The sequence below is a fragment of the Gossypium arboreum genome, chromosome 13 (genome assembly GCF_025698485.1).
Source record: "Gossypium arboreum isolate Shixiya-1 chromosome 13, ASM2569848v2, whole genome shotgun sequence".
In the NCBI taxonomy this organism is placed as follows: Eukaryota; Viridiplantae; Streptophyta; class Magnoliopsida; order Malvales; family Malvaceae; genus Gossypium; species Gossypium arboreum.
In genome coordinates, this window is record NC_069082.1 from 115,151,210 (window position 1) to 115,223,298 (window position 72,089).

General features: G+C 33.4%; 2 protein-coding genes, 1 long non-coding RNA gene and 1 other non-coding gene across 5 annotated transcripts; 3 read left to right on the top strand and 1 right to left on the bottom strand.

Moving 5' to 3' along the window:
- The first annotated feature begins 11,199 nt into the window (after nt 1–11,199).
- On the top strand, nt 11,200–16,891 carry LOC108464110 (ubiquitin carboxyl-terminal hydrolase 27). 2 transcript variants are annotated; one of them, XM_017764207.2, is made up of 11 exons: nt 11,200–11,537; nt 12,364–12,660; nt 12,886–13,012; nt 13,270–13,370; nt 13,455–13,688; nt 13,926–13,994; nt 14,133–14,261; nt 14,630–14,767; nt 14,930–14,992; nt 15,122–15,457; nt 16,064–16,891. In XM_017764207.2, exons 2-11 carry the CDS (start codon nt 12,403–12,405, stop codon nt 16,328–16,330), a joined length of 1,722 nt encoding a protein of 573 aa, XP_017619696.1. In that variant the 5' UTR covers nt 11,200–11,537; nt 12,364–12,402; the 3' UTR covers nt 16,331–16,891. The 2 variants fall into 2 exon arrangements, with proteins under 2 accessions (XP_017619696.1, XP_052880163.1); XM_053024203.1 differs by lacking the exon at nt 11,200–11,537 and adding an exon at nt 11,824–12,180.
- A 123-nt stretch (nt 16,892–17,014) lies between these two features.
- LOC108464109 (cationic amino acid transporter 8, vacuolar) lies at nt 17,015–19,099 on the top strand. Its single transcript, XM_017764206.2, has one exon. The coding sequence runs from the start codon at nt 17,290–17,292 to the stop codon at nt 19,012–19,014; it is 1,725 nt and encodes a 574-aa protein (XP_017619695.1). The 5' UTR covers nt 17,015–17,289; the 3' UTR covers nt 19,015–19,099.
- A 3,982-nt stretch (nt 19,100–23,081) lies between these two features.
- Nucleotides 23,082–24,445, top strand: LOC128286659 (uncharacterized). The gene is made up of 3 exons (XR_008277278.1): nt 23,082–23,263; nt 23,474–23,537; nt 24,278–24,445. It is a non-coding gene; the product is annotated as an uncharacterized LOC128286659 (long non-coding RNA).
- Nucleotides 24,446–57,495: 33,050 nt separating this feature from the next.
- Nucleotides 57,496–57,569, bottom strand: TRNAM-CAU (transfer RNA methionine (anticodon CAU)). Its single transcript has one exon. It is a non-coding gene; the product is annotated as a tRNA-Met (tRNA).
- Nucleotides 57,570–72,089: the final 14,520 nt, after the last annotated feature.

Genomic DNA, 72,089 nt, shown 5'->3' on the forward strand with positions numbered 1-72,089 from the left:
TTTAGCTTTGGGTGGTAATTCGGATCAAGCTCATTAGAGTAATTGTCGTTTTGAGGATTTAGCTTTGGACTAGTAATCCCGACAATACTCTATGAGTTTATATTGCGGATTTAGCTTGGGTGGTAATCCCATTGCAAGGTTGAGGTTCATGAGTGTGCTCTCTGAAATGGAAATGTGCGCACATGAATATGAATTGACGGACCCGGAAATGTACACTAAAAGTGTACCTCTAAAAATCAATCGAAAATTCCAAGAAATTCAACGGGATAAATATGAAAAAATAACAAGGAAATGGAAATCATGGTATTGACGAGCTCATCAGTCATAGTATATATTATTGGTACATGGAAATTATTGTACTAACTTGAATGTTGAGTTTGTGCATATTAGGGTAATAATGCATTGAATGGATATATGGATGTTTATTGTATTGTATTGAAAATATTAGGTAAGTATAATTCTTGTTACATGAGCTTACTAAGCACAAAGTGCTTACCCCGCTTTCCTTTTTCCTGTTTTGTAGTGTTAAGAGCTCGGAGGTCGGATTTGGTGGAGACACATCACCTTTATCAACCTCGAGGATTTCGGTATATAAAGAAACTTTATTTTGGAAATCAATGGCATGTATAAGCTAACAAAGTAAATGTTAACGTGAAATGAATGTAAAGTTAGCCATTAGTTTGGTTAACAAACCTGGTTTTAGATATGTGATGACGTTATCTTATATAAATGCATGAATCTATCATGAAAATAAGTTGAATTGATTTGGTTGATGTGGATTGGTCTCGATTTAATATTACAGAGAAGGTTAGATATTTATAAAGGGGCTATATTGAATATAAAAAAAAATTTAATTCGTAAACTCCGATAATGCCTCGTACCCTATTCCGACAATGAATACGGGTAGGGGTATTACATTTATTGGTATCAGAGCTACGGTTTAGCCGGTTGTAGGACCGATGTAGCAAATATGGGATTAGCTATACATGCCATTTAAATTATTATTGATAGTGTGATATCTCCTAACCATTTAAAATGTGTTTTTCTTATAGTAATGTCATCCGACCGAGCTCAATCTGAGGAAGGGAGTCATGCTCCGCTTCAAGATACAAAGAGAAGAAACTAGCAATAGAAGGCCGGAGCGGAGGGTCGAGGGAGGAGGCAAAACAACCTTCTTTCAAATGATGAATGAATGGTTTAATCAATACTTAAGAACTAACCACAGAGTGCAGCAAGTTCTAGCTCCCCTCTTGCTCCTCCACGGTTCCCGAGATCCCACAAAGTGCAGTCTTGAATCATCGAGAAAGGAAAGCTCCAGTAGACAAAATTCGAAAATATGGGTCGAAGAATTTCGAGCAGCAGTTGATGATGATTCCGAACGGGCTGAATTCTGGTTAGAAAACACTAGTCAGGTTTTGGAAGAATTATCTTGTACACCAGAAGAATGTCTAAAATGTGCCGTCTCACTGCTAAAAGATACAGCTTACCATTGGTGGAATACTAAAGCTTCAGTTGTTCCGAAAGAAGAAATTACATGGGAATTCTTTCAGACCGAGTTCAGAAAAAAATATATCAGCCAGAGGTTCCTTGACCAGAAAGGAAAAGAATTTCTTGAGCTGAAACAGGGCAATAGATCGAGATCTCGAATATGAAAGAGAATTTGTTCGATTGAGTAAATATGCTCGAGAATGGGTACAATCGGAAGTGAAATGTGCAAACGATTGAAGAAGGGTTGAATGAAGACATTAAGTTATTGATCGAATTCTTGAAATTAGAGAGTTTGCTACATTGGCGAGAGAGCTTATAAAGCGTAAGAATTGAGCAAAGAAAAGAAAGCAGTGAGAGGAAGCTCGAATTTTAGTAAAAATAGATCGAAAAATCGGTTTACGCTTCAAAGAAATTGAAGAAGTATCGGGATCGTTCTACTTCACCATTGGGTATTCGGGCAAGAGCGAGGTTTTCAACGCACTAATCCAAGGCCTTCTACTCCATCAGTGACCAGTGTTGGCAGTGTTGGCACTCCTAAATCGAGATGCCAGTACTGTAATAAAGCTCATTTTGGTGAATGCCTATTTAAGAGTGGGGCTTGTTACCGATGTGGTTCTTTTGACTATTTCCTCAGAGATTGTCCAGAAAGGGTTGAAAAAGAAGTTGAACATATATCGAAGCCGAGTAATCTAGTTTCGAGGGGCAGACCACCTCGACCATCCGGTAATGTCAGTGGTAGTCGAGAAGCTACAAAAGATACTGCAGGCGGGTCTGAAGCACGAACACCTGCTAGGACATATGCCATTCGTGCCAGAGAAGATGCCTCAGCACCTGATATTATTACTGGTACATTTTCTTTACTTGATACTGATATTACTACATTAATTGATCCTGGTTCTACGCATTCATATATATGTGTTAAACTTGCAATTGTTAAAGATTTACCTATTGAACCTACTGAATTTGTGGTTAAAGTCTCGAACCCCCTAGGCCAGTCTGTGTTGGTGGATAAAATTTGTAAAAATTGTCTACTGATGGTAAGAGGTTATTGTTTCCCGGCTGATTTGATGTTACTGCCATTTGATGAATTTGACGTGATATTGGGTATGGATTGGTTAACCCAGTATGATGCGGTAGTAAATTGTAAACAAAAATATATTGTGCTAAAATGTCAGAATGGTGAGTTACTCCGGGTTAAATCTGATCAGACAGAGGGGTTATCTGATATGATTTCAGTAATGGCAGCACAGAGGTATGTCAAAAAGGGGTATGATGTTTACTTGGCTTATGTACTCGACACTAATGTATCTGAGTCAAAGATACAGGCAGTTCCAGTGGTATGTGAATTTTTCGATGTGTTTCCAGAAGAATTACCAGGATTGCCACCAGAAAGAGAAGTGGAATTTTCTATAGATTTGATTTCGGGAACTACTCCGATCTCCATAGCTCCATATCGTATGGCTCCTACAGAATTAAAAGAGTTAAAGACACAGTTGCAAGAACTTGTTGACAGGGGTTTTGTCCGACCGAGTCATTCACCTTGGGGTGCTCCGGTTTTGTTTGTGAAAAAGAAATATGGGTCTTTGAGATTGTGTATCGACTACTGGCAGCTTAATAAAGTAACCACAAAGAATAAGTACCCGTTACCCCGAATTGATGATTTATTTGATCAGCTGAAAGGTGCTACTGTGTTTTCAAAGATTGATCTTCGATTGGGTTATTATCAGTTATGGGTAAATGAGTCAGATGTGCCAAAAACAGCCTTTAGAACCAGGTACGGGCATTATGAGTTTCTAGTTGTGCCGTTTGGGCTAACTAATGCACCTGCAGTATTCATGGATTTGATGAACCGGATATTCAGACCGTACTTAGACAGATTTGTAGTAGTATTCATTGATGATATTTTGGTTTATTCTCGGGATGAAGAAGAACATGCAGAACATTTGAGAATTGTGTTACAAATTCTACGAGAGAAGCAGTTATATGCTAAATTCAGTAAATGTGAATTTTGGTTTCGAGAAGTGGGTTTTCTTGGACACATTGTATCTGCCGAAGGCATCAGGGTAGATCCAAGTAAATTATCAGCTATTGTCAATTGGAATCCACCGAAGAATGTATCTGAAGTTAGAAGTTTCTTGGGTTTAGCTGGTTATTATCGGAGATTTGTACAGGGATTCTCTATGATAGCTTCTCCAATGACTCGATTATTGCAGAAAGATGTAAAGTTCGAGTGGACTGATGAATGTCAACAAAGTTTCAACCGATTGAAAGACCTATTAACGAAAGCACCTGTATAAGTGCAGCCTGAACCAAGTAAGGAATTTGTTATTTATAGTGATGCCTCATTAAATGGTTTAGGTTGTGTTTTGATGCAAGAAGGTAAAGTAATAGCCTATACTTCAAGACAACTTAAACCACATGAAAGAAATTACCCAGTACATGATCTTGAATTAGCTGCTATTGTATTTTTATTTGAAGATATGGCGGCATTACTTGTACGGTGAGAAATTTCATATTTATCCGATCATAAAAGCACGAAATATTTGATGACACGAAAGATTTGAATTTGAGACAGTAGCGGTGGCTTGAATTGATAAAGGACTATGATTTGATTATTGATTACCATCCGGTAAGGCTAATGTTGTAGTGATGCTTTGAGTAGGAAATCTCTGTTTGCTTTACGAGCTATGAATACCCGGTTATCATTGATGATGATGGTTCAATCCTAGCGAATTAAAAGCTAAACCGACATTTTACAGCAAATATGTGAAGCTCGGAAGAATGATAAGAAGTTACAAGTTAAGCAGACACAGTGTGAGTCGGTAATGATTTTGAATTTGATTGGTTCGATGGTTGTTTATTATTTAGAGGTAGGGTATGTGTACCTCGAATTGAGCTCATCTGAGAAGATTCTACGCGAGGCTCACATGTATTATGTCTGTACATCCGGGAGTAATAAAATGTATAATGATCGAAAAAGATGTACTTGTGGTCGGGAATGAAACGTGATATCTCCGAGTTTGTATCAAGGTGTTTAATATGTCGACAAGTTAAAGTTTGAACATCGGTACCTTCGGGTTACTTGACCAATTACTATACGGAATGGAAATGGGAAATAATCACTATGGATTTTGTATCGGGGTTACCTTTGTCTCCGAGGAAAAAAGATGCTATTTGGGTGATTGTAGGCCGATTGACAAAGTCAGCTCACTTTATTCCAGTACGTATGGATTATTCTTTAGATAAACTAGCTAAACTGTACATATCTGAGATTGTCAGGCTACATGGAGTGCCTGTCTCCATTATATCAGATAGAGATCCCCGATTTACGTTTCGTTTCTGGGACAAATTGCAAGAAGCCTTGGGTACTCAGTTGTATTTCAGCACTGCATTTCATCCTCAGACAGATGGTCAATCTGAGCTTGTAATTCAAGTATTGGAAGATATGCTTCGATGTTGTATACTAGAGTTTGAAGGTAATTGGGAGAGGTATCTACCTTTGATTGAATTTGCTTACAATAACAGTTATCAGTCCAGTATTAAAATGGCTCCTTATGAAGCTTTGTATGGTAGAAAATGTAGAACATCGTTATATTGGACAGAGCTTAGTGAAAGGAAGATACATGGGATTGATTTGATCCGGGAAACAGAAGAAAAAGTAAAGGTTATTTGGGATAGTCTAAAAGCAGCTTCCGATCATCAAAAATCATATGCCGACCTTAAATGAAAAGAAATTGAATTTCAAGTCGGTGACAAGGTATTTCTGAAAGTGTCTCCTTGGAAGAAAGTTCTTCGATTCGGTCGAAAGGGTAAATTGAGTCCAAGATTTATCGGGCCCTATGAAATCATAGAAAGAATTGGATCGGTCGCTTATCGATTGGCATTACCACCGGAACTTGATAGAATCCATAATGTTTTTCATGTATCTATGTTACGACGATATCGATCAGATCCTTCATATGTTATTTCTTCGATAGAAGTAGAGATTCAACCGAATATGACTTATAGTGAAGAACCGGTCAAGATATTGGCACGGGAGACAAAAGAGCTTAGAAATAAAAAGATAAATTTGGTGAAAGTATTGTGGCAAAAGCACGGGATTGAGGAAGCAACATGAGAACCGGAGGAGGCAATGAGGAAACAATACCCAAACCTCTTTACTGGTAAGATTTTCGAGGACGAAAATCCTTAAAAGGGGGGGGGAGAGTTGTAATGGCCTAAATTCAAGGTTATCGGAACAATGGTTTCGTAACCATAGATCCGATTTAAAGAGAAATTTATTTCAATATTTTTGCTTGAAAATTGATATGATAGGAAAATCGTATGAAAATATTGATAGGAAAATTTTATCGATTTAGTGATTAGTTAGAAAAAGAAATTATTGAAGAAATTGGGTAAAATAAGGTATCGGGACCTCTATCTCGTAAAACCGAGTCAAAAATAATTTTATAAATATTTATGAAATGTTATTAATGTGGTATTAAAATTTTGTTAGGAAATTTTAATGTTTGGGTAGTCAATTAAATGAAAAGGACTAAATTGTAATAGGTGTAAAAGTTGCTAGAGTGATTAAATAGCTTAAGAGTCTAATGAGAAAGGATTTAAATGGCAATTAGACCCAAAAGTTATTTGAGCTGGACGGCAAGGGTATGAAATCAGCAGAAAATTTGATAAATTAAGGGTAAAATTGGAATATTGCAAAATTAACTAAATAAAACTAGGACTAAATAGGAAATATCTAGATTTCTCTTCATTTCTCTTCAATTCCAGCAGCTAAAAACGCCATAGGAGGGTTCTCTAAGCTGGTATTTCATAATTTTTGCACCAAGTGAGTTAATCCTTGCCTTTTTCTTGTAATTTTTGTGTTTCTAAGACTTTTACAACTAGGTCCTACTATTAAATTCATTAGGTTTTGATTTCATGGTTGAAATTGAAAGTCACCATGGTTGAGTTCTGTAAGTTTATGATGAAATAGAATGAAATTAAAGCTTTAATTTGTTTATGAGATGATTTTATTAGGAAATTTCAACGGAAATTGATTTTTAGGACCTAATTGTGAAAATGTTTGGAATTAAAGTCTATTGCTGAAATTATGATTCCTAAAGGTTGTAAACTAGTTTAAGCTGATAAAATAAAATGTTAATTGAGAAAAATAAGCTCAATTGAGAGGCTAATTGAGTAGGGATGAAATTATCATTTATTAAAAGCTTAGGGGAAAAATGGTAATAAACAGCTTGCACTAAAACAGTTTGGACAGCAGCAATAGACTAACTTTGAAAAATCACCAAAAATTGTAGGAATCGAATTAGAAGATGAACAAAATACGGAATTAAAGCTTATTGAGTCTAGTTTCTCATAGAAGAAATATTGTAAGCAATGGATTTGTAAATTTTTAGATATAATGAATTTTGTGAGACAAGGTCAGAATGAATTCGGGTTCCCCTGTTCTGAATTTGAAAAATTATAAACAATTGAATAAAAATAATTATGGACTTAAATTTATATGTATAGAATTTTGAATAAGTATATTTTTAATATAAACAAACGAGAACATCATTTGAATTTTGTATAAAGAGATAATTTATTTTTAGTGAAGAAGGGTCAGAACTGTTAGACAACAGAACAGGGGTGACTTTGAAGAATAAACTGTACTGATTGGCCAAGCCAAAAATTCTGAAAATTTTATGGTAAAAATATATATGAGTCTAGTTTCAGGTAAAATTAACGGATCTTAATTTGGAGTTCTGTATCTCAAGTTATAAATAATTTAGTGACTATGACTCAAGTAGACAGCTTTGAATGAACTATAAATAATAGTTGAATTATAGAGAATGTTGCATATGAACATGAAATGTATTAAATTAATAATTAAATTTATTTATTTAGATCCGGAAGATTCAAATACGAAGCTAGATCGAGGAAAGGAAAAAGTTCGGGATTAGTAGATTTTTACTGTTTACAAACAAGTATCAAGGTAAGTTCGTGTAACTTGAATTATATTCTTAAATGCTTGAGATTGTATGTTATTGATGTGAATATGATTTGAGTGTTCATTGTATGAAAATTAATGAAACATTGATATATTTGATAAAATGGGAAGAAATCCCGGTTGAATGAAAGGAAAATTCGATGGATCTCGAAAAGGAATTGACGGTAAAAGGATCTAGCCAGACGGGTGATCTTGTCTGATATAGCCCTCCGAAGAATATGTGTAAAATGGATTTAGCCTGACGGGTAATCCGAATTAGGGTTTAATTTAGCCTGACTGTAATTGAGATCCAAGCTCATTAGAGTAATTGTCGTTGCGAGGATTTAGCTCGTGGTAATCCCGCCGCAAGGTTGAGGTTCATGAGTGTGCTCTTTGAAATGGAAATGTCGCACATGAATATGAATTGACGGACCCGGAAATGTACACTAAAAGTGTACCTCTGAAAATCCATCGAAAATTCCAAGAAATTCAACGGGATAAATATGGAAAAATAACAAGGAAATGGAAATCATGGTATTGACGAGCTCATCAATCATAGTACATATTATTGGTACATGGAAATTATTGTACTAACTTGAATGTTGAGTTTGTGCATATTAGGGTAATAATGCATTGAATGGATATATGGATGTTTATTGTATTGTATTGAAAATATTAGGTAAGTATAATTCTTGTTACATGAGCTTACTAAGCACAAAGTGCTTACCCGTTTCCTTTTTCCCTGTTTTGTAGTGTTAAGAGCTCGGAGGTCGGATTTGGTGGAGACACATTACATTATCAACCTCGTGGATTTCGGTATATAAAGAAACTTTATTTTGGAAATCAATGGCATGTATAAGCTAACAAAGTAAATGTTAACGTGAAATGAATGTAAAGTTAGCCATTAGTATGGTTAACAAACCTGGTTTTAGATATGTGATGACGTTATCTTATATAAATGCATGAATCTATCATGAAAATATGTTGAATTGATTTGGTTGATGTGGATTGGTCTCGATTTAATATTACAGGGAAGGTTAGATATTTATAAAGGGGCTATATTGAATATAAAAAAAAATTTAATTCGTAAACTCCGATAATGCCTTGTACCCTATTCCGACAATGAATACGGGTAGGGGTATTACAACTTGGCAGTCTTTTTCTACCCTTTCATCACAATGAGGGAACTTTTAGAAATCTTCAAAACCCCACTTTTAGCTATGTATTTGTACCTTTTTGAATTAAGAATACTCAATGAAATTAAATTTCTCTTCAATTCTGGAACATGTCGCACGTCACTAAGTGTTCTGGCAACCCTGTCAAACATCTTAACTTTAATCGTTCCAACACTTGCAATTTTACAGGAAGCATTATTTCCCATCAAAACAACACCTTCAAACACTATTTCATAAATTATAAACCAATCCCAATTGAGACTCATGTGGAAGGTGTAGCCCGAATCAAGGATCCACTCCTCCCTAACTTTAGAACTATTGATAGAAGCGACTAGAAGTTCACCATCGCTGTAGTCTTCTACAATATCAGCTTCACTAAATTTTTCTAGTTGTTTTTCCTTTTTATTCGCAACCTCCCTTTTAATATTGTTTTTTAGCTTATAACACTCAGATTCAATGTGCCATTTCTTCTTGCAGAAGTTACAAGTTTTACCTCTGTTTGAAGACTTCGATCTACCTTTAGATTTACCGCGAGGATTCCGTTCCTGTGTCCTTCCATGATCATCATTAGCATTTCGATTTTTACTCTTACGAACAATGAGACCCTCTCCCTAAGAGTCGAGTTTAACCACAAGATGCTTTATATTATCATACGAGGTCAAAGAATAATAAACCTTATCAACTATGAGAGGCTCGCGGCTATATAAAATCGTGTATCTAAAAATTGAATAAGATGGAGGCAACGAACAAAGTAGAATCAACCCTAGATCTTCCTTATCATACTGAACCTTAATGGCCTCCAAGTTTGAGAGAATTTCTTTAAACATTGCTAAGTGTTCGTACACAGATTCCTCCAAACGATGAGCATAATGACGCTGCTTCATATACAAATTGTTGGTTAGAGTTTTCGACATGCTCATTTGTTCCAGCCTCTTCCATAATGCAACAATGGTCTTCTCTTTCATTATATCCTACAATATTTTGTTAGACAAATGTAGATGTAACTGTGTTAATGCCTTTCGATCCTTACGCTTCTTCTTTTCCTCCGTCAATATCGAAGACATCTTATCTATCCCTAGTAGGGCATCCTCTAAGTCCATTGTACAAGAACTACCTGCATCTTTATCTGCCACAACGCAAATCTAGTGTTGTGATCTAACAACGAAATTTCATACTTCAAAAAAGCCATTACCGTGATTGAGATGAACAACCTAAAAGATCTGATATCAATTTGTAAAAAAAATAGAATGTCGATAATGACAATGTATCGCAAAGAAAAGAGAAAAAAAAAGAACATATTGACTTTATGTGGAAACCTTTTCAAGAAAAAACCACGAGCAGAGGAGAAGATAATTCACTATGTTAATTCGAATGAATACAAGAGAAGTAGACTATGTCTATATATAGGCTTGTAAACCATATTCTAATAGAAAAAGTGTAGTAAAATTGAAACACCTTATTCTAATCAATATCAAATAGATGAAATTTAATAAGGTTTAAAAACCTTATTCTAAAAAAAAAAAAAAGTGTAGTTCTATATGGATTTTACTTTTATTTTATTTTACCATTGTATTTTATTTTAATAAGGATTCGGGTCACTTGATTCTAACATCTTCTTTAATATTTAGGATTTTAGATGCCCCGTGGCCTTAGCTTTTCATTTTTTCGAAGGAGCCAAAACTTGTAGTGCAAAATTATGGGCGACCATCATCTTATGTATGGTTTTAATTTGTTTATTGGTTCGATTCCTTAAAAGACTCGTACCATATGCCACATGTTCCACTTCTGACATACTTACCATTATTTGTTTCTTTTTTTTTTTTTCATTTCTCGTAGCTTCAAATAAGTTACTGCAAACTAAATCTCAGCTTTTTTTTGGCCCATGCTAGATATCAAGCTCGACGAGTTCACTTGGTTAACATCAGACAACAACTATGGTTGGTTCACACCATATTATGCTTTAGATGTTTGGTAAAGGTCTCTCGTAGGTTTCCATACCAAAAAGCCAACTATTGTTGAGCCTGTTATAACTGGAGAGCCGGGGTAGTTAAAGAAGAAGAGGAAGAAGGTAGATGAGACAATATAAAGTTTAAGGGAGTAAGAAAGGGCTAAAGATCCTTCATTCATCGTGGGCCAGGGTATCTATTATGGGATAGGCCCTTTTGCTGAAGTGACATGTCACCAATAGTATAGATGGTGGCTTGCCTGTGTGGTTGGCCAAGTGGCAGGTTCGTTACATGTCAGTTGTCGTTAAGTGTAGTATTACGTAGGTTTTCTTTAACATTTTCTTTGCTAAGGTAATACAAAGTCAATAAGCCTTAATGGTCCTTTAGTGGTCCCCTCCTAGGGATGAGAGTGTGTCGCTAATTGCGGGTGACTTAATGAAGAGTCCGTTAAAAGTGTTGGCTCGATAGAGGGATCAGCAATTTGGCGAAAGATAGGTGGCGTCCTTATGGGCAATGTAAAGCATACAAGTGGCTAGCCCTTGGGCGACAAGTCGAATGGTGCCACCCAGGCCATTTCTCATGCTACCACGTCTTAGCCAGGGTAGGGGTATAATACGGATTCCATGGTTTGAAATTAAAGTACGGATACTTGGTTTCAAATTTCCGTAAAATATAATGACCTTCAAGAAAATTAGACCAAAATAAAATTGATCGTAATACTTTTTCTGCCCAACAGCCAAAGCTACCTTGGGTTCCCGCTCAACAACGCAATTCGCAGCCAACGTTTCTGTTTCGGCCGCCATTACCAAAGCTTCCATAACCATTTTAATTTGCTTTACTTTTTTCTTCTTTGATTTTTTTTTCATCGCTGCCCCAAGCTCTATTTCAAAGCTCTGTTTTCCACTTTTTCCCAAAACTCAAATCCCCAGAGTCTCCAACTCGGTGATTGATGAACCCCTGGTATAATTTCTTTCCTGTTTTTGCTTCATCAAATTCAAAAAAAAAAAAACTTCTATTTTATTATAGGTTTGGTTGTTGGGTTGGACTTAAACTGACTAGCGGTTGACATTAGAAATAGTAGCTTGATTTGATGGAATTCTTTTGGCTTAAAACTGGGTTTTTCTTTTTCCCTCTTTCCTTTTTAGTTGTTGCAAAAGGGTTTCTTTCTTTGCTATTAATTTATTGACCGGGTATGATATTTTTAATAATGTAAAATTCTCATCCATGTTGATTAAATGAGTTTGAAAAGTTCTCGTGTAGGAACTTTGATTTAATAGCAGTTGTTTTGCTGTAGGCTTAGATAGGGAAGTCGAGGAAATAAAAGGATTTAGCGTTTGTTTATTGTTGAAGTTTAGCAATGAAGTTGAGTCGTGCAAGATTTTGCATTCTATTAATTGTTTGGGAAAATTATGGTTTGTAAGTTATATGATATGGATATGGATATGGATATGTGTATGCACGTTTTGTTTTGAGAACATCCGTTTTATAGTGAATCATTTTATTTGCTAAGTTCTTCCTTTTCATTTTAGGCCATAAATTCAAGTTAGTAGGTTTTTGTGGTCTTATGTAATTTGCAAAGTTGCAATTAATCCACAATTTTAAGGTTTCGTTATGTTTTTTGCATATGAATACAAATTCCTATGATTGTTCTAAAAATGTTCTCTCAATTATGCATAGCTTAGCATCTTTCTTTTTTTTGGAGTTTATGATGCAGCTTTTACTAAAATTTGAATTTGGGTTTTCATCCATTTATTTAACAAATCTATTTTTTTGTTTACTTTTTCAGAATTATCTTGTAGGCTTTTCTGTCAGTAACAGAAAGGATATGGAACAAGAAACTAGTATGAGGGCAATAATCCGCAATTGGAAACATGGTTATAGAGCTTTGTTGCATATGAGATGGGCTGCTGATTTTGGGTTTCATATATCTGTGGTTGGTTTAGTGGGAGTTGTTGGTTTTGTATTGGCTATAATAAGAGATGGAAAATTGGGGGAAAAGAGAAAAAAATATTTGGAGAAGTTATGCTTAGTTCCTGGGTTGCAAAATCTTGGCAATAACTGCTTCTTGAATGTAATATTGCAGGTTCGATTCCTTTAAGCAAGTGGGTATTTTTGTTTTTATTTAGAGTCTTTGTGTTTGCTAAGAAAAATAGAACAAAAAATAGGAAATAAAAAATTAATTACAACTTGATTCTTGATTCTTTGTTTTTTGTTTAGTCTGAACATTTTCTTGATGCTCATTTTTCATTAAAGGAAAATTATGTTGAAATTCTGTTCATTTTGGGTTCTTGAATCTGCAATATTCCAGGCTCTGGCTAGCTGCTCATATTTTCAGTCTTTTCTTCAGAAGATACTAGACGAATGTGAATCAACACTAGTTGACAGACAGGGTGAAAGCCTGCCACTTACAATTACTTTATCTGATCTCTTAGAAGGTAACATCAGAACTTGGTGAACTGTTTTGCTTTCTTTAAAACTTCTGTATCACAGATTTTAATGCACTAATTACTAAACTGTTGTCTGTAAGTATTTTCTTGTTTCTCTAATGACCAAGGCATATAATAAGGTACTTCATCTTTGTTTCCAAGGATTACTTTAGTTGAGGATCAGAAATACACATTTGACCTTGTCAAACTTGAATTCAATGTGGTCATCACAGCATGTGCTATATAAATATGCTCCAAATTTGCAGAATTAGGCATGGCTGGAGAAAGGAGAGTCTCATTAAGCCCACATAAAGTTATGAGTGCATTGTCGCTTTATATTCAAAATTTTGATTTAACAAGCCAGCAGGTGTGTTTGTTTTCTCAATATTTTAGCAATACAGTTGACACCATCTAGAGTGTAATTTATCTCGTATGTTACTTCTACATGCAGGATGCAGCTGAAGCGTTTCTCCATCTTTTGTCTTCATTAAGAGAAGAATTTTCTGATATATATCTTCCCAATCAAAGTACTCTAGCAGATATTTTTGCTTCGCAAACTAGTAGGATTCTAACTCCAGAGAGGAAGGAGGTTCAGAATGAGCAGAAAAGATGGCAGCAACACTATCTTGGACCTTTTGATGGTATAATTGGTAGCATTTTATCTTGCCGCAGTTGTTCATATCAGGTTCTTATTCCCTTGTCGGATGCATCTTTATAATTTCTCTTCCTTTGCATTTGTTTGTTTAAGCAAAACCATTGGTAGGGTATGTTTGAACATTAACAAATACATTATTGTGATTCATTTTTATGACTTAGCCACATTTGAGAATCTGGAATTAAGAAAGTATTTATAAAATTTTTATCTAACCTGTCCTTTTCCTTTTGGCATTTCTAATACTTTTTCTTTTATTTAACATTGCAGATTTCTTTGGATTTTCAATTTTTTCACAGCTTGCCCCTTTTTCCAGTGCTTTATGGTGCTTCCACCATTGTATGTTAACTAAAGGTTTTGCTTTTTGATAATTTTAATTATGCATGCTTAAGCCCATAGCTTCTTGGAAAATTTTCTTTTTATAACTTTGTGGACCCTCCTTTAACTCTAATGCAAGTTTCTTCGATGCAACACTAGATGGCTGGATGTACCTTGGAGGATTGCTTATGGCAGTTTGTCCTTGCTGAAAAACTTGAGAATTACTACTGCAGCCATTGTTGGCACAGTGCTGCAATAAAGTTTTTATCTTGTAAAGGAGCAAATGAGGTGATGCCTTTTCTAGTACGGTAATTTAAGAATTAGCTTGTTTTCTATTTACTAGATGACAAAAATGTTATTATTGTTAAATCGAAATATCCTAAACTGATCCTATGATGAATACCAACTCCTGTATAGAATCTTCATACATATGATCTTCTTATTTATCTCTATCTTAAAAGTGTTATCCTGACTATCTTAAAAGTGTTATCCTGATACCATCCACATTCCTACTGGTTATCTCATTCTCTTTGTGTGTGGGGGAATCTGCTGGATTCTTAGCATGTTGCTTGAGTCTGATATTTCAGTTTCTTGGTTATCAATGCAATTAATTGCTGCATATTCTTATAAACATAATGTTTGAACGTTGAAATCAGATTGAGATTGAAAAGTTGAAGAGATGCAGTGCAGAAGAATCCTGTGATTGTCGGAGTTTTTGCTGTCTAGAAAATCTACCCTGGTCAAATAACTTTTCTAATACTCTAAAGCAGCTATGTATTGCTCGTTGTCCAAAGGTATTAATATTGATATCTTGCTTCTAACAAAATTCAATTTGCTTCTAATGTGTCAATATGTTGTTTAGGGTCATAACAATGATTCTTTTCTTGTAGGCTCTCTCTGCATGAATATTTTGTTTGATCTCCTAGGGTGCTTATTTTTTGATCATACACTTGCAGATTCTATGTCTTCATCTACAACGTGCTTCAATTAACGAGTTCGGGGAACTAATCAAGCTTCAGGTAGTTTCCTTGCTTGTTAATCAGTCTCACAGCATGGTTTCCTTAGAAAGTAATTCTTGCTTGTATGTCTTCTTTGCTAAAATTTAAATGAGAATTGTTTGTCATAAAATCATGCCTTAATGAATGCAGGGCCATATTGCTTTTCCATTGATTTTAGACCTGTCGCCATTCATGACTACTGAGGTGGAAATAACGAACTGGGAAGGGGTCCATAAAGGGCAACTGAAGCTGCAAAATCAGAAGACAATGCCTCATCTCAACCTTATCAATGCTCAATATGAAAGCATTCTCAATCGCATCAGTAAACCAACAGGAGAAAAGGTCTCTTCAGAAATATTAGTTGCAAATGGCTCTCAATGTACTACTTCCCCCGGAGAATCTTTGCCTGAGAAGAGTAAGCTGTACCCAACTGATGGCTGTTCAAAGGCCTCCAACATAGACATGCATGAGCAACATAATGATAAGGTTGGTTGAATAATTACTAATCTGGTCATATGTAGGTTGTTATGCAATTTTGAGCAACATATATTAATAACTATCTTTGTTGGTTCACTAAAAGGTTTAATTTTAATGTTTTTAAAGCACGTCTTGTAAATTGTGTTAAGGTGTCAGAGCTTTAGAGGCTTCTTGCCTTGGTTCTCATGCCTCGCAGTTTACCATTTGTGATGATAGTTCTCCCTATGTTCCTTTTTTTGGTATTATTGCTACTATTTTTGTGCATGTTTTCTGCAAGAAGCATTGATTTCTTTTTCCCTTCTCATCATTGATAAAGTGTGAAATTGTAATCAAATGTGAGTATTGCTACATGAATGAAGTGCCAAGGAAACAATTTGTTGGAGATCCTTTGTTGCGTGTGATTCACTCCAAACTTCTTTCTTGAAAATTATGACTCCTTCCTTGCATATAAGCATCTGTTTCTTAACTTGGTTTAGGAGGAAAAAGTTTCATGATTAAGTTCCAAAACTAAGTTTGTTTTGCTAACTTTCTTACTATATGCTACACATTAGATTTGGGATTCATGATTGAGTGAGGGCTGACGGCTGTCTATATTGGATGTGTATTTTTATGCAGATAAGCTTGACCAGCAAGTTACCTCCTTCAGAAATTAAATTATACCGACTTGCTTCAGTTGTGGAGCACTTTGGGAGACCTGGAGGTGGGCATTACACTGTTTACAGAAGTATGAGAACTAAATCTGATGAGCAAGATTCTGATGAATACTCCGAGCCCGCTACAACCAAGTGGTTCTGCATTTCAGATTCTCAAGTATGTAGTGTCTCAGAGAAGGATGTTTTAGCTGCAGAAGCAAGCCTACTTTTCTATGAGAGGATCGTATAAGGCTGAAATGATGCCTACTCGTATACTTATGATTTCCCAAACTCTCCATCTCATTTCTCTCAAAAGCTACTTCTAGCATCATAATTGCAAATTGTAATATTAAAGTGTTGATATGGTGCTTGTGAGAGGCCTGACTGAGAATTGATTGTGATCAACTGATTGGGATCAACCCTTTCCCGGAGTAACTGTGGAAGATATATAGCTTGTTTGGAGATTATACCTTGAAACTGAACCTCTCCACTCTATACCTATCATTTCCTTGTGAAGGGCAAACAGCAGAACTAACAGGAAGGATGGATGGTCCAAGGGTTTTTGCTCTTGCTAATTACAACATTTGCCGCTTCATATCGTTGTTTGTGTTTTTTTTTTCTAAAGGAAAATGTTAGGAGCTAGTTGGAATATGTTTAAGGAGATTCAATGCAATTGCCTCTTTGTGAGGGCTTTTACAACTTGATTTTGCCAAGCTTCGTGATGGTAAATAATTGGGTGTTTGGGTTGTAATTTCATGCACTGTCAGCTTATGAACACTATCCTTAGTAAAGCATGTCAACATGTTAGTGAGATGGGTTTACATATATCTTGATATCAAGAAACAGCAACCTTAGGTTGCTTCGCAAATTTATTCTGAACTCTCAATCTAATCTCAAAATGATAAAAAAAATTACTATGTGTTCCGACTTGAAAATGACATATTATCTGCCCAATTATGATAGATACGTGTACAGTAGCGTATACCTGATTTCCTTTACGACATGTGCGAACGAAATCTTTGTGTAGTAATCGTTAATCCTGATTCCTGATTATAGTGAATCTCTTGTTACCATATATCACAAATTCAGCACTTCCCATATTATCACATCCGTATTCTTCCCGGTTCTCAGATCACCTCTTGTCCGTACCTCCAGTTCAATCTGTTATCATTTATTTCTGTCGATTCTTTTTTGGGTATTTGAATCTCCATGGCTGAGGAAAAACCAATTTCTTCAACAACTAAAAGAAGCTACTGGAGATGGAGCAAAACGGACTTCTTCCCAGAAACCTCGTTTCAAACCTTGTCATCTTACAAAACAGCACTTTCCCAAACCTGTCCTCGTCTCAGTGACCGTCTCTTAGCACGTTCCTCCTCCACCGACGAGCTTGTAACCCTTCAAAAAGTAAGTGAAAACCCCATGCAAAAATGTCTAACCTGGTGGGACCTCATTTGGCTCGGCTTTGGCTCTGTTGTTGGTTCTGGCATATTTGTCATAACAGGTCAAGAAGCTCACAATAATGCAGGTCCAGCTATTGTTTTGTCCTATGCTATATCTGGGCTTTCAGCATTGCTATCTGTTTTTTGTTACACTGAATTTGCAGCTGAGATTCCTGTAGCTGGTGGTTCGTTTTCGTATCTTCGTGTTGAACTAGGTGATTTCGTTGCATTTATAGCTGCTGGTAATATTCTTTTAGAAGCTTTAGTCGGAGCTGCAGGATTAGGAAGATCATGGTCTTCTTATTTTGCTAGTATGATTAAGAATGATTCAGACTTTTTGAGAATTAAGGTTGATTCTTTGCCTGTAGGATTTAACCTTTTAGATCCACTTGCTGTTGTGGTACTTTTGGTTGCTAATGGGATAGCAATGAGCGGAACTAAGAGGACGTCTTGGTTGAATTGGATTGCTTCTTTGGTTAGTGGTGCGGTGATTGTCTTTGTTATAGTTTTCGGGTTTATTCATGCAAAAACTTCGAATCTGGAACCGTTTTTTCCTTATGGCGTAGAAGGGGTTTTCAGGGCCGCTGCTGTGGTTTATTGGTCTTATACAGGTTTTGATATGGTGGCAAATATGGCTGAGGAGACTAAGAAACCCTCTAGGGATATACCAATTGGGTTGGTTGGTTCCATGTCTGGAATTACGGTGGTTTATTGCTTGATGGCTTTAGCATTGACCATGATGGTGAAGTATACTGAGATTGATGTAAATGCTGCATATTCTGTTGTTTTTGAACAAATTGGGATGAATTGGGCCAAGTATTTGGTTAGCATATGTGCACTTAAGGGAATGACAACAAGCTTGTTGGTTGGATCTCTTGGGCAAGCTCGATACACAACTCAGATTGCTAGAGCTCATATGATTCCTCCTTTTTTCGCTTTGATTCATCCCAAAACTGGAACTCCTATATATGCTACCCTGCTGGTGACTCTGATTAGTGCTATTGTTGCATTGTTCTCTAGTTTAGATGTTTTGTCAAGTGTTTTGTCTTTCAGCACACTCTTCATTTTTATGCTAATAGCTGTTGCATTGCTTGTGAGACGATATTATGTGAAAGATGTTACTCCGAAGAATGATTTGGTAAAATTTCTTATATGCTTATTCATTACTATTGGTTCCTCAATTGGAGTTTCAGCACTTTGGAATTCAAATGAGAGAGGATGGCTTGGGTACACTACGGCTGGATTGCTATGGTTCTTCGGGACTTTGGGAATGGCATTTCTTTCCAAGCAGCGTGTTCCAAAGGTCTGGGGAGTTCCACTTGTTCCTTGGTTGCCATCTTTGTCAATTGTGATGAACTTGTTTCTCATAGGATCTTTGGGTCTTACAGCAATTTTGAGGTTTATCATTTGCAGTGCAGTAATGATAGTGTACTACCTGCTTGTAGGTCTTCATGCCACTTATGATGTGGCTCGCAAAAATGAATTAAGTGCCTAAAACTGAAGAGGGTAAATAAAGCTGTAACCTGAAGAACAATTAATGCAGTAGTGAGTGGGACAGATTTTTTACTAGTTTATATAAATTTCTGGTGTAATATACCGCTTTCATTTCAGCACTTTTTTCACGCTTTCTTGTTTTCTTTTACTCAACTCTGTCTATTCTCCATCCATAATGTTTCCAAAACTGCAAGTATATATTTAAAAAGCACTCTGCCAATTAGGATTTCTATTGCTTGCCCATTCAATTGGGGAACCTGTTACTCTCCCATCATAATGCTTTCTAGATTAATTGCAATGGATCTCTCTCTCTCTCTCAATGAATACCTGATCTTACATGACTTAATACATTGTTGTAGGTTTAGTTTTCTTGTGATCACTACAGTATTAAGACCATCGGATGTAGCTATTCTGACAAAAGTTTCAACAGGTGCTGCTGTAGCTATACTAATCTCATGCAGGTTAACCCATTATGACCATGTTTCACGGAATGGTGTTTTATTAAATAATATGTCATTAGACTTGGCACTTTGAATCTGTGATGACCATGCTCTAGTGCTAACCATGATGCATAAAGAGAGGAGAATTAATCGAATGACATCTTTTCAGCTTCATCTAGAAAAATTGGCTCGAACCATTTTTATCTGGTCTGTCTTCTCTATTGGAAATGACTGCTCTTCTACTAGCTAGATTCCTCTTGAAAGATTCGCAAATGATGGACTGCAAAACCACGTTGTTTATATTGTCCTGCCTCCCTAAATTAGATCCCTCATAACTGCAACTTCATTTGCTTCCTCGCTGGTTTTCTTGCTTGGATACCTCATTGGGGTTTTAGATTTACTTGGACTTCCATAAGTAATTTGCTTAGGAGTGTTTCTAACTTGAATTTTAATGGTTTTTTACCAGGGCATAGTCTTGTTTACTGTTTTTTTTTTTTTTGTATTTATATTGACATTTTGGGGTCTAGCACCAGCAGGTCTGCACCCTTTGCTATTTTGGTAACTGGGGATTTCACCGTCTCAATAGCAGCTATTGCGAAGGCTTGTTTGGTGTTATTATGTTTTAGCCATATCTTGACTTTATAAATTGATCCTGCAGTATTCTTATAAGTTCTTTGCTTCTATTTTAGTGATCCTGGAATAATCTCTCTTTTTGTTACCATGGAACTTATGGACCCCTTGCTAATTTCTTTTTTTTTTTTTTTTTAAAACGCTATATAAATTGCAAGAGAAAATAGATAAAGGCTTCAGATTTTATGGCTAGTTAGCGCTGCTGAACTTGATCCTAAAAGCATAGTTGACCCAGCACAAAGCATTGCGAGTGTTCTAAAAGTTTCTTCTGGTAAATGGTGATATATAGAGCTGAAATGCATTTAGTATATCTATACTTTTCTTTTTCAGCAAACAGTAGACAGTAGAGACTCAGTCTAGAAGTAAATTTGTTGGATCTCTACATGTTATCAGTGTTGTGGAGTTTTAATGAGAACTGGAACCCTGTCTGGTGGTGTAACATATTTTCTGGTGGTTTAGATGATTAAGATACTTTTATTGATCTTACTCAGGATATTGATTGACATGTTTTGCTACTTCTGCAGTACTAGTTGGTTCTCATCTTGAAATTCATGCAAGAATTAATGGTTCTTGGAGAAGGATCTCTTATTTTGTTCTCCAGCTAGTGTGGAGGAAGACTATTAGTTGCATGTCATGAACTATACAAGAAAATGAAATGGTCCCATTCTGGAAAGAACAATCAGTGAATTCTGAATTTTCAACATTCAGCTTTAATATAAATCCACATATGAAGCCTCTTTTGTTTAAACCTCGACTTTAGTGGTCTAGCTTATCTTTGATTTTAACGTTTCTACACCAATCAGTTGTGTATTTGTTTATATGAAACTGATCTTTTTGAGATGCAGACATGCAGTCATCTTCATGGCATTATTTTTTGCGGTTTGAAAAATATAACATATAGCCTCAGGCTGGCCATATATTTTGTTCTATTTCATCAGGGAGTTTGGGGATAGGCGAAGCTATCCAAGTTAATCCACTGCTTCAATCGAGCATAATTTTATTTATACGTACTTGGTTCCGGTCAAGGTGTCGGGTAATTCTCATTATTGTTTCTGTTCTCCTTGAGCAAGTCCATGCTGTTAAAATTAGTACAATGTAATCATTCATTTAGTACATGTGAAATTCATTCTTTGTAGTACAACTTCCTTTTTTTGACTCTTGAAACTCACTTAGGATGACAAGAAAATGGTCCCTCTACGGATGCCCTTCTACATAGGAACAAAGAACTGAAGCATGAATCCCTGGTTTAATTGCATTCCATAGCATTTAATGAGATTTCTTTTTCTAAAATTTATAGCAGCAGTTGAGATTCATAGAATTTGTCCATGCATAATGTTCTTAGGAACTCTTGTGATTAATTATCTTAAACCTTCACGTAACGTGATTATGTAAACATGGTTTTTTCTGTATCTGATCCACCAGATACTGAGGGGAGCCACTAGATGTTGTACCGAGCACTTTAGCTAAAAATAATCACTAATCTTCCCATCAAGGTTTTACTTTAAGTGCAAAAAAATTCTATGCGTCAAACAATCATTAATGACTGAAGAGTTCTTTTCTGTAAGGATTCGTACAGTTGTTTTTCCGTTGCTTACTCCTGTAAGCATAATATCATAAGAATAGTGAAAAGTAAAAATAAAAATAAAGTAGAGCGTGAGCTGTTGTTTAGTTCTGCAAGTGTACTTCTTTTGCTTGCCAACAAGAAGAGCGAATGACGGAATTTGTAACACTTTAGTCTTCAGTAGTTTTCTATTTAGTTTGAGATATTTAGTACAAATATCTGGTGAGGAAAATATCGAATACACGAACGAAACTCGAGTAGGAAAAGAAGAAATAGGACAAGGCTCCAATATGTGTATCAAGTCATAGTCTTTAATATTGTATTCGCCCCCACCAATCTTCGGTGTGTAAACAAGTTTCAAGCAAGTTTCAAGCAAATTAATCTCGAGGATACAATAAAGCCAATGACTATTTGCATTTTGTACCGACAAGAATAATCCACTAAGCACTGAGCAATATATAATCTCATTCCTATCTATAGGAATTTTCATGTCTATTCATAGAGACATCTTTCAATAAGTGTTTTTATAAATAAATATTTAAAAATATTCCAACAAGATATAGGGGGATGAACTTAAAAACTGCAAGGATTCTTCTTTCCCATACCCCAACCTTCCCCTTCCTATCCTATGGATTTTGGAAACTGGAACAAACTCTTGATTCTAATGCCTAATATCCTAATTATTCTTTCTAGAAACTTTATGATTTGTTCAGCAAGCGAAAAATTAATCCGACAAGATAAGAGGAAAATGCTTCCTTATCAGTTGAGAAAGTTTATGGTAAATGGTAGTCCCCCATTGTTGATATAGTGCACTTGACTGGTAGGTTGAATAGGTGTTAGTGGATATCTGTTGAACTCATACTGTTCTATCTTTAGCACTGTTTCTTCAGACCTTGAATGTGGTTCCTTTCTTTTCACTAAGCGTGTGACACTAGATCTAGAAATTTTGGACACGACAGGAAAACACACACACTAAAATACGATAAAGAACATGGCAAGACACGAAACAGCAACATGAACATGACAGGAATTGACGAATATATCAAAATCTATATAACATGAATTGTTAACTTGTCAAAATTTATATAACACCTTAAATATGATTACGGCATAGGAAAATAACATGAAGATGACACTAATACACGGGTTGCTTGGTCTATGTGAATTACTTTCGAAGGTACTAAACTGGCATACTGATATTTCATAGACTGTTGAATTGATTGTACATTTACGGCTGCACTATCAGTGATTATAATGATATTGAGTTGGGACTTTCAGATTTTGTTTCCTTCATTTCGCAAAAACTCAAGGGCTCTTCCATGCTGCTGCAGATTTAGTATCATATATAGAATATAATTGCAATTATGGCTACACCACTAATGAATTTTCAATTTGGTTATGATTTCGGTTTAGCACTAACCATGATACACTGTTGATAGATGGGATTTGACTCTAGTGCGGCTAGTTCCTTGAGGGTTGGCATGTACACAAACTACTCTATCTTGTTATTCTTCCTCCACGAAGAAATTATTATGTTGAGCTGGTAATTGGGCAAAGCTTGAACTGCACCGTGTGGCTGTAAAGTGCGCTGCTCATTCAACATTCATAGCATCTGTCATGTATGTCAGTTAGTGACTATAATTAAAGTTATTCTTGATGGAATGTCTTGTTCAGTCACTGTTGTTTCGTTTTATACATGGGCTAATTGATGTAGAAACCGGGAGGGCAAAGATAAAAAAAGAAAAAATATGAGAAGGGAATATGGAAGTTTACTTTTTACTTTTACCGTGTGTTCCTTCTTATTCATTGATGTGATGAATGAGTGCTAGATATGTGGTGGCTGCACGTCAGAAAGTTGGGATGTGATTGATTCTGAAGTCAGAGAATATAAAGGTTTGCGAATTGCAAATTGCAACTCGTGCTTATTTTTATAGCATGCTGTCTCTCTTAAGTCCTAATGGTTGTGTTGAATTTCTGTCTGATTTGATAACTGATCCAATGGCATTGGAGGTTCTTTGTCTGCACGGAAGGCCCTCTATTTCTGTCATCTTGCTGCCATAAATATTGAAACCTTTTAATGCACTTATTCAAATAGAAAAAAAATACTTATCATGTGGTGGTAACTTAAACCAGAGCTTTGAAATGCTATAGTTGGTGAACGGTTTACATCTTCATCATTGATCTGCACTTTATGTTGCTAATGCTAGGTTCTCCATGCATTTCAGAAATGAAATTTTGACTTTCTTTCTTGCATGTCCTTCCACAATACAAGGGATCCTTGGATGGATAAACTTTCTTCATAGTGAAACATGGCTTTCAACATGGTTAACTTTGAAATCAGGATTTATTGGCTTAATGCAGCAATTATTGATTCATTAATGCCCATCTTACTCAGCTAAGTGGTGATTAAAGTCCAAGTCATGTCATGTCTTATCAGCCTGCTGCTTTTGTGATGCTTGACCATAGAACTAGGTGAATGAATGATCAAAGAAGCAAATGTTTTATCTGATAAATTTATGTTATTCCCAATTCAGGGTATTATATACATTTGATCAGTAATGAGATGTAAAAGCAAGCCACCACTTGTATTTTCTTCTTAGAACCATTTTTCATTCATGGATGTTGCTATGCAGTGATTGTTTAAGGTGAAGATGGATCATTTTGCACCACTCCCTCAACTTCATGGGGTTCGGCAAAATCCAACACTTATCTATTTCTTTTGCACTTCCTTTTTTTTTTATTTTCATAGCAAAACATTGTACGAAAAAAAAAGTGATTGAATCTCTAAAATAATATATGGAACCTTTTTGTTATTCAAATTTGTAATGAAATTCAGAAATTCATTAAAGTTCAATAAGATAAATATGGTAATAGGCTGTCAAAAAGAGAATCTTTACACTTTCAACTCATCTGACTAACCAGTGAATTTGTAACTCAATTTAATCGATTTATGCAACCGTCCTTAAAAGTTGGTTTTTAATAGATTGGAGATTGGACTTTTAATTCTTTTATTCTTAGATTGCTGCCTCCTTTGTGCCAGTAGATATATCAATTGTGGATGATGTTGTTTGACTAGCCTTTAATGGTACAGTTGGTGTGCATGAATTTTAAACTGACTGATGAACCAAAAAACAGAACCCAAAAGTTTTGAAGGAGAAAAAGGAAGGAAGATAGAACGGTAAGATGAAGTGGGTAGCCACTCACTATAATAATAATAATAATAATAATAATAATCCTGACACTTTTTTTTTCTGGTCTATTTTCTCTTGAAATTTAAAAGAAAAGAAAAAGAAAAAGAAAATCTTTATAAGATTCATGTGACAAAGAATAAGAAAAAAGCTTTCATAAGCATCGTTTAAAATGTTTTGGATAAAACTCAAAAAAGAAAATAAATTGTAGAAAGTTGTGTCCCCCAAAGAAAATAAAATATTTATATTCATACATAGGGAAAAAGATTGACACACACAAAAAGAGGTTCCAAAAGATCTTCTGATTTAATATATAAAAATGTCGGCTCACGCGAGCATGAAACTTGTTTTGACTAACTAGATCTTATTCGTCTTTTTTAGGGTTTATTATTATATGATTTTACATGCTATATAGATATAATTGTTATAAGATATAAGAAAAATAATTAACTTGTAATAGAATATAAATAAACAATATCATTACAAGATTCGAATTTTATATATACATTAAATGAAATAACCAAGTTTGCTTCTTGTCCTAACTCAATCTTCCAATTGATGTTCAAACACATTTTGGAACAAGATTGGATAATCTAGGCAATAGGAAAAGAAGGTAAAGAGAGAAATAGATGCACAAGCTTTGTTAACATAACTTAGATAATAATTTTATTTTGTAGAGTCTTGCATAGTAAATGTTTTATTCAACAATCGATCTAGAAATTTATTGTCTAAAATCTAATCTACCCTTACACAAGAATCAATTGCAACCCAATAGATATCATCGACTTGTTACAATCAATCACCCAAATCACCTCACTTACTACAGTTTTCAGCTCTTCAAGAAAAGCCTATATAAAGAGTGCAAAATAAAAAATGAATGTTAGCAACAATTACACAAGAAAATAGAGCAAAAGCACATACATTCGACACATGCATCAATGTTGCCTGTTTATAAGCAAAATATGACAACTTCTCTAATAACTTCGAGTAGATAAAACATCATTTGAATTGAAACATTATCTAAGATAAAACCTTTCATTTTGAATTTCAAATAAAGGTTTTTATATACAAGTAAAACAATCAAATTGGTCTCTAAGTAAAAGGATTAAAAGATAAGGATAAAGCTTGAGATAAGAATTGTTGGAACATTTTTCTAAATATATATAATGTTTGAATAGTTATAATCGAAAAATTATAAGTGATCCAAAAGTTACGTTACTTTTATTAACCAAGAGTTGTCACTATTCATGGTGATAAGTTTTGCCTATTCTTACTAAAAGTTACATCACTTATTTAATAACAAAGGGTCATAATTATTCAAGTAGACATATATTGAATAATTATATTTATTGCTAAAAGATGTAACTATCTATTTGGATAATTATGTCTTTATGAAGAGACATGAGAACTCCTATAAATATGAGTCAAATTTCATTTGTTGGACACCCTAAATATAGAAACTTTTGTTCCTTTTGATTTTTCTCCATATTCTATTATTCTTAGATTGTTCTATAAAGAATTACAACATAGATTCTTTATAGAAATTGATACTCTTGCTATGCTTAGCTCAATGCTCAGTGGATTATTTTTGCTAGTGTAAAATGTCGACAGTCATTGGGTTTTATTGTATCCCTTGAGGTTCACTTGCTTGTAACTCTTCTACACACCTAAATATAGGTAGGGGCAAATAGAACTTTAAAGATAGTGGCATTGATACACGCCTTGAAGCCTTTCTTAATTTCTCATAAGTTTATTTTATCCCAAAGCTCAAACAATTTTAAGGTTCTGTTTTCGCAAATTCTAAGAAATTAATGAAGGCGAGTTTGTACAAGTATGGTACTATGAGGATGGATATCAAAAAATGTGGTTGCATCAAGTCAATGATCTTGTCAAATATTAATTTAGAAGAAATCTTTATCCCGAGAAATTGCACGTCAAATTTATTGTTTTACTTGTGTTGCATGAATTAGATTTCAAAGGTTAAGTTATATTGTAATTAATATATTATGCAAAAAGTATGATTGTCACGTTTATTATTTATTTGATAGAAATCAAATGCTAGTTTATCATTTACATAATATTTTAATATAATTATTTTTGGCATAAAATTATATAATATATATTATATCCCATGCAAGAAAGGAAGAAGATGGATGAAATAAAAATACACGATTGGAAAAAGATCTATCAATGGATTGATACGATAATTTTGTTTTGAATGGTGATGACATTGTTCAAACATTAGTTGAAAATAATTCTATCCAATAAAAGCATTATGACCATTTTGGAGAGCCTTCCCAAACCAAAAAGTTGCATTATTGAATCTAACAGTTACTTTTAAAAGGTTGGATTGGAATGGTTTCTTGGAGCCAAAAAGTGCAATTTGAAAAGTGACATCATTTTAAAGAGTCACTTAGGCACCTATTGATGCATTCTAAATAGACAATAAGTTTAAAAAATTGAAATTTAATTCATTCCATCCAAATTGTGAGTGAAACTTTTTAGTACAAAAGTATTGTTTCTTTTTCATGATCTATATTTAAATTGATATATGAAATTATTTGTTTATTTAAAACATGTTATTAGTAACTAGTATTTCAATGTTATTGATGAGACATTATTTAAGTGTATTAATTGATAAATGATACACAAATAAAAGTTTATCATATGATCATATATTGTATAACACCCTAAACCCGATCCAACGAATCGAATCCAAATCTAGGGTGTTACTACTCAAGTACATTTGTAGCTCACTCAATTATACAAATCTACACTCGATTACAATTGTTTAATTATAAATTTCTCTAAGAAATACGTAAGTATGAATAATACAAGAATTCAATTGGTATACACAAAGAATTTATTTACAACTATGATTGAATTGATGTCTTGGCCTATTATAACTATTTTGCGTACAATACTTCTATAAACAATCCAGACTTGAACACGCCAACAAACTTGCTCTGTATGCATAATAGCCCGCCTCCCACTTCTTTGGCGTAGCCCTGGCATCGTCCCTCTAGGCGCAGATCCTTAAGAGCTAACTTAAAACATAACATACAGAAATAAGTTCGAGAGAACTTAATGAGGCTAACACCAATTACTTGAGTTGTACTTGCACATTGCTTTTAAGGTTTCGACCACTATCTTGTAGATCTTATCCTTCAATTTGTTTATGGCGATTATCTTTCCATAATTCCATTCTTCATACTTTAGATGCCATACCTCAGTTTGATTCATGATTTACCTCTACACTTTTGATACATTACTCACACTCTTTCCTTTAAACTTTCAATATTCCTTCACCATCCCCATTTTAGAGGTCTATACAGACAGAATACCATTGTTTTTTTCATACATATTGCAAGTCATTATTTCCTTGAGATTTCATGAGTACTTTAGTACATAGATAGAAGGCACATTTTTTAAATTTACTAGATGTAGCCCTTACCTACATTTGCTCTTCTAGTCCATTTAGCCCATACTTTAAGTTCGCCATATGCTCTGGTGCATTCCAATCTTTCTGTTCTTGTCTTAATACTATGCAGTTTATGCCATAATATTTCTCATAGAGCTCGCCATAAAGAAAACTTATTAGATTATCTTATCGAAAGTGTAACATGATATGCTACAAGGGCTTTTCCTTCAGAGTTCATTATACCTACCATTCCTTCAAAGTTTGACAAACATACTATCCCTTTAGTGTTCGCCACACATATTATCCCTTCAGTGTTTGTCAGTAATACCATTTCTTTCTTTTAGGGTCTGTTACAGAGGCGTTCCCTTTTATCATTTATGTGCACACAAAGGCGTTCCTTTCATCATTTACCACAAGGGCTTTCCTTTCCTTAGATCACCACAAAGGCTTTCAATTCATAGATTGCCACAAAAACTTCTATTTTTTGGTGTGTTTATGATAGGGATTCGCCTAGACTAACATTTCGTGAGGTTTGCCCCTTATTGTCTTGGGTCACGTAGAGAACCCCCTTAGGTATTAACCTTCATTTAGTTCTTTTCATATGATGCCATAACCCACTAACTATGTTCTTACACAATATGGTGCCATGACCATGGGCTTTTCCTTCTGAGAATGTGTTTTAAAGTCCTGACAGACCCTTTTTGACTCCATCGCGGTGAACTACCATAGACTCACTTAACAGACCCTTTATGAATTAGTACTACTTAACATATATCTCATTTTACACGTCCCAGACATGTTCTTACAGTCATATTTTCGACTTCAAATTTCTTATCACACACTCTATATCTGTCAGATTCGTACAAACTATGCATGCAAACCTTATCTAACATTTATATGTCAGCATATTCATCATACCATCCCTTTTTAGTTTCAGATCACAGTTCATACAATCTTTGACAGAAGCATCTAGAATGAACAACATACAACATACCAGAGTCGGCTTAGGGACTCACTCAACAACTACAGATAGTAGCTTGAACTTCAGATCCATCATTTAAGTAGGGATTGCAAGCAACCACTGCCTTGTAAAACATAAGATCACCATTAAAAATTATTTTAAAAACTTATACAATCATCTTATAGCCTGATAATCCCTCAAACAAAGCTTTACTTTTTCATACATTCAAACAATTCTACTTGTAAGGCCATAAGACTTACCTTAACATAGAGAAATCACTGATAAAATTTAGGGTTTTTAGATCTATCTTAAAAGAATGCTTATGTTTCCTCCGGCTTTAGTTTTCAATGTTTTTGAAGAGAGAAAAAGAAAAACTCCCTTTTTTCAAACTTGAAGACCTATTAATATAATCTAAGTTTTTATTGAAACTTGGCAAATGTCACATCACTACTGAATTGTCTTATCAAAGTCCACAACTTCCAAAAACCCTAATTGAGTATTTCCCCTTATCTTTAACTATCCTGGTTCATGTTCAGTTAGCTCCTAACTAGCTTACCTTGTAACTTAACTTGCACAGTTCCATAGAAAAAGGGCGCATAATACCTTTGACATGGACTCAATCATCAATACTGATTCACTTGATCACATCTTTATTCCAACAAATCATAGCAACCAGGCATGGAGCCTTCATCATCTTAAACTCATAACTGTATCCACCAACTTTATGCGCTAAGAAGGGCACTTAGGCAAATACCACTCTGTCAATCATACTGCTTAAGGACTAAGCCAGACTTTGTGCCTACCAGAATCGGGGCGTTACATAATTTGAATCATCTTAGTTGATTTAAAATAATCATAAGCTAAATGGGTTTTTATATAATTACACATTTTTTAGTTTATGTTATAAAGGTTAGACTAAAAGAGATTTTAACTAGAAATAAAATAAGTCATATGCAATATGCACGATTAATTTCTCTAGTCAAGGTAGAATAGTGGAAAATCATTAGTTGATATAAATAAAATCACTATTATGGTATTTCTAGCGGAAATGCAAATGTGAATTTGATATATATTTGAAAATTGAAATCATGTTGTGCATGTTTATGATGGTGAACATGATATTTTATATACATGGCTTAGATACGATCTATAATCTCATGGTTCTAAAAATTTGAAATATAGTGAAATTTTGATAGTACTTTAGAAGCTACGAATTAAAGTTATTGGGAGTACGTAAATAACAATATTAATGCTATTTGACCCATTTAGGTGATGGACATGGTTTTGATTATAGTCACAAAATGACTAGTAATGTGTATGATAAAAGGGTGCATAATGTGTGATATTATTGTCAAATGATGGGAAAAATGATATCTTCTAATATGAATATGTTATAAAAATATATGAAACACCCTTGGTTTGTAGAGAAAAACATAATGTTATTTGAGTATGCATACATGACAAGTTTTAAAGGTCATCTATTGACTATGAAAAAAAAAAAGAGCTATAACAAATAAGTTGTCTTGTTTTACCAAGAGATTTAAGGCCTTTTTACAACAACTTGATGAAAAACACATGATGTATGGTTTCATATATTTGATTATTGTGAAATGAATTTCTTGGGTATCAAGAAATAAATAAAGTAGTTAAATATGAAACTATAATGGTAAGAGAGATAAAGTGATTAATGTAATTTGATAATAGTAAAAATGATATCATTGATAGCATTCTTTTGCAAAATAAAAATGAGTAACTGAGCATGGTAATGATATTGGTCTTGTGAACTTTTAAGACGCAAATAAATATAAAGTTTTACCATGTGATATAGAAAATTAACATAGTTAAGTTGGAAATTCGGGGATGAGGTACAAGCCCATAATTTTGAGTTTACCAAGATGGAAACTCGACTCAATGCTTTGTATAACATCAAGTCTTTATTTCAATGAGAAAAAGTGTATCATAAGTATGTGACTGCTATCATTATAAAATAATATATAATATATCATCACAGGATAAAAAATGCTACCCGTGATGGTAAGGGGAATGTTGAGTAATATACTCTTAATAGACTGATCTGCCACAAATCATTGTAGCAGATTAAACCATTTTCCGTACTTAAGGAGCTCATATAAAAGCAATTTAGCTATCTTTTTACTTAGTTTTCATTTTTAGTTCATCGATAATAAAAAGTGTAATTTGAGTCATTTATATGACCTTAGGGGCCAAAGTAGGCCTAAAGCTAGGCTAATGTATTCAATGAGTGTGTAGAACATTATTCGAAGGCATAAGAACATGAGACTAGCCGCAATGTTCAACAATGAGTGTCGATGTAGCAACATACTGAGCAAAACACTCAAAAAGAGCAAAATGCCTTTAGTGTCGTGACATAGCCAAAGGGTGTCGCAGTCTTAAAACCCGGTGGAACCGAAAGAATACGACATAGCCTTGTAATCAAGCTTCAGCTTGTAAACTTCCATCAGTGTCATGACATAGGCCAGAGGGTGTCGCAATACCGTCTTGACTAGAGGAATTAATGAACTGATCTATCGTTATTCAGTGTAGTAGATTAAACTAGTTTTCACATTTAAGGAGCTTGAATATAAGCACTTTAGTTAGGTTTTAGTTAAGTTTTAATTACTTTATTTAAATTCGATGAATTGTGTAACTTAAGTCTTTATTGACCTTAGGGGCAGAATGTGGCCTAAGGGTTAGTTAATATGCTTTGTACGTGTACATGAGACCATTAGAAGGTGTGCTAACTTGATACTGGTCACTATGTTGCAATACGAAAAGTTGGATGTCACAACATAGAGAGCATAATAGAAGAATTTCAAGACTGCCTTTGGTGTCACATCACAACCTGAGGATATAGCAACACACCTCTGAAGATACCTTGAAGATGAGCATATTACCTTCAATGTTGCGACATTTAGACTTTTAGAAAAGCACCAGAGAATAGCATTTTTGAAGAAGAAGAAAAACTTCTTTCAGAACCATTTTTACACATAAATATGACCCAACTTGCTGGATGGAACTTAATATGTGCCACGTGCTTCAAAATTTTCCTTTTTTATGGTCTACAGTTTCCAAGAGAAACATAAATGAGTACCCTACATTTGCACATATTAGACTAGGCTATCTAGTTTATTTCTAACCAGGTTACTTTACAATCTAACTAGCACAGTACTTCAAACAAACAAGATGTATACCTTTAAAAATAACTCATATGATACTTACCCTTTATCGTTTAACACAATCTTTTCTTTTAAATAGCATAATATCTTGAAATAAAATCTTCACTTACTTATATGATAGTTACTATATGTCCCAAACGTATACGCCATAATAATCAATTTGGCAGATTACATTTTGCTATACAAACTATTATACTACTATATGCCAAAATCTTAGACTCGCCAAACCTAGGGTGTGACAATTAGATAATGGGTTTTCATGAGTTAAAGAGTGAAAACTTATGCTAGTGTGAGAAAGTGAAGGATAAAGTAAGAAATGCATTTTTTTTCCATTTCCAATATGATTATTAAAGGTTGTTTTACATGGTTCCTTTATGAACATGATTTTTGACATTATGTTTAATATGCATTGTTGGAGAATAAAGTGTTAACTTGTAAGTGTTGGAGCTTTGACCAAGAAAAGGGAAGCCTTGGATTAGTATTATAGAGAGTTTAGAAGCTTTGCTCATTCAAGAGAGGTAAGTTCTCAAAGAGCTATCCTTAACTTGTTGGATTAATATTGTTAAACCTTAGAGTTTAACTGGTTAAATGTTAATATGTGATCAAATAGTTTAATGAAAATGAATTTAAAAATAAGTATGAATTTGCATAATCTTGGACTAAAATGTGATTTTGAAACTTAATGTGCCATTATAAGAAATTGAGATTAAGTTTGACTTGAATAGTGATAGTTAGAGTTTCAATGAAATTTACTAAGTTATGAATAGAGGAATAAATTATGGCATCAGTGGATTATTAAATGATTTTGTCTTCAAAATTGAAAAATTGGAAATTAAATGCGTAGACTTTTGTCTAAACAAGAAATTGACTAGTAGGAATAATTTGGTGTATATGAAATCTGTCATTGTATGTCATCTTAAGAAACAAGAGAACTTGGTGTGAAATATTGTGTAAATGTAGCTCATAAAGCCTTGATAAAAATTTTATTAATATGTTTAAAGCTTATGTGAAGTTATGTGAAACAAAGCATGATAAGTCAAAAGTTGCATATGGAAATCCTTATTTATAAAAATAATATATGAAAGTTACATTGAGATGCATTATATAGAAATATAAAGGCATAAGTACCTTAATAAGTGAGTGAGTATGTGTGAATAAATATATGTGTATGTGGACATGATTCTGATAAATGAAATTGAAATTTCTAAACAAACTTTTCCCTAGTAGACTTAGAGAAGTAGTTAGGATAGGGCTAGCATGCCAATAAGGATGGATATGTACCTTGAGTTTTGTGCCTTCAGGTTATGTAGTCACATGCATATTCTGAAGCCTTCGGGCTTAGCACTTCAATGCATCTTGGTGTAGTGGAGGTCTCATACTTATGTGCGCTTCATAGGATGCCTTCGAGCCTTGCAATTCAGTACATTTTGGTGTAGTGTAGTTATGCTTTCATGAGCCTTAGTGTGTTAGGAGAGATGTGATATGAACCTTAAATATTTGTTCGTTCTTTGCGTGGTGGACGATTCCCTTGTATCCAAGTATCCTTCTACTAGTGTTTATTAAGGGCTACACATTATAAGAGAATAAAAATATAGATATGTGAATACTGAAGCAAACATGAATCATGAAATGAATTCTAAAGGCTACAAGTCATAAGAAAAGAAAATGGAAGCATACTATATGAGAGTGTTGAATGAAATATGAAATATAAAAAAGATTCTAAGGGTTAAAATTAACTCAATTGAATACTCCTATAGTATGAGTTAATGTTGAATCATAAGATTAAATGACATTAAGGGATAAAGAATGAGTTATAAATTAATCTAAATTAAAAAGGAGTTTGAATTCATGAAAGGTATAAAAATGAGAGTTAGACCTGTACCCATTTTAATTTCATTATATTGTGAATTAACCCTTATAGGCCCTCAAGGTAAGTTGACTATCTTTCTTGATTACTTACTAAGTATTTATTCTTAACGTGTTGTTGTTTCTTACGCATAGACTTTACTAACAATAACATGAAGCCACAACCATTTCAGAAGGGTCCATCACATTTGCAAAGTTGAAGAGTATGAATTAATACTTTGTTTTTGTCTCTTATAGCATGACATATTTGAGAGTGCTTTTGAACCAATTTTAAGCTCTAGGGGATTTATTATCAATACTTGGCCCTTATAATATTGCAAAAAGTCAAAGAAAATGCATTCATCTATAGTAATAGAGACATGTATCAACACAACTAAGGACTTGTGCCGCAACAAGTGCCCTTAGTCTAAGCCACTGCTTTGTTTTGTGTTATTTTGACTTTTCAAGGTCCATTTTGGGTCTTGGACACTTCTGAACACCCCTCGCGCAACTTTAAAATGATTTTAAATTGTCTTTAAAATCTTTTAATTATCCAAAACTTTGATTAGTAATTTTATAAAAATATTTTTTTTGAAAATAGCAAATAGCTGATACTTTATTGCTACGAGAAAATTCAACGGTTATAGGCCTAGTAACCAGAAATTAACAGCTGTAAACAAAACATTGATTACCTAAACGGTACATTTAAAGACTAGACAAAAGAAAGAAAAAACCATTAAATCAACAGTATGAAATGAACCGACAGAAAATTAAAAAAAATGCAGGCTTGAGTCCCTTTCTCACTTTTGCTTGAAAAATCCCTCTTTTATCAGCCAAATGAGAGACCGATCTTCTTCTAAAATCAATCTATGAATTTCCGTCTCTGTTAACAACTCGAGCTCTTCGGACCAATCCCTTGCCAACCCGTCCGGACTCTGTTTTACCATTCACCGATCGTTAACATCTCGTCTTCTTTCGTGATCTATCAGTTCAACCACCGCAATCGGCGCCTCCTCAATCCAGTATTGGGGACTTTCCTACTGTCTTCCTGCTCGTGCCATTCTATGAGCCGCGTGGTTAGCCTCCTTGGGTATATATTCGAAGCTCAGACTTTTGAATCTACATGCTCTCCTTTTTATTTATCGAATTAAACTACTTATGTTCGACAACTCATCATCAGAGGATTTAAGTTTGCGTATGAGAGTCAACGCGTCTCCTTCCACCACAACGTCTTGGAAGTCCATTTCCTCTGCCATAGTGACTGCTTATAGACACGCTCTTGCCTCCGCCATAACTGGGTCTGGAACATTCTCCCATGGGAAGGTACATGCAGCCATAATTAACCTATCTTTATTTTGCGCTAAAATTCCTGATACTGATCTGCCCATGTGTTGATTAAAGAACGCATCAAAATTAATTTTAATAGTATCATCTTTTGGGGTGTCCATATATCTTTCTCCACTTCATTTGCATGTCTGGAAGCCTGTCCCATAGAATTAATTTCTGCATGATAAGCCCTGATAAAAGCTATTATTCCATGAACTGATTCTCTGAAACTTTCGTGATAGATCTTGTTACGATTAAACCAGATAGCCCAGTAGGCGATTGATCTAAACGTATTCATTTCTACATCTTGACTTTCAACTATTTGTTTTAACCATTTTTTCCAATTGGGTTCTGTATTGCATATTGTATCTACCACACCCATCCTTCGCAAGACCTGCTACGACAAGGGGCAATCCCGAAACAAATGGCTCACTGCTTCGTCCTCCAACTGACACACCGGGAAGATTGCATTATTTACCAATTTTTGAGTTCGTAAGTTTTACGCTTTAGTAAAACTGTAACAGCCCGTTTTTAATGAAATCGGAACAGTGGTTTCGGGACCGCAAATCCAAGTCAGAAAGAAAATTTATTTTAATATTATTGCATGATTTTCATTACAATAGGGAAGACGTATGAAAATTTTGATAAGAAAATTTTACCGATTTTGTATTTAATTATAAAAAGGACCAAATTGCATGAAATGAAAAAGTTGAATTCTAGTAGCTAGAAGGATCAAATAGCCATGGGATTCAAAAATTGAGGTCCTTATATGGCAATTAGACCATTAAGAGAAATTAGTAGATATTTTTTATGATTCATCCATAGAAAATTAGAAAAAGAAAAAGACTAAATTGGAAATTAAAATAAATAAAAGATGATAAATAAAATAAATATCTAATATCATCATTTTATATCATCTTCTTCTCCAAATTCTATGGAAACCCTAGGAAAGAGAAAGTAAATCAAGCAAGCCTAATTGGGTAAGTAATCATGCCCGTTTTCAGTAATTTTTATATTTTCGACATCTTAACAACCTAATCTAATCTATTTTGGGGATTAATTTGTAAAGTTATCAAAGTATAAAAATTTTTCCATGAATGAATATGCTGAAATTCTTTAATTTGTGGTAGAAAATGAAAGATTATTGATAAATAAACAACTTTTGTAAAGGAAATTTTGATGAAATTGTGATTTAGGGACTAAATTGTAAAGACGTAAAATTTATAGAAAATTTTTTATTTTTGTGAAGTAAATGGGTTGTAAATGTTATATGTACAAATTGATTGGGCTTGGAATAAGGATTAAATTGCATGAATTTTATTTTCCGAGCCTAGGGACGAAATTGGAATTAATCAAAGGTATAGGGGCAAAATAGTAATTTTGCCTAATATGTGAATTGAATGAAACTAAATGTGAATTTTATCAAATTAATGTTAAATTCATTTATATAGATCTGGATAACTCAAATACGAAGTTAGATCGAGGAAAAGAAAAAAAGTATCGGATTGGTAGATCTTGTATACGAACGTTTATCAAGGTAAGTTTGTGTAACTAGATTATGTATATTAATATGTTTGGAATTGAATGTTGAATATGTGTGAATTGTATAAATGTTTAATGTATGAAATTAATTACATACCTGATATTGTTCGATAAATAATAAGTCCCATTTGAATAGATGGAATTCGATGGATACAGGATTTCCTGATTGGTTGTGGTCTTGATATGTTGCAGACACACCTTACCTCGAAAGAGCATTCTGTTATAAGCCCTCTTGAGCTTCCCGTTTTATGGTTCCTGCGAGCATCTTGATCGGTAGTGATCCTGCATGTGTTGCGGACTACCTCAACTCTTTGTGAGCGTCTCGTTGTACAATTGATTGTGGTCCTGCATATATTGAGGACACAAATGTGGCTTTTTATGAGTGTCCTGATATAGGCTCTTTGCGATCTTCCTAATGTGGCTCGCTTGAACTTCCTATTATATGGCTATCCGGAGCTCCTTGATAATAACTCTTCGGAGTTACCTGTTAAGCTCATTGAGCTTCCTATTTTAAACTCATATGAATTTCCTGTTATAGCCCAGATAATCTTCCTGTTACATGGCTCACATGAGAATCCTGTTAAATGGCTTGAGAGAGTGCTTCCTGCTTATGTGCCCTAATCGGATACCCTTGAATATGAGTTGACGGTTTACAGTTTTGTACACTTTGAGTGTACTACATGTGTATCCATCGATATTTTAAATAAATTCAATGGGAAGAGTACTGACATGGTTACATTGAACTAAAGATGATTGATTATGGAAATGCACATGTTGTATGGAAATATGATATGAAAAGCACATGTTTATGAAAGTTGTTACATGATAATGACCATAATGAATTGGATGCATGTTTGTTTACTTATTTTGAATGTACATGATTGGTAAGTTAAATTCTTGTTATACGAACTAAGCATTTGAAATGCTTACTCGATTTTCTTTTCTCTGTTTTATAGTGCTCATAAACTTGTAAAGGTTGGAATCAGTCGGAGCATCATCACACTATCCTTCAGCTCGTTTTGTTATAAATAGCAAACTTATTTTGGGATAATGGCATGGATAGGCTAACTTGGCCAATGTTGGCATGTAAATGGTTGTTTGTAATCTAGCCATTGGAATGGCTAGTGATGTTATATTTAGTGAATATATATACTTGAGGTTATAATATGGTTAATATATGTGCGCTTGGTATGGTTATATTGAATGATGGTAAACATATATGTCTTCCAAAAGGTAAGTTTGAATACATGTTATGACATATAATGTATAATGTTAATGTTGGCTTGGTTTTAATGTCTTGAATTGGTTGGTGTATATGCTTATATGTTCATGTAGGTGGATGACAATTTGAGTGAGAAAAGTGGCCATGAAAATGGTCTATTTTCGTCCACACGGGTAGATACACGAGCGTATATTTCAACTGTGTGTGACACACGACCATGAGCATGGGCGTGTTTTTTGGCTGTGTGTCTCCTGCATCTTAAAATTTGAGAAACAAAATGCTCAGAATTGGTCACACGGGCATAGACACGGGCATGTGTCTTAGCTGTGTGAATTCTGTACCTAATTTTTGAAAATTAAATTGTAAATGATATAAATTTGATTGATTTCAGATATGAATAGAAAATTATATAAATTTTTTCTGTAATTGATCTGTAAACTTTGGTAATACTCTGTAACCCTGCTCCGGCGATAGATACGGGTTAGGGGTATTACAAAAACCCTTATTTCTATCAACCCGTATGATCTTGAATTAAGTCGACAAGCTTCGAACATTTGTTATATGATTTGGATTTGTCCCTATTAGATACTTAATGACTCAAAAATAATTTCTAATCATATTAAATCCTTCTAAACTTAGTTAATTTAGTTTAAAGAACATTAATTTAATTTGAAATGGATTTTTTATAAAAGAAAATTTTTTTAGTCAAAGTTTGGAAACGTTTCACTAGCACCTCGTTCTCGTACCATTTGCTAGGACAGGGAAGGGGTGTTACACACATGGATTGTTTACCCTTGAAGGGTTAAATTTACTTAATGAGATGTTTATGTTTGTTTTGGCTTGAACCCGTGTCAAACTATCTAGGTTAGAGTCCAAAAATATAAGGTATTAACAATATTATTAAAATTTAAAATTACTTATTGAGTTAAAAAGTTAAATTAATTTAGATTAATCTTTTCAAATCATTCATGTTGTTTTTTCTCCTTTTACAACTAATTTGTTTCATCTAAATTTGGGATTAGAGAAATTGTGTAAAACTTTCAAATTCACATTAACCTATATTCATGGCCTATCTAAAGGGGTTGGTAGGAGTTTGACCCTTAAATGAAAAATTTTAAGTCCTTTAAAATTTTTAAAATTTTATATTACTATAGTTAAAATTGCACTTTACCTCTTAAAATGATAAAAATTTGATTTAATTCTTTAAAATTATAAAAATATAGACTATTCAAATAATGAAATTGTATTTTTACTATCGTAAAAATTATAATTTAATTTCGACTCCTTACGAAATTTTCGACTCTACCCTACCTATATTGATTATTTTAGGATAATTATTATGTTGAGAAATAAAAAAATTCTACAATCATATCTAGGATGCTTGTGGTGTCAATTTTATTTCATTTTATTATTTTACGACCTTATAAATAAGGAATTATTTAGGCTCGGTCAAATTCTTTTACTCCATTGATTATAGATAAGATAATAATCATTGTTTTTATATACTAAAAAAGTTAATATATATTACATTGATTATAGATAAGGCAATAATCATTGTTTTTATATACAAAAAAGTTAATATGTATCACATCATGCCATGCCTGTTAAATGAGTGAAAAATTTTCTTTTAAAAGTACATATATTTATAATTTTATCCTTAAAATTTAAAAAAATTTATTTGAATTTTGTATACCTTAAAATTAAAAACGGAATTATTTATTAAAAAATAGAATTATTGATTTTTCCAATTGAATTAGTGACTTGACACTAATAATGTAATTGGTTGGGTAGAAAATAGGAAGAAGTAAAAAATTAAAATAAAATAAATTTTGAGTATACTGAGTTGAAAAGGAAGGATATAATTTTCCATCATAATACAAAAAAATTGAAATGAAGAGAGAAAATAAGAGAAAAGTACATTAGCACAAATTATATGTTTCTACTTTATTTTATTTTTTTTCTTTTCTTTTCAACTCTATTAAACAATGAATGGAAAGAAAATAAAGAAAAAATTATATTTTTACCCTTTAATTTTCTATCATTTCAAAAAGAATTAACTCTATAAAACAAAACATATAATGGAGAAAAAATAAAGTTGAGATATTGTTTTGAACGCGGAACATATGAAATTCTGGCAACAGCTGCAAAATGGAAGATAAGAAGAAGATTGAACATTGAGTAGCACTTCACATCAATTTTCAAAGATTTAGTTATTAGATAAAAGAATATTTTGAAGAAAGGGATATTATATTAGCTTCACAAATAATAAAAATGTAAAAGCATAACATCAGATTCCATTTTAATAATAATAACAAAAACTAAGTAAATTAAATTTCGGATTCGACCGTATTTTATTTTTAGTGGATGTGATAGATTGTTGGCTTATCTCGATTCACCAATGGTATTAGTTCATAACGTTATAACACTTGATATTCTTTTAATAATATATTCGGTTTAGTAAAAAATTATTGTTTTTAGTATTAAAAATTTTATCACATACGTATACATAATATATATATATATATATGAAAATCATATTTTAGAATTTAAAAGTGTGTTTAAAAATAAAATACAATAAATAATAAATTGTACCTTTGAAACTAATTAATAATAACACATGAAATATATACAAAATTATGATAAAAATTAGATTAAATTATGAGTGAATTAAAATTTAAATATATAATACATCATTTTTTTTTGGTGAAACAAACAAAACTACAAGTAAATTACTTAAACATAAGAATAATCTAAAAATTTGTTCCTATCAAGAAGAGCACGAGGTATCTCGGGTGGATCATCGAACGCTTGCGGATCTCCTTTTTCGTGCAAAGCTTGTTTAGCTAAACAGTTTGCAACCTGATTTTGCTCCCTCAGAATGTACTGTATAAACCAATGATTCTTCTGAGACATAAGGTTATGGATACGCCTAACTAATGCAGAGTTGGAGCCAGTTGAAATGCTTCCAAGGATGCTTTTAACAACCTCCAGACTATCAGAGTGTATGATGACATGATCTAAACCCAAACGTCGGATCAGTTTGAGGCCCTCAAGAATACCTCACAATTCTGCATTGAAAACTGAGCATTTTCTAATGAATCGGTGAAAGCCCATGATCCACTGCCCCTCCTTATCATGAACAACTCCCCCAGCTGCAGCAAGTCCAGAATCTAATTGCACAGCCTCATCAGTAAAAAGGTACACCTATTCTTCAGCGGTACGAACTTCATATAATACATCATATTAAGAATATTAAATAAACACAATTGTTTATCATGGTGTTGTCATCAATCCTAAGTTGGTGTTGAGTTAATTTATTACACCAACTCAATCAACAACATTATTAATATATACTAGAAATCTCATCACACGCGTATATGTCGTGGGCTAGAACTTTTGTCTGGCAAATTGCGTGGCCTTAGGCGATTCATTTGTTTCAAATACACCTAAGTCAACCTAACTCTTGAAAGATGAGAATTCTCAAGGGAAATTCTCTAAGACATAAAAATAAAGCAGAAGCAACTTAAAGATAAAGAAGTAACGAGAGAACAGAAAAGCCATAAGAAAGCTAAGTACACCAAGTTTTTGAGTAAATGCTCTTAAAGTATATTTAATAACTCTAAATTAGATGATTACAAATGAGGGGAAGACCTCTGTTTATAGACGAGCTTCCCTAAATCCAATAGTACAATTTAAATTACATCGATGGTCAAGATTAAAACCTACCTACAAGATAAGAGTCCTAAAGGATTTAAACTTTATACAATCTTATCCCTTCGAATTTATAATATTTACTATGGTAACTCTAGTTTTACTAAGTGTCCCACTAGGCAACCAAGGCTTCAAGTAGATGAGTATCTCCATGTGTTCCACGAATCATGCTAGTTCAAGTGGGTTAAATGAGCTACATTTAATTAATTGACCTCCATGAGATGTTCTATATATATTTGTCACAAGTTTTGATCCAAAGCTCGTGACATATGCACGTGAAAACCACAAACTTAGAACACATATTTGTGTTTAAAATAACACATAATAAACAACGCAACATATAGTTTGAAACTAATTAATTATATTAACACATAAAATATGTATAATATTAAAATAAAAATAGATTAAATTATGAGTAAAACAAAATTTAAACACATAAATACATCAGATAAATAATACTAAATGCACTACACTTATTTATCATGATTTTGTCATCAATTATGAGTTAGTGTTGAGTTGACTTGTGACACCAACTCAATTAACAAAATTTTAATATATACAATTGATAAAGATAATAAATTGTGCATATTAAAATAAAATGTATAAAAATATCAAAATGAAGTTTTGCTTGAGTGGTAAAATTGAGGTTTTATTAATCTAATTTGTGTAGGTTCAAATCTCACTATATATATCTTTATTGGTTTTAAATAAAAGACTAAAATACCCTCGAATAATGTAACTTATTTTAATTATGGAAGGATATTTTTGTAATTTTTCTAACTGAGTTGGTTCCCGATTGACTTGTGACACCAACTAAATCAGGAGCTTAAATAATAGTAAGTATAGAGATGCAATTGATGGAGATAATAATTTGTACATATTAATATAAAAATATATAAAATATATTAAAATGAAACTTTGGTTGAGTGGTAAAATTAAGGTTTTATTAATCTAATTGGTGTAGATTTAAATCCTGCTATTTGCGTATTTCTATTGGTTTTTTGTTAAAATGAAAAGACAAATAACCTTGAATAATATAACTTATATTAATTACAAAAATATATTTTCATAATTTTCCTAATTGAGTTGGTGCTCGGTTGATTCGTGATACTAACTCAGTCAGTAGCTTAAATAATAGTATAGATATACGATTAATGAAGGTACTAAAATGTGCAAAAGGACATTTTATTAATTTTTCAAAATATGTGTATGTAATATCTTGAATTATATTATTTAATAAAATAAATTTGGGTAAAATTTATCTTGGTTTTTTTTTAGATTTATTCGAAGCAATTTCTTTTTTTTTTTGTCGAGAAAGGGGACTATAGTTAAATTAAACTAAAATAGAGTTTGATACATAGATACCCCTGAGCATCATTTAAAAATAGACCAACTAAACAATCAGGTAGGTTAATACATAAACAAAAAAAAAAATCATTAACAGTAAGACTATTTGAGGGAAAGGAAGGCTGGAAATTACTCCCCAAATGAGTAAGTGCGTCCGCATATTTGTTCCCTTTATGAAAGACGTGCATTAATGAGCTAGAACTCATAGAGTGGAAGAGCATCCTGCAATTAGTAATCAAAGGAGAGAGGAAAATATTACTATTAGAGCTACTTTTCATAAAATATATCATAGTGGTAGTATCCACTTCAATTTCTAGGTTCAAGATATTAAGCTCTTGTTGAAGAAGGAAACGTGAAAGAGACAATTACAATATGCATCAAAGTTGTTCTATTATTGATGAACACTAAATTGATTAAAAACAAAGCATAAATGCCTATATTTATAGGCTTACAAAAAAACTACTTTAACCCAAAAATAGCTAACAACTTAAACTGAAAACAAAATCTAAAAATAAAATCTGAATTAACAAATATTCTACCAAGATACTTGGCCAACAACCCACTACTTTGAATTAATTCTCAATACTCTCCCTTAATTCAAAGTTGCAGACACCAAGTTGACTTCTAAAATAGCTGAACTTCTCCTTTGATAAAGCCTTTGTTAACACATCTGCTAGCTGCTCTTGGGTGCTACAATACTCAGCCTCTGAGGTTGACAATGCTATTGTAGCTTGCTTCTAAGAAGTCCAAGTGATCACCCCTAAACCTAGAGTGAAAACATTTGCTGATACACTTCTTCTATCATCTAAAGAACTTACCCAATCACTGTCTATGAACCCACACAATTTGAAATTTGAAGTTTTTGAGTACCAAATGCCATACTCCAAAGTTCCAACAATGTACCATAAGACCCGTTTTGCTGCTCTATAATGAACCTTTGAAGGTTGCTGTATAAACCTAGAAATAACACCAATAGGAAATGCAATATCAGGCCTAGTGTGAGTCAAATAAATTAAACCTCAAACCAAGCTTCTGAACCTCCTTACATCTGTCATTTCTTCTCCATCTTCTAGCTACAATTTCTCATTGATATTCATGGGTGTAGTTGCAGGCTTGCAATTAATCATGCCAAAATTACTGAGAAGATCTTTGGCATATTTTCTTTGTGAGATAAAAATTCCATCTTTAGCTTGATGAACTTTTAGACCAAGGAAATAATGCAATAAACCCATATCCGACATCTCGAATTCATTCATCATTTGAAACTTAAACTCATCAATAAAAAAGTTAGAGGAACTAGTATAAATGATATCATCAACGTAAAGATAAACAATGATGAAATCATTTTTACCTTCCTTTTTCACATACAAGGTGGGCTCATTCTCACTTCTTATGTACCCTTTCTTTTAAAGATACCCATTGATCTTGCTATACCATGCTCGAGGGGCCTACTTCAATCCATACAATGCCTTTTTCAACTTGTACACCTTTATTTCGTTGCCCTTCTCTATGAAACCTTCTGGTTGTGCTACATAAACCTCTTCTTGTAGATATATATTGAAGAATGCTGATTTGACATCAAATTGATAAATAGGCCATTGCAATTGTGCAGCCAATGCTAGAACAACCCTCACCGTTTCGAACAGAGCTATCAGAGAGAAGGTTTCTTCGAAATCAACACCATATTGCTGTGCATAACCTTTTTCCACAAGACGAGCTTTGTGCTTTTGGAGGCTTCCATTTGCACCAAATTTTGTCTTGAACACCCATTTCAAACCAATCGCATTTTTATCTTCCGGCAAGTCGACCATCTCCCAAGTTCTATTCTTTTTTTATGGATTTCATCTCCTCCATCATCGCATTTTTCCGTTCTTCCTTATTAGCAACTTCTTTATAATACAGAGGATCTGAAACAACTAGAGCAAATTGACGGGGATGCATAAGTGTCATCAGTATATTTCAGATTCGACTTTCTGACCCTTGTTGACCGCCTTAGTGGAATTGGTTCTTCAAAAGACTCTTCAAGTGTTGTAGATGTCGCTGGTGCCTACTCTTATTTTTTATTTGGAGAATCTTCAATGGGAAAAGAAATCTCCTGTTGTACCTGGTCTACATTCATATCCTAACTTGCATTTTCATCAAACACTACATCTTTTCTACTTGAAAATTTTCCACTATGAGGGTTATACAATCTATATGCTTTGGATTAAGTACAATAACCAATAAAAATACAATTTTTAGATTTTTCATCAATTTTTTTACAAGCATGAGAATTTACCAAAGCATAGCCAACATACCCAAAAATTCTTAAATGACTTACATTGGGTTTCCTACCACACCAAGCTTCATATAGAGTTTTGTTCATGACAACCCTTGTTGGCCAGAGATTCAGTAGATAGACTAATGTTTCCATAACTTCTGCACAAAACTGATTTAAGAGTCCCCTTACTTGTAACATGCTTCTTACCATCTCTACAACAGTTCGGTTCTTCCGCTCAGCGACACCGTTCTACTCTGGAGTGTAAGGAATTGTTAACTCTCTACAGATACCATTATCTTCACAAAACAAATTGAACTCTTTGGACACAAACTCTCTTTCTCGATCCATATGAAGAACTTTGATATGGCAGTCGCTTTGGTTCTCCACCATTGCCTTGAATTTCTGGAACTTTTCATAAGTTTCTGACTTGTTTTCCAGAAAATACACCCAACTCATGCGACTATAATCATCAGTGAAAAATAAGAAGTAACAGCTCCCACCCAAGGACTCGGTTTGCATAGGACCATATAGATCAGCATGAATTAATTCTAAACATTCAGCAGCTCTCCATGCTTTTTCAATAGGAAATGGCTTCCTAGTTTGCTTTCCATAAATGCACCCCTCACATAAATCAAGAGAGCCAATTTTTGGTAGTTCAAGAACCATAGCTTTATCACTTAGCAATTTCAGGCCTTTAATATTGAGATGTCCATAACTCAAATGCCATAGCTTTGAGTCATCCTTTGCACTTTCAGCAAGAATAAAGTTCTCCATGTTTGAAACATCTAACAAAAACATCTTGTTTGGAGTCATGTGGACATGGACTTGTTTGCCTGAATTTTTATTTTTGATGATACATGCATCATCATCATCAAATATGATAGAATATCCACTAGCCATTAGTTGTCCAACACTCAATAAATTGTATTTGTAATAGCCCGATTTTGGGGCTAGTTGGAATAGTGGTCTCGAGACCACAAATTCAAAGTCAAAAAAATTATTTATTATTATTTTGGAGTCATAGCATGTTATTAGTAGTGTATGAAAAATTTGGTAAGTTAATTTTGACGTTTATGAGCCCAATTGCGAAAAAAAACTAAATCGCATAAAGTGAAAAAGTCTTAAATTAATAGCTATGGGTGTTAAATTGTTATGAACCTCAATTTGAGGGTCTTTAAAGGGCAAAAAACCCTTAGATCTTAGCTTTTCCGACCTTAGGAGATAAAAAAATGTTGAAAAGTCAACATTAGGTAAAGGGAAGACATAATGTGTAATAAAATAATGCCTAAACCTAGCTATCATCTTTTCTTTCTTTCATTCTTCCTTTTCCCACCGATTTTTCAGCCACTGTTAGGGGTTTTGAGCTTCAAAACTTTCAGCAACTTATTCTTCTTGCAAGTAAGGGATTTACATACTTTTTGTTGATGATTTTTACATTTTGGACCCCTTGAAGCATAAGCTTTCTATTAAGGGGACTATTTTGCAAAATGGTTAAGAGTTTAGGGTTTTTCCATGAAATCATATGCGTAGTTTTTTAAAATTTTATGGAAGAATATAAGTAATAGATGTGTAATAAACAACTTTTGTGAAGGGATTTCTCATGAAAACCCTAGTAGGGACTATTTTTCATAAGTTGAAAGTTTGATGATAAATGTGCGAGATAGTGGAAATTTTAGATTACTATGAGAGTAAAAATGGTTCGGATAGGCTTTTGATAGGAGGAAATTCAATAAAAATCAATTTTCAGACCTAAGGGCAACATGTTTATTTTGCTCAAGTATAAATTATTGGGTGCCTAGATCGATAAGGTGACTAAAATTGTGAATTTTTGTTATTATAGATCAAAGAATACCAAATTCAAACTTAGACCGGGGGAAGGCTAAGCAAATTGATTAAACTGTCTAGACACCATATTTTGTAACCGAGGTAAGTTGTATGCAAATATTACAACTACATTGTCATTATATGCGATGAGTTAATTTAGCATGAATTACTTATTGTGGAAATGAGAAGGCATGATGCTAATTAAGATAGCAGAATTTTCGTTTGAACCATGGGAAATAAATCGGATATTCATGCCATGATCTATGGACTATTGTGAGCTAGTGTAAGACATGTCTCGGACATGTATTGGCCACATTACGAGAGCCAGTGTAAGACCATGTCCAGGACATGGCATCGGTAGTGAGACGAGAGCTAGTGTAAGACATGTCTGGGACATGCATCAGCCTCGAGATGTAAGCCAGTGTAAGACATGTCTAGGACATGCATCGGCTACGAGTTAAGCTAGTGTAAGACCATGTCTGGGACATGGCATCGACATCTTATCCTATGTTGAGGTTTATTGAATATCTAGTAATGTTCTGAATGGTTCAACGGTGAGAGTTATGGTTTAAAATTTAGAGAAAACCGTGTTGTGAGTGGTACAGGTACTTATTCGATATGTATGAGACGTGAGTTCAAAATATATTATATGATGTGTAGTGGGATGTGATGAGTAAGTTGTGCTTATAACTATTTTACATTAATAGCATGTTGATGAATGGTATAGTTGTTGCTATGCATTTGCATGCTTCTTACTAAGCTTTATGCTTACTCCCTCTATTTTCCATTTTCTTATCGTGTCGTCCACATAGCTCGAGAATCATCGGATGTCGAAGGTTACGATCACACTATCATCCTGAACACTCAGTATAGTTAGAATTCTTATTTTTGTGTATGGCATGTATAGGGCTTAAACTTTAATATTTTGTGTCATTGAGAAATTAGCCAAATGTGTTGGCTTGGGATAAATCCCTTTATTTTGTATAGGGCCATGGATAATGGTCAATACTCATTTTGGTATTTATAAATTGAAGATGATATTTTCATGGATGAGTAAATTGCATAAATGAAATGTTGTCTATTGTGGCTATCTTGGCTATGTAATATATCCTTGTATTTGCATAGAGTGATTTTATGCAGGTTATGTATGTAAGGGTGACAAAGAGGCTTGGTAAATAGCCTCATTTTGCCCACACGGGTATGTGTCTAGGCCATGTGTGACGCACTGCCCGCTACATGGGCGTGTGATCCGGCTGTGTGTCCCCTACACGTAAAAATTGCAAGTCAGTATGTATGATAGTAAACACACGGGCAGAGACATGACCGTGTGTCTCAGCCGTGTGAAGGGCATGGCCTAGCGCACGGGCGTGTGCCTTGGCCGTGTGACCCTTAAGAATTGCTGACATCAGAAACAAAATGTTTAGGTTTTTGCACACAGGCTAGGATATGGGCATGTCATGGCCGTGTGAGGGACACGGGCCAAGGACACGGACGTGTGCCAGGCCGTGTGAAAACCCCTGTAGGTTCAAAATTGAAATTAATTCCACATGAGTAAAGGATACCGGCGTGTCCCTGTATGCTTAGGCCGTGTGAGCCATACGGGCCAACAGCACGACCATGTCGAATTGGTCACACGGGCGTGTTGCCCTTCCACACGGGAATATGGCCTTGTGTCTAATGTTATTTTCCAGAGTTCGTTGAAAGACCCGAATTGGTTCTAATTGGTTTTTAAATGAATGTTTGGAGTCTCGTAGGCCATATTGAAGAAGTTTAGACAAAGTTTTAAATTTGACTAGATTTTGATGATTCAGAAACATAGGAATGTATGTGTTCAAGTAGGTAATGCCTCATATTCTGTCCCGGTGTAGGGTACGAGAGTGGGGTGTTACAGTATCCTAAATCAGGAACAAATTGAACATTTTCCAAAATTTTTCCTTCTCCATAGCTAGTAAAAAATTTCACCATACATTTTCCTTCAACTTGCATCTCCCTTTTGTTTCCAAGCTGTAACTTTATCTTTTGTGACTCATCAAACACCTTGAACAAGGATTTGGTGCCTGTCATATGATTCGAACAGCCACTATCCACAAACCACAAATCACTTGGCTTATGGTTAGCATCAATACAAGCCATAAAAAGCTTGTTCTCCTCATCAATTTCTACTGTAAAGTTAATTTTTTGATCCTTATACCAGCAATCAGCTTTTATATGCCCATATCTGTTGCAATGATAACATTTTATGCATATTTTATGTTACCTTGCTCATTGTATTGCCTCTATTTATCTTTTTTTCTTCTGCATCTGCCTCTACCATAACCACGGCCACGACCACCACGAAATCCTCCTCTTCCTCGGTCATTGTTTGTTGAACGGTCATTGTCGCCTTCATTTGTGAATGTCTGCTTCACTTGAAATGCTTCCTCTTCGCTCTTTTCTATTAAACTATTGATTCTTGCCTCATGAGATTGAAGAGACCTCATCAGTTTATCAACAGAGAGAACTGATAGATCTTTGGATTCTTTTATAGCAGCCACAACATGATCAAATTTTATCGTCAAGCTTCGCAAAACTTTCACTACAATTATCTCGTCTGAAATTTGTTCGCCATGAGAGTGTAATTGGCCGATTATTGTCCTTGTTCGTGACAAAAAATTAGCAATTGATTCACCATTCTTCATCATCAAGGTTTCAAAATCACGTCGTAGTGATTGCAATTTCACCACTATAACCTTTGAATCACCTTGATACTATTTCTGCAAAATTGACCATGCTTCATTCGACGTGGTTGCTGCAGCAATTCATAAGAAAATAGAGTCATGAACCGCTTTCTGGATAATGAACAATGCCTTAGCATTATTTTTCTTGGTTTCTTTCAATCTCTTTTATTCTTCTTTATCAGGTTCACGTATGTCAACGAACTTATACTCGACCAAGTCCTATAGCTCTTGTGATTTGAATAATGTCTTCACCTTGATGCTCCACCACTCATATTTCTCACTATTGAAAATGGGTATGAGTGGTTGAAAGGAAGAAAAGCCAGCTGATGCCATTCCAAGAACACACACTCTCTTATCTTGTGTTTCTCAAAGACCCAAAAAAAAGGTGTTTCTCTCAAATACCCAGTGGACCCAAACGTAACTTTCACTCAATTTCCTAAAAGATCGAACCTTACTCTGATACCAAATTTGTCGAAGAAGGAAACGTGAAAGAGACAATTACAATATGCATCAAAGTTGTTCTATTATTGATGAACACTGAATTGATTAAAAAAAAAACATAAATGCCTATATTTATAGGCTTACAAAAAAACTATCTTAACCCAAAAATAGCTAACAACTTGAACTAAAAATAAAATCTGAAAATAAAATTTGAACTAACAAATATTCTACCAAAATACTTGGCCAACAACCCACTACTTTAAATTAATTCTCAACAGCTCTTAGGCTAAAGTAAGATTGATCTATCATATTTATATATGTCATATTAAGCTCTCTAGACACTTAAGGAGCTTATTCTCCAGTATTTTATAATGTTTTTTATTGTGATTTTAATTTTATATTTCATGTTTAATTTTAGTTTTTATTGCGTTTTTATTGTTTTTGGAATGAAGTGGCAAGTCTATGCCATTAGGAGCGTAACATTTGAATTAAGTTTGTTTCAAGCACTTAGTTGATGTGAACATGAGTTGAAAGGCCTAAAGTGGAGCTAAGGCCGTGACACCAACACCTTAATGTCGCGACATCAATGCCTTCACCTTCATTCAAAGAGTTGGACTTCAACGAAATGCACTTCTAAGTAGACTGTCTTCAAAGTCGCGTCACCAACATTTGTGGTTGCAACATGAGGCAAGAAATGTCGCAACATCCTCCATAGTTGCCAAAGTTGAAGAAGTCATGTCGCCTAAAGACAATGTTGCAATGCCATAGGGTCTATGTGGCAACATTGAAGCTTCCAAGCACCCAAGGGAGTTGTCTGTGGAGGGTGAATGTACCTGACGAGAGAAAATTATGAAGGGCAGTACTCAGTCCAACTAAGCTTAAGTCAAATATTAAGTTAGGCTATAATTGTCAATTGTAGGTCAAATTGTGTCAAACTATATAAGATACTTTATAACACATTTTGAAGGGAAACTTTTCATAGATTCTTAGCACTATCTTTTTAAGTTAGACTTTTAGAAATTCTCTTTTTAATTTTACTACACTTTACATTTCTTAGCAAAAAGTACAAGGACATTCTTGTACCTTTTGCAATCCCTTTATCATTTCAACAGATTTGTAGTATTTTTGTAACAACTTGTTGGCGGAGACTTAGACTCTATTACTGTTTGGCGTATAGATGGAAAAGTTAAGGATAAAATTGCGTAAATGAATTATTTTTTTGGCTAATTATAGTACTCTATGTGACTCGCGATTTGGCGAACTCCTAGTTTTGGCAAACTCTTCTAGTAAGTATCCATGCAAATCAGATGTTGTGGGCAAACTTGTTAAGTTCACAGATTGTTTTAACTTGTTTTTATTAGTGCTTGATGATATAATTAGCTATATCAAGTTTTAGTTGAAACTTATTTAGAACTGAACTAGACTACTATAGATGATTAGACTTAAAACTTACTAAGTGCGTTTAATCACAGGAATCAAGGGTGTTAGTGGGATTTTCTGATTTCTCCACTAAGCCTTGTCTCCATTGCTTGGTATATAAGAGTATTGGTGGATATCATGAGTCACCTTTACATCTTCTTCTTCTTTGAATTTCTTTATAAGTTTCTGAGAAAATCAAAGTATAGAGAGCTTATTCGAAGAGAGCTTCTTTATTTTAGCTCAAGAAACTAACAAGGGTCCCAACGAAAAGGGAAAAGGACTTGCTATGTAGATCACTGTACTAGATTTTTTTGGTGAGTTTCTTTTTACTTCCATATGTTGTAAATTACACTATTATATAAATTATGAAAGGAAAGTAATCTTTATTAGTAATGTATGAATCGTATATGTGTAGGTAATGATAAATAATGTCGTCAACCTGAGTTTAATATGTTTGTGTTATGAAGTAAAAAAACCATCCTTCATGCTCAAGTTAGTACCGCTAGTCTGTGATATATGAGGTATGATAGGTGGTGACGGAAGAGAAGATATGTTTGTGAAGCCTCTAGTAGGGTAGCTATATTGGAAACCAGATTGGCAGATCACGAGAAAATATGCTATTCTATATGAAAAATGATATAAAGAGTTAATGGGGAGTATGTGACCCCCTTCGAACATACCAACGTCCAGAGCAAGAATTTTGCACAAAAGATATTAAAGAAGCGATATTTGTAAGTATGTGAGTCAAGTTGTAATATAGTTACAATGAAGTAGTTGAGTACTCCGAGGATCGTGCCTAAGAGAGGCGAGTACTAAATTAATCCTAATCTAAACATAAATAGATATAATTAATACTTTAAATAAATTATATAGAGGGCTACCCATAGAGGCCACGCCTCAAGGTTGAAGTTGACTGAGTCTAATCGAGGTCGAATTGTAAATTGTAAATAACTATTGAATCATTAAATGTGTAAGGTTGTAAGAAATTAGAACAATTATGATGTGTGTATAAATGTCAAAGAAAAATTTGAAGGTTTAAGTTTTCTAAGTACATATTGTATAATAGCTCGTTTTCAATGAAATTGGAACATTGATTTTGGGACCACAAATCTGAAGTCAGAAAATTTATTTTTTTATTATTTTATTTCCTACAACATGATAGTATTACCGTATAAAAGTTTCGTTAAGAAATTTTACTATTTACATGCTTAATTTGATAAAAAGAATTAAATTGCAAAATGTGTAAAAAATGAGCTCTAGAAGTTAAAGGGATTTATTAGCTATAAGTTAAATAGTTGGAGGGTTTACGTGGTAATTATTCCATTTTTAAATTGAGTGGACTATTATGTTCATTATTTATGTTTCTTTTAAAGGATAAGTAAAAGGTTAAATTTGTAATTTAGAAATTAAAGTAAATTAAAATAAAACAAATGGTTGTATCATCTTCAACCTTAAACATTATCATCTAAAATTGAAGAAAAAGAAAGAACATTAGGGCTTGGAAGCATTCAATCATATCTCTCCATTGCATGTAAGCATTTTCATCCCGTTTTTAATGACTTCTATGTTTTCGATATTGTTGTAGCTTAATTTAGCTAGCCCAGTGACTAATTTGTAAAACTTTTTAAGGATTTGAGTTTTTCTATGAATGAATATTGGTTGCTTTTGTTATTTGATGGTAGAAAATGGATAGTTGTTGATAGATAAACAACTTTCGTAAAGTGATTTTTGGTAAAAATATCAAATAAGGATTAAATTGAAAAATATAAATTTTACATGGTATAATTTGTGAATTTATGAAATATATGGGCTGCTATAAGTATTTAGAATAATTGACTAGGCTTGGGTGGGGATAAAATTGCATGAATTTTATTTTCCGAGCCTAGGGACTAAATTGCCAAGAATTAAAAGTATTGGGGCAAAATGGTAATTTTCCAAAAATATGTTTTGGATTAAATTGAATAAGTTACATGTTGAATTAAGTTAAATTTATATGTATAGATCCAGTTAGACCTCGTATAGAGTTAGATCGGGGCAAAGAGAAAGTCTCAAATTAATCGCCTCCGTATCTACGTTTACTCGTTGAGGTAAGTTCGTGTAATTAAATTGTATTTATATGTTTTTAACTGAAATATATAAATGTTATGATTTGTCATATATAATTACCGAATGCATACCCAATGATGTACGACGATTATCGAGCTTCGTTTGAACTATTAGAATCCGTAGGATACAAATGACATGTCATTAGGGTTACTGATTTGGCTGAGGTCCTGCATGTGTTGCAGATACTCCATCGCTCGTGAGAGCATACCGATCTATAGCTTGAGTGAGCATACCAATTCACAGCTCGTATGAGCATACATGTATATGAATTGACGGATTATAGTTAATGAGCTAGCACACTATATGCAAGCTATCCCAGCTATCCAATGATATTCTAAATGGTTCAACGGGAAATGTTCTGTTATGAGATTATATGAGTTTGATACGAAACTATTATAGGTATTTACATGAAATACATGGAAATGATTTTACATGATATATAGATACATGATATGGATGTTACATGTATATGGAAACTTGATTAATTGTTGAGCTCGTCGATGATTATTGATTCATATATGAATTTACATGACTAATATGGTTGGTGTATATGTGCTTAGGCTTTTGGCCAAGTTGTGTTGGGATATGCTTTTTTACTTGCCTATTATTTCATCAAATGGTAAGTTAAATTCTATGTTATACAAACTTACTAAGCTTAAATGCTTACTCTGTGTTATTTTTCGTGTTTATAGTGAATCAGAAGCTAGTTCGGGTTGGAAGCTTGTCAGAGCTATATCAAACTATCCATCAGCTCTTTTGGTACTTTTGGTTGGTTTAATTTTGGTTATAATGGTATAGGTTATTTTGGCTAATGTTGGCTTATATGTGTTTTGGTTGTTGGAAATGACCATTTGGTTGGTTTGCATTTTGGCCTTATGTTAGTGAAATAGTATATTTTGATGTGTATATAAGTAGCCTTGTAATGGTTGATATGTGAGTTGATATGGTTGAAAGATGGAAGATAGAAAGGTAGTTGAATGTGCATATTAAATATGTAATATAATTTGTTGTGAATTGGTGTTTTGTTGTGGGAGGCATATATGTATATTAATGCTAGTGATTTTTAGGTCTAGGATGTTACACGAGTAAAACGCGGAGTAATGAATCTCTCGTTAGGAATAATTAATTATTGTCTCTTGGGAAGAAGAAATCAACTGAATACTTCGATTAAATAAAGGAAACTCTTTGATCGGTATTGATTCCAAGAGAGAAGAACAAATAATTTATGAAAAACAAATGAAAACTAAGTTTAATCCTACTCCTAAATAACGATGGTTTTTTTAAGGCATCTAAGATGACTTATTACATCAAATCCTTAAGGTCTTATTTATAGGAGTGTTGGCTGCCCAAATTAGGTCTTTGGCACATCCTAAGTCTTCGTATAAAGTTGATTGTACAAAAGAAAATAGCCTTAGAAAACTAGGGCATTACGTTAACCTATGTTGTGCCATAGGCCTTGCATGGCATGACACGACAGACAATTTGTGCCTCCCTTGGTTTGTTTCATGCTTTGATGGCTTGGGAAGCTTGTGTATCACTCGTCCTTTGCTCCTACATCAATTGGGCCTATAAATCGTCATCCTATACATTCAATTCAACACATTAGCACTACCTAAGGCCCGTGTCGGCCTAATAGGTCACAACACTTATAAAATGTGTTAAAAATTTATTTTTATTAACTTTTAACACTAAGTAATAAATATTTTCTTTGTGCGGTGGTAAAAAAAACATGCTTTTTTAGGGAGAGATACTATTTCACCTTCACCAATCGAGTCGCAGGTATCTAACATATTCACATCTAATGATTTTCCACAAAGTGGTGACGAAAGGTATAACTTGTACAAATATTTCCAGTTTGTAATTCGATCCTATCCATTAGATCGTAGAGCTATTTACTCGATTGCAGACATTTCTGGAACACCTCTAATAGTGGGACAAATAGTCAATTTTGAAAGAACTTATAGTCAACCTCTTTCAGATATGAATCCATCTGATTCAGAAGAGAAGAACTTGCATCAGTATCTCAATTTCAATTCAAAAATAGGTTTGATTCACACTCCATGTTCTGAGAAATATTTACCATCTGAAAAGCGGAAAAAATAGAGTCTTTGTATAAAGAAATGCGTTGAGAAAGGGTGGATGTATAGAACCTTTCAACGAGATAGTGCTTTTTCAACTCTCTCAAAACAGAATCTATTCCAAACATATATGCCATGGTTCCTTACTTCGACAGGGTACAAATATCTAAATTTGATATTTTTAGATACTTTTTCAGACTTATTGTCGATACTAAGTAGTAGTCAAAAATTTGTATCCATTTTTCATGATATTATGCATGGATCGGATATATCATGGAGAATTCTTGAGAAAAATTGTGTCTTCCACAATGGAATCGATAAGTGAGATTTCGACTAAGTGTTTACATAAGTTTCTTCTGTCTGAAGAAATGATTCATCGAAATAATGAGTCACCATTGTTATCGACACATCTGAGATCACCAAATGTTCAGGAGTTCCTCTATTCAATCCTTTTCCTTTTTCTTGTTGCTGGATATCTCGTTCGTACACATCTTCTCTTTGTTTCCGAGCCTATAGTGAGTTACGCATGAGTTCAAAAGGTCAAATCTTTGATGATTCCATCATACATGATTGAGTTGTGAAAACTTCTGGATAGGTATCCTACATCTGAACTGAATTCTTTCTGGTTAAAAAATCTCTTTCTAGTTGCTCTAGAACAATTAGGAGATTCTCTAGAAGAAATACGAGGTTCTGCTTTTGGCAGCAACATGCTATGGGGTGGTGGTCCCGTTTATGGGGTCAAATCAATACGTTCTAAGAAGAAATATTTGAATATCAATCTCATCGATATCATCGATCTCATAAGTATCATACCAAATCCCATCAATCGAATCATTTTTTCGAGAAATACGAGACATCTAAGTCATACAAGTAAAGAGATCTATTCATTGATAAGCATTTGAATTGTTATATAATTTCGATTGTTAATTAGTTTAGTTGTGGAATTTGATAAAATCGCCCTGAACTGAAAAAAGTATTTGTCCTAGCTCTAACTAAATATTCTTTCGTATAAAGAATCAATAACGAAAATGCAGATATAGTCGAATGGTAAAATTTCTCTTTGCCAAGGAGAAGACGCGGGTTCGATTCCGCTATCCTTGAGGCAATGTATTTAAGATAAGAGGATAAAAGATTCGTTATAGTTGACTGTAAATAGTTGACTGGAATTGGAATATAATACACCCTCTAAAAGAAAAAATGACTAGTTAATAGGGTCAAGTCTAATTTTTTTTGTCAAAAAAATGTAATGTTGTGGGAACGGGATTTGAACCCATGACCTCAAGGTTATGAGCCTTGCGAGCTACCAAACTGCTCTATCCCACGATGAAAAGAAACCAAACTAATGGATAAACAAAGATTGAATGTGCCCCTCTTCCATATATGTACAAATAGAATAGCCTATTTATACAGAATGATAAAGTGGCCCCTCTATGATCATCGATCTTAGAAATAGATAGAAAAAGTAAGGGATATTTTAATCCTTACCAACTTGATCTTGTTGCCCCTGGCAACAAACATGCGTGAACCATTTCACGAAGTATGTGTCCGGATAGTCCAAAGTCTCGATAGTTAGCTCTCGGTCTTCCAGTCGAAAAGTAACGTCGATGAAGACGTGTGGGTGCGCTATTTCGTGGTGAGGATTGTAACTTTCCATGAATTTTTCATTTCTCACTCAACGATGGAACTTTGCTTATTTCTTTTTTTAAGGATTGACGATCCTTTCGACAACCTATGTTGTGTTGAAGGGATATCTATATGATCCGATCGATTACGTAAAGCCCGCGATATATGAGCGGGAAAGTATCTGAAAAAGACAGTTCTTTTCTTTCTATTATATTAGTATTTTCTATTCTATTTTTTCTATTCTATTAGTATTAGATTAGTATTAGTTAGATTAGATTAGTATTAGTTAGTGATCCCGACCCAGTGAGTCCTTTCTTCTGTGATTAACTGTTGGCGCTAGTCCTAGTCCTACATTCCATTTTGTCTCTGTGGATCGAGGAGAAAAGAGGCTCAGCGGGAAGAGGATTGTACCAAGAGAGAAGCAAGGAGGTCAACCTCTTTCAAATATACAGCATGGATTCTGGCAATGCAATAGAGTTGGGCTTTCATGCGGATCCGAATGAATCATCTTTTCCACGGAGGTAAATCCTTGCCCGCTAGGCAAGAGGATAGCAAGTTACAAATTCTGTTTCGGTAGGACATGTATTTCTATTACTATGAAATTCATAAATGAAGTAATTAATTGTGGGGTTACCATTATCCTGTTTGTAGTGACGAATCTTAAGTACTAAATATTAAAAACTCATACTGAATTGGCTAAAAAACAAGCTCTTTAAGTGTGGAAATAGATCGTAATAACTACTACATTTGACAGTAAGTCACATAGAAAACAAATAATACCCATTGAGAGTTAGAATGGTGTACCTTCATAGTGGCATGAATCTCTTACTTCGAGTCATAAAAGACAATCAATAATACTGATAGAAGAAAGCCAAAGCAACCAAAGTCTGCTTCTACGACCAATAACAAAGGTATCAATCTAAGCATCAAAAGGGAAGCAATTAATAATGATCAACACACCCATCTCCCTAGCCTTCGTTTCCAATATAATCATCATGTGAGGGTTGTATTGATGAACCATCTCCCTCACCGTTTTCACAATGTCCTGGTGAGAGGCACCCTTATAGTTCTATACGAGAATAGTCATAGGTTGGAAATTGTTCGAACCTCAAGGGGTCTTTGTTCGACTCTAGAAGCGACAACAAAAAAAGCTCCACCTTGTGGAGATCTTCCTCTCAGCCTTGAATCATTCATGAGCTGATCGACATCTTGATTTTCTCCCTACTCATTTCCACTTTCAGTACTTGAGCTGCTAGAGAGTTGCTTAGCAAATGGATTTCCATATGTCCATTCCAAAATAATGATATCAGGATGTCCATTGTCCAAGACAACTTGTCTTGTAAAATTTTTTTTGGGGGGGCGGAATTAATTTATAATAGTAAAAATGTAATTTCACTATTTTAATAGTCTATATCTTTTTTAATTTTTAAATGATTAAATCAATTTTTTATTATTTTGAGGGGCCAAAGTGTAATTTTACAATTACTAATTTAAAATTTTATAAATTATAAATGGCCTAAATAGAAAATTTTCCATTTTAAGGGGGCCAAGGCCTTGCCAGCTCCCCCTTGGCTCTATCACTAGCCATAGGGTGGGATCACTTGAGTTGGGACCCCTTTCTAGAGAGTAGTTGGGCATTAGTGATGGTTCTACAGGCTATGGCAAAATCACAGTTGGAACTGCTCTCCAAAGCTAGTATGGGGGAGTGGTCACCGTTCATGACGATGCAACCCCTTCTTGATTAAGGAGGTGGAGGAATTTTTTTTATTTTATATAAGAAGCTAAATATATTTTTTTATGAACTCTAGTTGTTTCTTATTTGTGGATCATAAATAAAATATGCTAGTACGTAACGTTGCTTCTTCTTTTTAACTCAATTAAATTTTAAATAAGAGTAATTATTTTATGTAATTTTACTTTACATCATAGGGTTCAAAAGATAGAAGATAGTCTTGAATGTAATAAAAATTTAAATATTATTTTTTAAAAATGAAACATATAATAATATTTAAACTAAACTAGTGTATTAAATGTGAACGTTTTAATTAGGCTTAAGGGTGCAAAAGCCCTTAAACTTAAAAAAAAAAAAAAAGCAATTAAGCCCGTGCTTTTTTTTTTCTGCACTCATTTGGGTATTTGAACTTTCAAAATGCATCAAAAAGGCTCTCAAATCTTTTAAAAAAAGTAATTAAGCCCCTACTTTTTTTTGCACTCAATTAGGTACTTTAAATTTTCTAAATACAAAATTGAGTGCAAAATAAAAGTAATTAAGGGCCTTTTTAATGAATTTTGAAAGTTCAAGTGCTCAATTGAGTGCAAAAAAAAAAAAGAAGAAGAGCGGCTTAATTATTATTTTTTAAAGTTTGAGGACTTTTTACACCCTTAAGTCTTTTAATTATGCCTTTTTGAGTTATGGAATGCAATAGGGATAGAGTTAGATTGTCCCTAATGGAATTTATGTTTAACTAATACCATATTTGTAACACCCTTAACTCGTTTCCGTTGCCGAAACAGAGTTACGGAGTATTACCAGAATTTACAGATCAAATACAAACATTTCATACCATTTAATATTCATATCAGAAACTAATCATAATCAATCATATTGTCCTTTATATGAGCCCTCAAGGCCCAAAATATGCATTAGAAACAAGTCGGGACTAAACCGGGTACTCAGAGAATTTTTCGCAAAACTTCAAAAATTTTCAAAGGTGCAAGGGACACACGGTCAAGAGACACGCCCATGTCTTAGGCCGTGTGGGTATTCGAAGTAAGGCACACGATCGTGTCCCAACTCATGTCCAAATTATGGTGCTCTCTGAATTGGGTCACATGGCCAAGGCATATCAAGCCACACGCCCGTGTGCTAGGCCGTGTGAGCATACTGACTTGCAATATTAAGGTGCAGGGGTCCCATGGCCAAGCCACACTCCCGTGTGCTAGGTCGTGTGAGCATACTGACTTGCAATATTAAGGTGCAGGGGTCACACGGCCAAGCCACACGCTCGTGTGCTAGGCCGTGTAAAAATTTTTGAGCATTCTGTTTTTCAAATTTTAAGATGCAGGGGACACACAGCCAAACCACACGCCCATATGTGAAGCCGTGTGTCGCACACGGGCGAGACACACGATCGTATCTCTGCTCTTGTAGACAAAAATAGGTCATTTCCAAGGCCATTTTTCTCACCCAATTAATCTTCCACCTACATCAACACTTCAACACTTTCACCAACCAATACAAGACATTTAAATCAAGCCAAAACCAAGTTTAACACATATCATAACATCCCATATGTCCAAGTTTTCAATCTTACCTAATAGACCATATAAACCTATATGCATATTTCTCAAATCATATTATCTCAAACCATACATTATCATACTCATAAATTATCCATTACTCAACCACATTAAATAAAGCAAACATATTAAGCCACACATACATATACATATCAAAATATGTCAAACTCAAGTCATTCCAATGGCTATTTATAAAAAAATATTTTCAAGCCTACATTGGCTAAATTATCCTATACATGTCATTATAATCAAAATTAGTTTTCTATATATATACCGAAATGGGCCAATGGATAGTGTGATGTAGCTCTGACTAGCTTCCAACCTTTACGAGCTTTAAAGTACTATAAGAAAAAGAAAAAAAATAGAGAAACCATTTAATGCTTAGTAAGTTCGTATAACGGGAAGTTAACTTACCATACATTTGCATTTAAGGTAAGCATACATAATACAACCAAAGCAATTTGGCTAATAACCTAAACACATAACCTCATCAAACATGTTAGTCATGTATTTCACATGAATACCAAGAATCGTGTATGAGCTCATCAAATATCAAATTCCATGTATGCCGTGCATGTGCGGGTAATGATTCATTTCAAACTCATATTTACTCATGTCAGGATTTTTCCGATTGAATAATTGAAAATATCTATGGATACACGGGTAGTACACACAAGGTGTACAAAACTATAATTTGTCAATTCATATACCTGAATGCTCATGCAAACATGTAAATGGGAAGCTCTTTCGAGCCATGTAACAGGGAAGCTCATGTGAGCCATGTAACAGGAAGCTCATTCGAGCCATTAATAGGGAAGTTCAAGCTAGCCAATATTGGGAAGCTCCGAAGAGCCAATTAATCGAGAAGCTCATGAAAGAGCCTTTAATCAGGAAGCTCTGGAGAGCCATATATCAGGACGCTCATAAGAGCTATAGTGTGTCCACAACACATGCAGGATCGTAACGAATCGGGATGCTTCGAAGAGCTATTAACAGGAAGCTCGTGAAAACTAATAACAGGATGCTCATTCGAGCTGTGGTGTGTCCGCAACACATGCAAGACCACAACCAATTCAGGAACCCTGTGTCCATCGAATTTCATTTATTCAAACGGAACTTAATACTTGTCAGACATTGTCGGATATATGATTGATTTTCATACATGACAATTACACAATTCACATGCAAAACATTCAATTCAAACATATAATTATACAATTTAGTTACACGAACTTACCTTAATAAGTGTTTGTGTCCACAAAAGCTACTAATCCGCTACTTTCTCTTTTCCTCGATTTAACTCCGTATTTGATTTATCCGAATCTATACGAATGAATTTAACATCAATTTAACATAATTCATATTCAATTTAATCCAATTCACATATGTGGTAAAATTACCATTTTGCACCAATACTTTTAATTAATTTTGATTTCGTCCTTAGGCTCAAAAAATGAAATTCATGCAATTTAATCATTATTCCAAGCCTAACCGATTTTTACATATAACAATAGCAACCCATGTATTTAACAAAATTTAGAATTTTTCCATGAATTTTACATATTTTCAATTTAGTCCCTAAATCACAATTTCATCAAAATTCACTTTACAAAAGTTGTTTATCTATCAACAACCTTTAATTTTCTACCATAAAACTTCATAATTCATGCATGCTCATCCATGGAAAAACCCTAGTACTTTAATAACTTTATAAATTAATCACCGAGATAGCTAGATTAAGCAATTACAATCTCAAAAATATAAAAATTACTAAAAACGGGACAAAAATTCTTACCCAGTTAAGTGGAATAAGTTTGATATCTTCAAGCTCTTCTAACTAGGGTTTCTATGTATTTAATTTGGGGAAAGATGATATAAAATGATGGTATTTCTTATTTAATTAAAATATCATCTTTTATTATTTCATATTTTCAAGTTAATCATTTTCTTTATTTAATTTTACATTGATGAATCATCATACTTATCTACTAAATCCTCTTAATGGTCTATTTCCCTATAAGGACCTCAAATTTTGAATTCCATAGCTATTTGATACCTATAGCTACTAGAACTCAACTTTTGAATTTTATGTAATTTGGTCCCTTCCATCTAAATAGACATGTGACTGATAAAATTTCTCTACGAAATTTTCATACGATATTTCAATCATAATGCAGACCATGAGATAAAATTAAAATTATTTTTCTTCCAGACTCAGATTTGTGGTCCCAAAACTACTGTTCTAATTTCACTGAAGACGGACTATTACACTATTTAATTGGTTTTTAAATAGCAAGTATATATAAGTTTTACAAAACTATTTAATTAACGTATCGAAACTTACACAAAACTTTACATATTAATTATCCCCTCCACCAAATATGTTTTCTAACTTAAAAACTTTTTTAATTATTATATAATTTGATATATAGTTTATATAAAATTTAAAATCAATGCAACTGTAATTATTTAGTATTAGGAATATAAATAATTCCATCCCTTCATATATGTACACCCACATTAAGTCAAATGCAAGAGACACAAAAGAGCATCCATTAACTTTTTTTTATTCATTGTTGATATTGTTTTCTTTTGGGGTTCAGTCTATGGCTAAACCAGGGTACAAGTAAAAAGTGATATGGAAATAATAAACTCATATAATGAAATCCACTATACATCAATCAAGCTTTTTGATGAAGCTAGTAAAGTAGGGGATCTGCAATTCAATTTAGATCGCTTATTTGGAGAATCTTTTCTTTTCCTAAGTGCTCCTATAATTTGGTAGGATCTTTCTTCTTCTCTATTATGTTAATTATTGGTTTTATTTTGGGACCATATACCCCCTCTTGCATGCTCCACGTCTTTTCCTTTAGCAACTCTCAACTTTTTTCGAAAATTTACTTTTATTCTTTATTTTATAACTATTGCATTATTGATCGACACACAACCCTTTTGCTTTTATTTGTAACCTCTCCCCTGTATACATAAAATTCTCAAATATTAATCTTAATACTTATAACTCATTACTATATTTTGATTAAAATAGGCATATCTTTATCAATAAAAAGACACTCGAATATGGACTTGGATAAAAACTTTGAAAAGTTTTTGACTAATAATTTAGTATTGTACAACCTATGAGCACTTTTAGTGAGGAAATAGATTAAGTATAAGATATGTTTGGGGGGTTCTTCGCTTCCATTATCAATATTTTGCTATTCATCTTTGGGTAATTGAGAAATATCATAGATATAATCATTAAACTCAAATTCTCATTATCTGTTGATAATCATAAGAAAATTGACAAGGCTCTAGATTAGGATATGATCATCTATAATCATTCACCCCTATCTTCCTATATATGCTAAAAAAATGGTTGGATTATAATTTGTCGTGCGAAGCAACAAAAAGAGAAAAGATTTGGCCTATAAGATGTGACCATGGAGGTAGAGAGGAGAACTTTATAGGCACGCTTAACGCTTCCCTCATCAAATTAACCTTACATGTATATATGATCATACTTCATAAGAAAGAATAGTTCAATGGTCACATCAAAATTCAAAGGCAAATGATGCACACCTGTCGATGAGCTGTTTTGGGTGTCCCAAATTATTGTGAGGGTACCATGCAGCTCAACTTTCTCCTTACGTACAACCATTTACTTGTCCTTTTATCTATATCAAAAATTTCGGTTAGATCAATAAAGTTTTTAATTGTACTCTATTCTTTTATTGTTTGTGGGTATTATTATTATTATTTAAGAACTAATAGTAGTTTTTTTTTTTACAATATAATAGCGAAATTCGAGTTTTTTTTTAAATAACTCTAATTCATTAATTAATTAACTTAAGTGAAAAATGATATACAAAAATAACCTAAAATATATAGTGACCGTCGGTGCCACTTGACATATTTGTGGCACCACCCTCTCATCATTTGTTAATCATTGACTTTTGTAAATAAAATATTTTTTTAGGTGCTGCCAATGTGCCAGGAAGTATTAGTATGTATTTTTTAAAATACCCATTAAAAATACGTGTATTTTGAGAGGAACAATAGCAATTTTTTAATGGATGGCGTTGGTCTGCTGGTAGCACCTGTGTCAGTTGAGAAAAAAATTTGGGGTGCCATCAATTTTTTAGGCGCCACCGGTGTCAGTAAAATTTTTTTTAGGTGTCACTGATGTGTCAAGTGGCATCAGTGTCAGATTTAAAAAAATATTTTTTTATTGTGCTGCTAGTGTGTCAAGTAGCACATTTGTTAGATTTTAAAAAATGATTTTTTTTGTATCGTCGATGTGTCAAGTGGCACCAGTGATCCCGCGATGCCGTCAGGCAACACCACCCAATATATACCCCTACCAGTCCATCCAAAATTTTTGTATGAGTTTTTGGTTTTGTTGAATTTTTTTTATTTGTTCAAGAGAAAAAATAAGGAAATATTTGTATTTAGAAGGAGAAGAGAAAATAAATATTGTGTCGAATATGAATAATCAATTCTTCATATACGTTCATTTCAAGAGAGTAATTTTACAAACAACAGCTGCTTGTGTACTTGAATCTTGCTAGAAAATAGAAATGAGGTTTAATAAGAATGTAAAGGTCAAAGAAATGAAACAAAAGATTAGTACAAAAATAGATCTCCGTTGTGGAAGGATGATGTCCAAACTATTCTACAAATTTCTAGTTTTCTCAAATTCATGCAAATGTGTGGAGATGGAACTTTTAAATGATGAAGACAGGGGCACTATAATCGCAATTTATTGCTCGACTAGAACATAAATGCTGAATCAGTTGAGTTATTTGCTAAGTTAGCCGATGTAAAGCCCATTCAAAATGTCACTCCATTAAGTCAACAATATGGGTTTGACTTTAACCTTAATGTCGAATGAGCAAAACAGTAGGTTATAGAGGGACATCGACATAGGCCAAAAATCCACACTATGGTGGGACTGCATATAACAACTCTATTTCGGGTTCTCATTTAGAGATACATCCAGAGGTGATAGAATATTGAAAAAGGACTCGATAATGATGATCATTCTCATCACGAGGGTGAAAATTTTAGTGATTCCAATCTGGATGAGGTCCCGGATGATATCGTTGATGAAGGCGTGGAAGAGGGTGAAGATGTACACCTTTTTTTTTCCTCCCTGAATACCCATATTTTTAACTTGTATTTTGAAAATTACATACTGGTGTCGCCTAACACAATGGTAACATCAATTTTTTTTTTAAAAAGCCAATGATTGGCTAATGGTAAGGGGGTGATGCAGTGAGTAGGTCAAACAACAGCTACTATCACTATAGATTTCAAATAATTTTCGTATATATTTTTCAATTAAATAATTTCGTAATTAATTAACCTAGGTTATATAATAATAAAAAAGCCATGAAATTCATATCAGAAGAGTGTTGAATCCGATACGTAATGTAATATTCTATAGAATTAGTTAATAATGCATTGAAAGGGAAGTTTATAGAGAAGAAAGTTAAAATAATCACATTTTACGGTCTCATTTTATTTAAATTACGAGTGAATCTTATTTAGATTTATTTTAATATAAATTTGAATATATTTTGGTTTTAAATTTGATTGTGTTTTGTATTAATTTTTTATTATAATAATTTATATATTATTTGTGATTGTATTTATAATTATACTTGTATCATCTTAAAACAACAACCTCATATTTTATTTATTTTAAGTCTATGTAAGATCTAAAAGAACAATTATAAAATTATTTTATTAGGATAATAAATGAAATAATTGTTTATAATTTTAACTATACTTGTTCTTGCTTTAGTATCTAATGTTTTTAATTAAATTATTATCCCAAAAATTATCAAAATTTAATAAAAATATTAGTGTTATGTTTTATTAATAATTTTTTTTGTTAGTTGAATCGAATTAATTGAAATAGTCAAGAGGGGAACGATTTGGGCCTTTAATTTTTCTTTTTTTTTTTGTAGAAGTAGGGATAAGAAAATGAGACAATAAACACAATGATTTTAGAGTAGTTCAGCCTCAATTGTTTTCTCCACCACCTTATCTTTTCTGCTACCAAAAATTTTTCCAAATTCACTAATTTGATGAACCTTTGAGGAGAATGTTTAACCTTACAACTTCCTTAAGATTTCTATCCAAAACTTAAGATACAAACCCTCTCAAAAGACTAAACAAATAAGCAAACAAAGAAACAATTCTCATGAGATTAGAATGTTTGTAAATGAAGCACACACCCAATAAAAATACTTGAGTTAAAAAAAATACAATGAATGTTCACAAGTGTTTACAAAAGAAAGATGAAAATTTTGAGCACAAAAAGTTGGTAATAGGTTTCATGATATTTCTTGATAGCTTTCAATCTCTTGTAATATTTCTTGTCGTTGTAGAAATTTTGGAAATTAACATTTATAGTCTCTCATTGATTTCCAACTGTTAAGGTTGTTGAGAAAAAAATTGAGCCGTTGGAAGTGTAAAAACCAGAGCATTAATGACTACTGCAATAAAAGGTATAGATACATTTGAAGGGGTATCAATGTTAAATATGACTCCTATTTTCGGTCAAATTTGAAAAATAATCTTTCAGTTAAACTATGTTTACTTGTTTTAATCAAACACTGATTAGTTTAGATTATTTTATTATTATTTGACCTATTAATTTAGCCTATAAATAGGCTCTTTTACAACCTTAGAAGTATACACCCATTAGAGATTAGAACTCATAACACATTTAGATAATTTTGTGTTTACGTTTTGAGGGTTCTTTGTTTTCGGGTTTTCGAGGTTTAGTCTTTATCTCAATCTTTTGTACTCTTTGTTCTTTTGTCATTATAGTAAAATTATCTTTACCCGTGGTTTTTTATCCTCTTTGGAGGGGTTTTTCCACGTTAAATTTGTGTGTTCAATTTCTTAATTTATTTCGCTATTTTCTTGTTCGTTGCTTAATCGGGTCGATCCTAACAAGTGGTATCAGAGCTAATTCAAATTTCATAGATCAGCTCATTTAGAGATGGCAACAACAAGGTTTAAAATTGAGAAGTTCGATGGTGAGACAAATTTCAATCTGTGGCAAGTTTGGATGATGGCAATTCTAGTTCAATCCGATTTGAAAAAGGTTGTTACTGGGAAAAGCCTGGGAATCTAAATAAAACAGAATGGGAAGAGATTGATGAAAAGGCTTTGTCTGCAATCCAGTTGTGCCTTGCGTATACATTATTGCAGGAGGTATTGATGGAGAAGACCTTATCTGTCTTGTGGAAAAGGTTAGAAACTCTTTATGAGTCTTTGGCTAACCGTTTAGTGTTGAAACAACGTCTATTTACGTTTCACATGAACGAAGGTGAGCTTCTTAGAGATCACATCAGTCAATTCATTACTTTTTAAAATGATTTAAAGAATGTTGAGGTTCATATTGATGATAAAGATCAAGCTATGCTATTATTGTGCTCTTTACCTCCTTCATACAAGTCTTTAAGGGAGACCCTGATTTATGGCAGAGACAAAATCTCGTTTGAAGATGTAAAGGGTCATTTTTTGAGTAAAGACAAACTCGACAATGAGCTTCATTTAGATAGCAAGCCAGATAGGTAAGCTTTCGTTTTGGTAGCATCAAAGAAACGAGACAAAAGGTGTCGCTATTGTAAAAAGTTAGGTCACGTCAAAGCAGATTGTTATAAACTACGAAATAAAAGAGCTACTGAGAGTAACGAGGAAGATGTAGCTGGTGCTAATTTGGCCGATGAAAATGGTGATGATTTCTTGTTAGTATCAACAAGCGATAACTCCAAGCTCACGTCCGAGTGGATCCTAGATTCAGGATGTTCTTTCCACATGTGTCCTAATAGAGAATGGTTCTCCACATACAGTTCAGTCGAAGGTGGAGTTGTGCGCATGGGAAACAATTCATCTAGTAAGGTAATTGGTATTGGTACTGTTAAAATTAAGATGCACGATGGGACGATTAGGACACTCTTAAATGTCAGGTATATACCTGATTTACGAAAGAATCTCATCTCCTTGAGTATTTTAGACTTGAAAGGATGCAGAATTAACATCGAATCGAGCAACATTAAAGTATCTCATGAAGCTCTTGTTTTGTTAAAAGGTAAAAGAACCGGCAGTCTTTATATTCTGGAAGGTTCTACAATGACCAGTGAAATCGGACGTCCCTCGTCCATTACGGAGTTGAAGTCAACTCGTTTGGAGTGGAGGCAACTTGGTCATAGGAGGGAAAAAGGTATGACCGTTTCGTTGAAGAGAGGTTCTTTTTTGGATGCAGGTTTTGAAAAGTTAGGGCACTGTGTTCGTGAAAATCAAACCCGGGTTAGTTTTGATTTGACAGTGTACAAGTCGAAAGCTAGAATTCTTCCAGTTTCTAAGCATAAATTCGACTCAGTTAATTCACTGCATAGTTCAAAATAGGCTCGTGGCGGGCTTTGGCAAAGATGGCGTTGTGGAAATATGAGTCAATGTGGAGATTTGTTAAATATGACTCCTATTTTTGGTCAAATTTGAAAAATAGTCTTTCAGTTAAACTCTGTTTACTTGTTTCAATCAAACACTGATTAGTTTAGATTATTTTATTATTATTTGACCTATGAATTTAGCCTATAAATAGGCTCTTTTACAACCTTAGAAATATACACCCATTAGAGATTAGAACTCATAACACATTTAGAGAATTTTGTGTTTACGTTTTGAGGGTTCTTTATTTTTGGGTTTTCGGGGTTTAGTTTTTATCTTCATCTTTTGTACTATTCGTTCTTTTGCCATTATAGTAAAATTATCTTTGCCCGTGGTTTTTTATCCTCTTTGGAGGGGTTTTTCCACGTTAAATTTGTGTGTTCAATTTCTTAATTTATTCCGCTATTTTTCTTGTTCGTTGCTTAATCTGGTCGATCCTAACAATCAATACTTTGGACATTTAATGCCTAAATTTAGTGACCATTAAGCCTATAATATTGACACTTGCTATGAGGTATCGGTACCTTAGGGAGGGTATCAACACTCGGGCAATTTTTCTTTAATTTTCAAAACATCGAACTGTAAAACAGTATCAATACTTTTGATGCTTTTGATTTTTTCTCAATTTTTTTGAACTTTGAAACTCAAATTGATATCGATACAAGGCAGGGGTATTGATACTTGGGTCAGGGTATCGATACCATATAGAAAGTATCGATATTTTGATCATTGGGAGCAATTTTACACTTGATAAAATGTTTGAAAAAATTGTTTATCATTATTTTCTAAATGTTTGAGAGATATATTTGAAAGTTTATCTCTTAGAAATATTTTTAAACAAATTATCACTTGAACTTTATCAAGTTTTATTAAAAATACTATATTTTTTATATTACAATATTTATCAAATAAAACTTAGTTTAAGAGATTTATTAAAAATGATAATTTAAATTCAATAAAAAATTAAATGCGAAATTCAAAAGGTTGAAGTTTTAGTTATAATATTGCGCAAAAGAGAAGCATGAGTAATGACCAATAATTATTATGAAATGGAAAAGCATGTTTGATTTGGGGCCAACAAATGAAAGATCATAGTAATGACCAATAATGAAGTAAAATAGAGGGTTGTCTTATAGTTTATGCTTTCTATTTTTGTCTCTTTTTATTTGGAGTTTTCGCGTTTTTTATTTTACATGATCAATCAGTTTTGCCATATTCAGCTAGCTTGATGAATCATGAAAGTTCAAAGAAAAAAATTTGAATCAAGTGTATGGGCAGCTTTAAAATTACACGTACTAAATTTTAAAATTATAATAAATTTTTATTTTTAATAGATCTATAAAATACCAAAATTTAATCTTTGAGGTCGCTGTAAAAGATATTTTAGAAAACCAAAAAATAAAATAAATATTAATATATTCATGGAAGAATGTATTATCTTTTTTAAAAGAAAATAACTTTATTTATTAACTAGACACATGTACTGCGTTTATTACGTTATCAAAGCAAGTGAGATTTTGTATCTTAATTCAGATTAGTGTCTAAACTTTGCAAGGAGTGAGTAGCTTGGGGCAAATTTATTATTGAATTTGAAAAGTGCAAATGTTTTCGAAAAGTTTGAAGGTTTTATCATCATTGTTAAAAAATTTTATTTTAGAGATAATGATGTAAAGTGGTATTTAATGGAGCTAAAAAGGTAATTTCAAGCTAAAATAATATGTTTGGTTGAGTAAAAAGATGGAAGGAGTGAGTGGAAAAATAGAAAGAAAGTAAATTTTGAGTATGCTTGATAGAGAAAAAAAGTGAGGAAATAAAATAGAAGAAATGATTATTATCTATTTTAATGTACAAAAATTAATTCTTTTAACTTGAAATGAGGAGAGACAATGAGAGAGATGCATATGTTAGTTAAAATTATGTATTTTAAACTCTACCAAGCAATTGATAAAAAAATTATTTTTCTTTTATTTTTTTTATCTTTCTTACCAAACACATTGAATCTATTTTTTATCCTTTCAACTTTCCATCCTTTTTTTTTTTTTTTTTCTGCTCAACCAAGCAAAACACCAATTTTGGTTTTTTAACTTAGGCTAAAATTTCAATTTAAAGTAAAAGTTTGAGTTGAAAAGTACTTGTCAACCTAAATGGTAAACAAAGCCATCATTTCCTTGTTAGCTTGTGTGCCAAAAATTACAATTATTAAAATTATTCATCATTAGCTGCCCCCGATAGAGAAATGGTCTAATTAGGGACATATTTGGGGCCTTTGCTATAGTCCTTTTATCACTCGTAATGAATCACCTTTGAAGTCAACATTGCGAAGGCCTAAGTTCCTGTAAAACTCTATTTCCTCTACAACCTTAGCTTCAATCATGAAACAATTAGTTGTCTTGGGCACCAATGTAGCCAATGCCTCACGTTGTGCATGTCTAACAACAAATTTAACCTCTT

What these genes read in the sequence shown, in the direction of transcription:
- LOC108464110 (XM_017764207.2), top strand. Translation starts at nt 12,403, where the DNA reads ATGGAACAAGAAACTAGTATGAGGGCAATAATCCGCAATTGGAAACAT. An exon ending in TTGATTTAACAAGCCAGCAG is followed by an intron (nt 13,371 to 13,454) that starts GTGTGTTTGTTT and finishes TTCTACATGCAG; the next exon opens with GATGCAGCTGAAGCGTTTCT. An exon ending in GGGAACTAATCAAGCTTCAG is followed by an intron (nt 14,993 to 15,121) that starts GTAGTTTCCTTG and finishes TAATGAATGCAG; the next exon opens with GGCCATATTGCTTTTCCATT.
- LOC108464109 (XM_017764206.2), top strand. Translation starts at nt 17,290, where the DNA reads ATGGCTGAGGAAAAACCAATTTCTTCAACAACTAAAAGAAGCTACTGG.